General features: G+C 36.2%; 2 protein-coding genes and 1 long non-coding RNA gene across 8 annotated transcripts; 1 reads left to right on the plus strand and 2 right to left on the minus strand.

Moving 5' to 3' along the window:
* The first annotated feature begins 23403 nt into the window (after window positions 1-23403).
* On the plus strand, window positions 23404-29865 carry LOC136226423 (LL-diaminopimelate aminotransferase, chloroplastic). 2 transcript variants are annotated; one of them, XM_066014896.1, is made up of 10 exons: window positions 23404-23581; window positions 23677-23747; window positions 23847-23914; window positions 24757-24873; window positions 24993-25055; window positions 25456-25560; window positions 25670-25720; window positions 27582-27902; window positions 28997-29203; window positions 29298-29865. In XM_066014896.1, exons 1-10 carry the CDS (start codon window positions 23502-23504, stop codon window positions 29589-29591), a joined length of 1377 nt encoding a protein of 458 aa, XP_065870968.1. In that variant the 5' UTR covers window positions 23404-23501; the 3' UTR covers window positions 29592-29865. The 2 variants fall into 2 exon arrangements, with proteins under 2 accessions (XP_065870968.1, XP_065870967.1); XM_066014895.1 differs by having other exon boundaries at window positions 23405-23581; window positions 23674-23747.
* Window positions 29866-30915: 1050 nt separating this feature from the next.
* Window positions 30916-36012, minus strand: LOC136226135 (pentatricopeptide repeat-containing protein At2g33760). Of its 5 annotated transcripts, none has more exons than XR_010687610.1 (3): window positions 35893-36000; window positions 33657-35740; window positions 32906-33029 (listed from the first exon to the last, which is right to left on the minus strand). XR_010687610.1 is itself a non-coding variant. In XM_066014469.1 (3 exons), exons 2-3 carry the CDS (start codon window positions 35531-35533, stop codon window positions 33773-33775), a joined length of 1611 nt encoding a protein of 536 aa, XP_065870541.1. In that variant the 5' UTR covers window positions 35534-35740; window positions 35893-36000; the 3' UTR covers window positions 33057-33772. The 5 variants fall into 5 exon arrangements, 4 of the variants coding, with proteins under 4 accessions (XP_065870538.1, XP_065870541.1, XP_065870539.1 ...); XM_066014469.1 differs by lacking the exon at window positions 32906-33029 and having other exon boundaries at window positions 33057-34714; window positions 34865-35740; XM_066014466.1 differs by lacking the exon at window positions 33657-35740 and having other exon boundaries at window positions 30916-33029; window positions 35893-36012.
* Window positions 36013-44054: 8042 nt separating this feature from the next.
* Window positions 44055-46213, minus strand: LOC136227962 (uncharacterized). The gene is made up of 2 exons (XR_010688341.1): window positions 46023-46213; window positions 44055-45807 (listed from the first exon to the last, which is right to left on the minus strand). It is a non-coding gene; the product is annotated as an uncharacterized lncRNA (long non-coding RNA).
* Between the last annotated feature and the right edge of the window lie 25876 nt (window positions 46214-72089).

Below are 72089 nucleotides of genomic sequence, written 5' to 3' on the forward strand. Positions count from 1 at the left end.
GGCTGACTTAGGTCTCTCCTAACCTTTTTGAGAAGCTGACTTTAGCTTCTTAGTTTGAGGCTCAGCCTTCTTTGAAGGAGTCCCAACAGCTTTCCTTTTTCGGGTAGCTGGAGCCTTTGTCCTTTTGCCCTTCTTTGGGACAGTTGTCTCCTCATCAGCCTCATCAGCATTTTTGCCTTTCTTAATTGGTTGGTCATATTTCAAGGCACGCAGCGCAGCAGTTGTGATCTCAGAGCCTTGGGCCTCAGTTTCCTCGAACAAGTCAACCTGATGGTCTTTGAGGATTCTGGTTATGAGTGAGCCCAGCCTAAGAGTTCCAGTGCTCCTTTGGAAGCCAGCAATTAAGAAAACTGGTATGTTGATGGGTTTGAAGGTCAGCATATGCCATATGAAGCATTGCTCGAAATTTGTCGCTGAGCTGGTGCAATTAATCTTGGGGTAGATGTAATTGGTCAGCAGGTAGTGTGCCATCTTTTGGTGCTGGCCCATGGATGAACTTGAGATTTCTCCAGAATGGCCAGGGGGTTTGCAGAACGTGGCTACATACCCAGTTCCTTCATGATCACCAGTTCTCCTCATCTTTGTTCCCTCATTCTTCAATTTCAGCAAATTCGCAAGGTAGGTAGGGTTGATGAAGATTGTTTTCTCCTTTACCACGGTTACTAGGTAGTCCTGGTTATCGTTAGCAACCCGTAAGTTGTGGTAGAATTCCCTTACTAGGTCAGGGTAAGTGGGATCTCTAATGGAGAACAGCTCGGTCTAGCCATTCTTCGATATCCATTCACAGAATGGTTGCTCGGTTGTTACGAAGGCCTCAGAGAACCATCGTGAGAAGTCTATTTTGCACTCTCTAACGTCTGCAAAGACTTTGGTGTAGGTTCTGACCTTGGTCGGTTTTGCCTTAGAGGAGGTGGCTTGGCCAGCTTTGCCTTTGCTCGGCGTAGTGACCTTTGTAGTTTCAGGCGAAGTAGTTTGCCTGGAAGGTTCATCGGAACTGGTCTTAGGTTGACCGGCACCGGAGATGTTAACGGAAACCTTAGTCATAGTTTCAGAGAAAGATTGGGGAGTTTGAGAATTTTAGAGAGAGAATGCTTTGCCAAAGAATTCGGTAAGTGTAAAGAGATAACAATGGGGATTTGCCCATTATTTATAGCGGTGAAAAGTGGATCTTATTGAATCCATGTGTCAGTTTTGCCTTGGGATTGTGAACCAACAATGATCCTGGCTTTTATGACACATTCGGCGCATACGCCATCCTAGGTGGCTATTCGCGTGCTCTAGCATTAAATGCAACGGATCTTATACTCAGCGTTTAGAATACTAAGTGTTTTATATTCTGAGTGGTCAGTTTTATACATACGGATGATTTCTCAGTTTGAGATAACTACTCGGTGCCAATGTTTGCTCAGTATGTGATATTCATTCATTTAGCATTAAACACTCAGCATACATTTATTCACTCAGCAAACAATAGATCATTCAGCATGTTAATTCACTCAGCATGAGTCTATATTAAGAGCTGGAATTTACTGAAGAGGATTAAACATACCAATGGCTTCTCTCAGTATGCTGAACTGTTCACGAGCCAGTGGCTTTGTGAAGATATCCGTAAGCTGCTCATCCGTTGGGACGTAGGTCAGCTTTATCTCACCCTTGAGTACATGGTCTCTAATGAAGTGATGTCTTATGCTGACATGCTTCATCCTGCTGTGTTAAACTGGGTTCTTTGATAGATCAATTGCACTTTTGTTGTCGCATTTGACCTCAATTGTCTTTGTTTTAACACCATAGTCTTCAAGTTGTTGCTTAATCCATAGGACTTGAGCAACACAGTGTCCAGTAGCAATGTACTCAGCTTTAGTGGTAGATAAGGCTACTAACGCTTGCTTCTTGCTGAACCAGGATACAAGACAGCTTCTTAAGAAATGACATCCTCCAGAGGTGCTTTTCCGTTCTAGCTTGTCTCGTCCATAGTCAGCGTCAGTGTATCCAACGAGTGTAAAGCCATGAGTGTTGGGATACCATAAACCTGCGTTCACTGAGCTTTGCAAATATCTAAGGATTCTTTTTACAGCTATGTAATGAGATTCCTTAGGGTTAGATTGATATCTAGCACAGTAGCATACTGAGAACTGAATGTCCGGTCTACTTGCTGTTAAGTAAAGTAGAGAGCCTATCATACCTCGATACAATTTGCTGTCTACCGACTTACCATTCTCGTCAGCGTAGAGGACAGTGTCAGTGCCCATAGGAGTGGATATTGGCTTGCAATTTTCAAGATCATATTTCTTCAATATCTCCTTGGCATATTTAGCTTGACTGATGAAGATGCCATTTTTCCCTTGTTTGATTTGAAGTCCAAGGAAGAAGTTGAGTTCTTCCATCATCGACATTTCAAACTCAATCTGCATTTGCTTGCTAAATTCCTTGCACATTGACTCATTAGTAGCACCGAAAATAATATCATCAACATATATTTGAGCCAGCAGGGTATCTTTACCCTTTCTCTTAATGAATAAGGTTGTATCAGCTTTGCCCCTGACATAGTTTCTAGTCAGCAGGAAACTGGTCAGCCTCTCATACCAAGCACGTGGTGCTTGCTTGAGGCCGTACAGAGCCTTTTTGAGTTTATAAACGTGGTTTGGGAATTTAGGATCCTCAAACCCTGGAGGTTGATTAACATAAACTTCCTCGTTTATAACTCCATTAAGGAATGCACTCTTAACATCCATTTGAAACAGTTTAAAGTTCATATAGCTTGCATAAGCGCATAAAATTCTAATAGCCTCTAGCCTTGCCACTGGGGCAAAGGTCTCACCGTAGTCAATACCTTCTTGCTGACTGTAGCCCTGAGCTACAAGCCTTGCTTTGTTCATGACTACGTTTCCTTGCTCATCCAGCTTGTTACGGAAGACCCATCTTGTTCCAATGGTCTTCTGACTCCTTGGATGTGGCACTAACTCCCATACATCGTTTCTTCTGAATTGGTCAAGTTCCTCTTGCATTGCGCTCATCCAGAATTCATCTTCCTCAGCGTCAGCGAAGTTCTTAGGTTCCTGAACTGAGACGAAGGCTATGTTGCTGAGGTATCTCCTGAGTTGGTTTCTTGTCATCAGGGTATTCTCAGCGGCATCAAGAATAGCACTCTCTGAGTGTCCTCTTGGTATCCTTATCTCCTTTGGTAGATTTATGTCTTGTGCTGTCTGTGTTTCAACAATCTCTGCAGGTGAAGACTGGTCAGTGAAAACAATATTTGGTTCACTTTTACCTTTGGTCAACCCTTGAGGGAATGACTCAGCGGCTGTATCTTGATCAACGGGTACTGAATGTGGATCATCCTCGGTCAGCGGCATATATCTTCCTGCATGGTTAGTTTCGTCGAACTCAACATGTACTGACTCTTCTAAAACTTGAGTTCGTTTATTGAAAACTCTGTATGCTTTGCTGTTTGTTGAGTAGCCTAAAAAGATAGCTTCATCAGCTTTTGAGTCAAACTTAGCTAGGCTATCTTTGGTGTTTAAAATAAAACATTTACAGCCAAAGGCACGAAAGTATCCAATGTTAGGCTTTCGTCCTTTCCAAAGTTCGTAGGGGTTTTTCTTTAGTATAGGTCTAACAAGAGCCCTATTAAGAATATAGCACGCTGTGTTAACAGCTTCTCCCCAAAAGTACTTTGGAAGCTTATGCTCACTCAGCATTGTCCTAGCTATTTCAACCAAGGTTCTGTTCTTCCTTTCAACAACCCCATTTTGTTGAGGCGTCCTAGGAGCAGAGAAATTATGGTCAATGCCGCTGGCTTCACAGAATTCAACAAACTGTTGGTTTTTGAATTCTCCACCATTATCACTTCGGATGTGAGCCAATTTTAGGTCTTTATCATTTTCAAGTTTTCTAACCAAATTTGAAAATGTCTCAAAGGTCTCATCCTTGCTACTCAGCAAGATGACCCAAGTGTACCGAGAAAAGTCATCTACAATGACCAAGGAAAATCTTCTTCCACCCAGACTCAGTGGCTGGACTGGACCGAAGAGATCCAAGTGTAGTAACTCTAACGGACGTTTAGTTGAGACAACATTTTTACTATGAAAAGATTGTTTGGTTTGTTTTCCAGCTTGGTAAGCGTGGCATAGTTGATCTTTTTCAAATTTAAGTTCTGGCAGTCCCTCAACCAATTGCTTTCTTGCTAATTTGGCCAGGAGGTCCATGCTTACATGACCAAGTCTCCTGTGCCATAGCCAGGAATTTTCTTCCTTTGAAACTAAGCATACAGTTTTTGAAAACTTTTTCTCCAAGCTCAGCATGAAGACATTATCAATGCGAGGGGCAGTTAAAATTAACTCATTAGTTTTACCCTCGAATATTTTAAATCCAGTGACATCAAATATAACTTTTCTCCCATTGTCACATAGCTGAGCTACGCTGAGTAAGTTATATTTGAGTCCGCTGACTAGGAAGACTGACTCAATAGTAGGATTACCTCCAATGGTTCCTGACCCTACTTTCTTACCCTTTTTGTTGTCTCCAAAACTTACACTTCCTCCTCGTTTACGCTCGAATGTGATGAACTGAGTTTCATCACCAGTCATATGCCTTGAGCATGCGCTGTCAATATACCACATCTTTGACTTCTCGGCACATCTTAGGCTTACCTGCAATGTAACTAGTTACTTTTAGGTACCCAATTCTTTTTGGGTCCTTGCTTGTTAGGTTCAACAGGTAAAACATCATATTTTATTTTATGGCGGCATACTTGGACAGTATGGCCATTCTTTCCACAGAAGTCACAGCTGACCTTCCGTTTAGGATTTCTCACTGACTGGTCAGCACCCCAGTGCGGAGCGTGCCAGCACACCTTTGTGGTGTGTCCTTTCTTCCCACATAAGTCACACTGGACATTCCGCTGGGGATTCCATCTCTGCTGACCAGTACTCCGGTACTGATCATTCAGAGGAATATTTCTTTTGTTTGGAACCTTTAGTTGGTTCTGAATGGATGTGACGTCCTTTCTCAGTTCCTTGGAATCTGATTGGACCTCAGAGACAAACTTTTGCATAATTCCAATGTTACTATGCAAATCTGAGTTGTCCTGAAGAAGATATCAAAGGTCACTCAGTTTGACCTCCTCAACCTCGTCACATCGCCTGCTGAGTGCTCTAATTTTCTTATTACACATTTTGACAAGTGTGTAGAGGTCACTCAGGGCATTAACCATTTCATTTCTGAGCTGGGGAAGTGATATTACCTCATTTGATTGCTCCTCATTGTCAGATGCAATGGAGGGGTCAGCATGCTCAGAGACGCACGGCTCAGCAAGTTCGTCAGCCATAAAACAGATCTTTGCTGACTCAGTGGCATCAACTTCTGATGATGAAGACTCATCACTGTCGCTCCATGTTGCCACCATTTCCTTTTTGCCGTTCTTCCTTTCTTTCCTCAGCGTGGGGCAGCTTGACTTGATATGGCCAGTTTGATGACATTCAAAGCATGTAATGAGCTTTGAGTTGTCCTTCTTGTATTTGCTGTCGCTGGACTCAACTTTATACTTATCAAACTTTCTGTAGGGCTTCTTAGAATATTTGTCATTCTTTTTGAACAACCTTTTCATCTTCCTGGTGAACATAGCCATCTCCTCATCATTTGTTAAGCTCCCATCAGTGGAGTCAGCTTTCATGACAAGAGACTTTTGCTTCTTGTCTTCAGACTTTTCCTTCACCTCGAAATTCTTCATCGAGATCTCATGGGTCAGCAGTGAGCCGATGAGTTCATCATATTTATAGGTGGTTAAGTCTTGAGCTTCCTCAACAACAGTCTTCTTTGCTTGCCAGTTTTTAGGAAGACTCCTAAGAATCTTCTTGACTTGTTCTTCCTCGGTGAAGATCTTCCCAAGTCTTTTGAGCTCGTTGATAATGTTTGTAAACCTTGCATTCATGTCAGATATTCCTTCATCATCGTTCATTTCGAACAGCTCGTATAGTCTCATGTGCTGGTTCACCTTGGACTCCTTCACTTTGTTGGTTCCTTCGTAGGCGACTTCCAGCTTCTTCCAGATCTCTTGCGCCGACTCACAACCTAATATCTTATTATATTCTACAGCATCAAGCGCACAGTGAAGCATATTTATAGCCGAAGCGTGATTTTGTAGCTTCTTGAGATCATCCTCTGTCCATTTGGCCTCAGCTTTGACAACTGTTTGGCCAGCCACAACTTCAACAGGAACAAACGGGCCTTGGACTATTGAAAGCCATGCACTCATGTTTGTTGCCTGAATAAAGTTTTTCATCCTATTCTTCCAGAAGGTATAGTTAGACCCGAAGAATAGGGGAGGCCGAGTAATGGACAGCCCCTCAGGTAAGATCTGAGTTGTTTGGTTTCCTCGGAGAAATCGAGTGTTGTTTTCAGCCATAGTGGGGATCAGCTCAAGGTAGTTAAACCTTTTACAGCGAGCTTTTAAGCTCTGATACCACTTGTTGGTCCCTTATAACGTAACAAGTTAGTTCCAAGGAGGGGGGATAGGAACTATTTAAAATTTAAGTACGTTAAGGCTGACTTCTTTTTGTTTAAAAAGGATTACACAGCGCGCTGAGTGAATAAGACACTAGCTTAGTCAACTGATGACTAAGTCAGCTTCTTTCGTTGAGTCAGGAGATAGCACTTTGACTCTATTCCTGAACTTAGATACTCAATGCACACAACTCAGCGTGACCTCTTTACTTGGTCAGTTTTGTTTAAGCAAGCAATATATATATTAAGGAGTTTAAGGTTAGAAAGATATTACTCAGCAGATTTATCCAGGTTCGGCCTCCGAGCCTACGTCTTGTCCCCGGAACACGTTCCGAGATTTTGAATTCTCTACTGAGCTCTTTAACGGTAGAGCATCAAACCTTTTACAACCTAGAAGCTGAGTATAACAAGAGTACCTTCCTCTATACCTCTACTCACTCCTAAACTCTCGCTGAGTACTATAACCGAGTACTCAGCCTCTCATTTCTAATCTCTAGAAATGATAACGTTTTGTCCTAAACAACAATTGCTAAGACACTTTAGATGATTGAATAATCACTTTAGACTTTTACACAAAAGATATAGAATTTGGTGTAAGAATTTGCTTTGCTTTTTCTTGCAGAACTTTGCGTAGAATTTTGGTCAGCATAATGGCTTGATAAAAGTTCTGTGTCTTCGTGAAGCAACTGAAGGGCTCTATTTATAGAGACGTTTGAGACATCGGTCATTTCGAATTTCGAAATAACCATTGGAGGGAAACGGCTTCCTGTCGTTGTCACTCAGTTTTGCTCAGAGCTCTCGGCCAATCAGATTTGAGTATCTTCTGTCTTCGGTCAGTGTTGAGCAGCTTTTAGTCAGCTCGGCAGAATGTCTCTCCATTTATGGTAAGGTCAACTAGACAGCGTTCTGTGTCTTCTGAACTTTACCCAAAGTGGAAATACTTTGTCTGGAAGTTGTTCTTGCTCAGCTGCTGTCTTGTACTCTTTGTCGATTCAACTCAGCAGCTTCACTACGAGGTTGTTCAACGAAGGTCTTCTAGATCCTTCTTCCGCTGAGCTGCATTTTGTACATAACGACAACGTTTTGCACACGCGGGCCGAGTTGTTTTGATCTGTTTGACTTGGGCTTTGACTTCCGTATTGGGCTTCGGCCTTTTACTCTTTATGTCTTATAAATAATTTTAACTCAACATTGAACAAACACATTAGTATAATAAATCAAAGCATTTAAACTTAGTGTGTTTAGAATATATTTAATTTTACTTAAATAATTTTGTCAAATCAAAATCATGTGGAAAGGTGTTTCAACACTAAACACCACTCATCCGACTATCCCCATAGAAGTTCAACAACACATGCTGAGCATAAGAGCACTATACAAAAACATGTGTTTCATCCTCAATAGTAGAGTTACATAGAGAGCAAAGGGGAGATAAGTTGTTGTGACGGAGTTGTAGGTTTCTCATGACCGGTAAGCAACCCGACATGAGTCTCCATAGAAAGTTTTTTTTATCTTAGGGGTGTTAAGCCCAAAATATACCTAAAATATCATTAATATTTACATCAGTTTTGCTACGAATTCGTGCTGTTTATATCTATTTAGAGTACTTTTACGTCCGAATATGTTTCTTTCATGCAAGGTACCTAAATATTTGGTAAAATCCAAATAGGAACAAAAATAGGTCAAAAACGAAGGAAAAACCCTAAGTTAGGAGCCAAAAGACGAAGAATTCAGCACACCAATACGAGGAGACGAGAACGAAGTCAAAAACGGGAGAAAAATCCTGAATCTCGGTAGAGATTCCAAGTCGCGACCGAGAATCCCAATTCTCGGTCGGGACACGCCTTTTCCTGGCATCTTCTTCTTGCGTTCCGAATGACTACAATTTACTTCTCTATTCTCGGCTGAGAATTTCCATTCTCGGTAAGATCAGAAATCCTGGCAGCACTACATTCACATGTTGAAAATCAAAGAAACGCATCCGTTCGAGTGGATAGAAATGTCTCTTCACAGCGAACACGACCCTTAGACACGACTCTTCAACATCTATAAATAAAGAGTTGATTTCAGAGTTCAGGGAGAGTTAGATTTTGTAAGATTAGAGTGTCGAAGTTATGTAGAAACTCTGACTCAGAAAAGAGTCAGAGTTTAGATTTCAATTTTTTAAAAAGCAATCTGATGTACATAAATTGTTCTTAGATTACTTACAAACACAGTAGCATTTAGATTTAGATTAAGATCTGTTTATATTAGTTTACATTTTGGTAGTAGACGAACCATCTCTATTCCGAAGATCCGGTGAGAAGATTAAGTAGCGGATTCGACCCCGGAGCCTGACAAACTCTAAAACGAGGTTTGAGGAAAGGATTGACGGCCCGGAACTCTAATGTCGTTCGAATGCTTCCATGCTTTTTATTCTCTGTAAACTTGTATCAAATTCATACTTCATCTAATAAAGTTCATGCAATTCAATATAATTTTATGTAGCACTTCTGTAACTGATCCGAAGTGAGTTCTGATGTTTTCATTAAAACGTAGTTAAATTCAATATCTTTACAAGGAAACTTTGTTGAACACTTGGACAAATTCATTCTTACAAACGATATGATCGTTAGGTCGACTTATCGGAAGTAAGAATGAATTTGGTTAAGGTAGCAATCTAACCCGACCATAGGAGGATTGACTGCGGTTCAAAGCCTTTTAATTAAAGGAGTTTACGTTATTACACTTTTATAATTTATACAAAGTTTAAAGTTGTTTTCTTTGCTTAATGCAAACGAATACAATTAATCTCTTATTTTAAAAACTAAACGTTTCTGTTTTGTAATTCAACCTCAAAACAGAATTGATTTCTAACATTCTACATATATTCTAATCTGATTCTTATTAAATCAATCTCAAAACCAAATTCAATTAACGATTTTCCATATTATAAACCTAATCGTGAGTCAAACTGAATTTAAATAAGTTTTTGTTAAAAAACGTTCTCTGTGGGATCGATATCTTTTTATTAATACAATAAAAACCGTGCACTTGCGGAAATCGCTCAAGAAGTTTTTGGCGCCGTTGCCGGGGAACGCCAAAATTTTTAATAAAAATTTATATTTTTCGTGTTTTATTCCGAACCTTGGTTTATAATATATGTATTTATTTATTTTATAGTTTTATTTTATTTATTGAGGATGGTTACTAGGACTAAATCCTCGTTGTTATTTAACGTTTGCAATTAGATGTTTGCAGATAAAAAAAATCCAAGTTTCTCAAAAGATAACCTGGAGATTTGATTATCAATGAAATTCACAAAAGGAGTCTACAGAAAAGAAATTAAGCTTGCAGATACATCAGAAGGAAAAGAAAATTTTATAAAACAGGATGTCAGACGTGACAGATTATTTTTCCAGAAAATTCACCTCTTCCTAAACACATTTACCTCTTTTCTATACACTTAATCCTTCACCAAAACATCATATCTATTTGTTAAGAAATTTATTCAATTCATATACTAAACCCAAATAATTTCCCTTTTTATGACTACCTTAAACGCCTACATCTTCTCAGACAAGATATATCAGAAGTAGGATGAAATTACCTTATCCGCCAGGAAGGAATTGTATACTTTTAATATAGTTTTGAAAGTTTTGGTTCATGTGCGTAGTTTCAGTTCGTGCACAAAACTAGAAGTTCGGGCATTCAATCGCAATCAGTAGATCCTTAAATTGAGAAAACGTAAAAAAAAACATCTTTTTCCAGGCAAGTTAGAATGAACAAGACCATATTTAAATTTGGTCCACATAATTGATTTGTCCAAAATTTAGATTCTCCTTGAGAATTCTTAAGGATCATCACATTTTTAGTTTTTAGTATTTCATATTTTAATTTTTACATTTTATTTTAGTTTAATTTATATATTCATCTTTAGTTTAGCAATAATGATTAGATTAGAAATGAAAATTTTTTGATCATTAAAAAATATTGAAAATATGTTATGTATCTTAACTATTTGTACCTAATTAAGAAAGTGTCTTTAGATTTAAGAAAAAAAAAATCTCGATTGAATTAAAATCACACATAATTTAAGTTTCTGTTTGTATAGAGATTTTTAAAATCTCTACAGTGATTTTTGTTTGAAGTTTTATAAAGTTCTGCTCATGAAGAGATTAATAAATCTCGACTGAGATTTTAACTTTCAATGCCTTCTCAAATTTCTCAACTTATTGAGATTTTTAATTCTCAACTGAGATTTTAACTTTCAATGCTTTATAAAATTTCTGAACTTACTGAGATTTTTAAATCTCAATTAAGATTTTTAAACCTCAACTGAGATTTTAAAAATCTCTATAGAATTAGGGATGACCAATGCAACGTGTCACGATCGATATTCTAATTTCTCGACCATGACACGCATATTTTGACCAATAAAAAAAAATTTAAAAAAGGTATAAATAATTTTTCTCTCTATGTATTTAATTTATAATTTTAGATTTTATTCACCAAAAGCCACAAATGACACCTTTTCATTTTTCATAAGTCATGCTTTTTGATTTTATTCCTCAATCTTAACATATTTTTTCAACATTACAATTTTTTATTTATTTTTAAAATTTCTAATCCTTATTTGTTTTAATTCATCCTTTTAATTTTTTTTTTTTTGCATAAACAGTAATGTTGTAGATTCTTCACATATTTTAAATAGATGGTTTAATATATACTTATCGTTCGAAGAACGAGAAAGTTGGATATGCGAATTTTATTAGTTGTATCTAAATACAAATTTTTCGTTCTTTGGAACGAGAATGAACCTTTTTCAGTCCTTAATTTCAAGTTCTTGGAGAACGACAGATTCGTCAAACATGAAATTTGATTATCTCTAGTTCTTGGTCCTTGGTTTCTTTCTTCATAAGAGAGAATATTAACAATGCAAGTAAATTAAACCGGGCTCAAGAACGTGGAATTTCAATTGATGAAGAATAGATTAGATTTGATTCATTGTATTTACAGTGTTATGTTTCTGTATCATTTCCATGTTCTAAGTTCTTGTTTGAACATTTTTAATTTTCTGATTGTGTATAATTATTGTATATAAGTTTGTTTATAATTCATATATATATATGTTAATCATGTAAACATGTTTTTTTTCCTTTAATAAATTTTCATGTTTGAATTTATGTTAATTGCATTTATGCAAATGTTTAATTCATGTTTCTAGATGTTTCTGCATATATCTGCATTATGAATATTAATTAGAAGTTAATTGTGACATTTATGATTAAAACGCATTCATGTTTCACATTAATTGTTTAATAAATGTAGACTCCATATCATGCAAGCCTGTAGACTCCCTGAGCCGGTTCTCAACGAGCTTGATAAGATTAACCGGCGTTTCCTTTGGGGAGAGTCTGGAGAAGGGAAAAAGATTCACCTGGTCCCTTGGAAGGAGGTCTGCCAGCCGAAAAGCAGGGGGGTCTTGGCATCAGACAAGCTAAAGACAATAATAAAGTCCTTTTAATGAAGCTTCTCTGGAGAATGTGGCAATGTCCTTCCTCTCTTTGGGTTCGTCTTCTCTGTGGCAAGTATCGGAAAGATAAAAATTTTGGTGGCCCGAAGGAGAGAGTTGTCAGTTGTTCCTTCCTATGGAAAGGGCTTAGCGCTGTGTTTGCTGAGTTCTGCACGGGGGTTGGCCTGGAGGTGGGTAATGGTAAGTCCATCAGTTTCTGGTTTGATACTTGGATTGGTGACAAACCGCTTATAGAAGTGTGTAGCTCCTCCCCGCCTAGTTACATCCGTTGCTGGAAAATAGCCGATGTGGTGAACTCGGAGGGTGACTGGATCTGGTCAAAGTTTGATACCTTCTTTAACCTGGAGACCCTCCTTAAAATTAGAGGAGTTAAGATTAGTAATCAAGAGGAAGACAAGGACAGGCATTGCTGGGCCCTGACCAACAATGGCGCTTATTCTTATAAATCTGCCTATGAAGCCTTTACCCCTAACAGGGCCGATCCTCCCTCGGATATTTGGAAATCCATTTGGACCCTTAAAATCCCTTACCGTATTAGGAGTTTCCTTTGGCTGGGAGTCAAGAACAGGCTGCTCACTAACTCGGATAGACACAGACGACACTTGGCGGATTCAGGGGCCTGCAGTAGATGCAGAGGCCATGTTGAAACTTTGTGCCATGCTTTGAGGGATTGCCCCAAGAGTAAAGAGGTGTGGAAAAAGATTCTCCCTCACCATTCTCTCCCTTCCTTCATGGCTCATTCTGAGGTTGACTGGTTCTCTGATGGAGCTAGTGGGAAGTTATTGGCCAACATGGAGCATGGTGATATTTTCTTTGCTATCATCTGTCACCAAATTTGGAAGTGGAGGAACGAGGAGATCTTTGCTGATAAAACTGTCCTTATTCCTGATTTACTTGATTTCTTCTCGAAAAAGCTCTCTATTATTACTGAGAGCTTCAAAGGGGATCCCCTGGTCAGATCTACCCAGAAAAGAGAGGTCCATCTCGTTGGTTGGAGCAAACCAAGAGAAGGGGTAGTGAAGCTGAATACGGATGGTTCCTGCCTTAACAATGGCAAAATTGCTGCTGGAGGAGTTCTTCGTGATGCGGGTGGCGCCTGGCTGGCTAGTTTCACCCATAACCTGGGGATGAGTTCTTCCTTTTCGGTGGAACTTTGGGGTATTCTCTCAGGTATCAAGCTTGCTATTAGCCTGGGTGTTAGGAGGTTATCTGTAGAATCTGATAACTTGGAGGCGATCAACAGGATTTCAGATAACCAGGCTATTTGTCTTAACAGCCAAAATCTTATCAAAGCCATTTTAAGGCTTCACCCTTCCTTTGAGTTTCTTAAAGTTCAACCACATCTACAAGGAACAAAACCGGGTTGTGGATCGCTTGGCGGCAGCTGGGCATGAGGGGATGTTAGGTGTTTCTACCCTTTCTGTTCCTCTCATCTTTCTCTCGTCTCTTCTGTTAGAGGATAGGATCGGGGTCAGCCTTCCTAGGTTGATCCCGTGTTAGTTTTTCTTGTTTGTTTGTTTTCTTTTCCTATTCCTTCTAAAAAAAAATTGTTTAATAAACATTCAAGTATTCAATCAATTCATTAAGAACATTTATGTTGTAACATTAATTCCCTTAAAGCATTAATTGTTTCATTTCAATCAATATTTATCAAGGTTAAACCTTTGGTTTTTCCTTTCATTTACTGTTTTATTTGTGTTTTAAGTTTCAGGTATTAATATATTCATTCGTAGGGCATATTTGCAAGGAAATTAAATTAATATGGAGTTAATATACGTGTTTATAAGCTACCAAGATGTGAATCTCGGTAGGGATTATGGAATCCCTATAAGTTCAGCGAAGACAACAAGTTTCGGGAGAAACGAATCTCCCTGAAATGGCCATGTCGCGACCGAGTTTCATGAATCTCGGTCGCGACACGCGACCTGTAGGTAGGGGAGATCCGCATTTTACACAAAAATCAACCTTTTTCTATTCCTACACTAACTCCTAAACACATATTTTCATACCTATATAACCCTATTACTTACACAAACATTACATAAACTCTATTTCAAACACATTTTCTTCTTCCACACTCAATTCCACACCATATCACCTTTACTTTTTACCAAAATTTACCTCTCCAACATACTTCTTTCCCAAACACAACCTCCATAACCTAAACCTCTATTTTTCTATCTCTCTTACAATTTTTCTATTTTTCTCTCATAAATCCGACATTTAAACGCCATGCCTAGACATAAAAAGGTTACTCACAAGGTTTCCTCTACCTCTAATAATTGTTTGCATGTTGAATATTGATCCATTCAACATTATTTCAGATGAGGACGAGTAGTGGTACATGCACTTTTATGGACATAACGCATAGTGCAACAGACATTATTGACTTTTTGGTTACTCTTTCCTATGCTAAAAAGAATGAGAGGGTTACATTTAGGGATTTAGGTTAATTTTATGAAGTTGAATTAGATGAATTTAATTCCAAGAACACTTCTAGCAAGCTCATTAAGGATAATTACTCATTTCTATTTCAATAAATTTTTATCCTATTTTCTTTTTGGGCATGTTAAAAAGGTAAAGGATTTGAAGTTAGGATTTATTTGTTCATTTTGGGTTACATCTTCACGGGTTTCGTGGTAGATTAACATTGGAATGCTTTTTGACAATCAAGTCCATGTTTCCGTTTCAACCAAATAAGCAAGTTACTATGCGTACTTTGATTACGAGTCTTGTTTTGGATGCTACGAGTATCATGGAGTAATTTTCAATCATTTACTCCTAATTATTTTCCGATGTTGGATTATGCCGCAATTTTACACATTCATTTAGTGGTTAGCCAATGTTGGCTAGTTTTGCAAGTTCGATGTTGGTACTTCAAGTTCACATGGTACTGGTATTAAGAGGATGGTAATGAGTAGGCGAATTTTTGGGGATGACAATATGCATTAAGATGCAGAGGATAAAGAAGGTGAGGAGGAGGAGCATATTGGCGGCCAAGCACAAGCACAAGGGCATGTAGGTGACGAGCACAATGTTGCTGATAAGGTTATTTGCAACAAATTTTGAACCAAATGAATGCACACTACCGTCAAATAAATTTGCGGTTAGATGATATTATGGAGAATAATCAAGAGATGAGTTCACGATTAAACGCGGTGGATGTAAATATCCATACTTTGAGGGGAGATCATACGTCAACCCGACGCCAGTTTTTTTCATTTTTCCGTCGTCGAGGCGTTGTGACCACACCATCTCCACCGGGTTCACCTCCACATGAATAGGTTTTATCTTATCTTTTCTCAACTCATTTAGCTCTTATGTTGTTTTTTAATTAAGTTTGGTACAATGTTTTAATTATTAAGTTTGGTACAATTTCAATTTCTATTTATGTTGGATAAAATCCATTTCATATTTATATATTTTCTTTTCGTATGCCTTATTTCGTACAATTTTTCGTGTTTTGTCAATTTTTGCACCAATGAGGACATGGTCCAAATTAAGTGTGGGAGGAGATATTGCATATATCATTTTATTTTTAGTACGAATAAATGCAACGAATAATTTTTAAGCAACATTTAAAATGCAACACTTGTTTTATGCAAATGCAACATATATTGCAACACAATTTATTTAACATTATTTTTTTATAAACCATATATTTTCATATGTTTAAAATATATTTAACTTATGATTATTTTTAGGTTATCATTATCGTTAGAAATAATATTTCTATACGGGCAATATTTTTCCAACTTTTCACAAAATCTCCGAAACGATTTTAAGTAAAAACGTCTCGAGTGAATGTATTTAAGTAAATAAATTCTTTATTTCAATCTCTATCTTATATCATGAAATCATGATAAAATAAATCTTATTTTAAATTTTCAATTAGGTTTATAGGCATTAAATTGAACTAACAATTTTTAGCTCGGTTTGATTTTCGTCTTACATTAACACCAATTGAAGTTTTTAAGGAAACTTTAGCCATAATACATGTTGAATTTTAAGTCAATATAGGATGAATATGCTATTTTTATTTTTCCCAATTTACAATTTTAATTTTATAATTCATGTTAATTAAATCAAGTAGTCGTATTCTTAACTTTTGGTCACGATTGAGACCAACCTTATCACAATCGAGGTATGCAAGGGAAGAAAATTAAGTAAACGGTACTTTTGGTCACGATTGCGACCACCCTTATCACAATCGAGGTATGGAAGGAACGTTAAAGTTATAAGCAAAAATTAAGCGTGTTTAAGTTTAAAGTAACAATTGCGTCCACCCATGGTCGGTACCTCTTAAGCGAACACAAAGCAAATAAAAAGCATATAAAAAGTTACGATCGAGACCACCCTTATCTTGGACGTAACTAAGCAAATAAATTAAACCTAAGTACTTAATTCATTTAATAAAATTCATATTATAGTTTAGATTTGGGAAATGGAATTTTGTGCTTTGAAATGCCTTGAGACGAAAGACTCAATAACATGCGTGCTTATATCATCCCGAATACTTCAATTTTAAAATTGAAAATACAAGACGAATGAAATATCGCCTTTATACTAAGTTAGTTTGATATTTTGCGTATAAATTTGTCATGCGAAGTTAATCTTTTCTGCTTAACTAATTTAAAAACGAATACAAAGATATATGTTTTATTTTCATAATGAGATTAGTTAAAGGATAAATTCAGTGAAATTTTGCTCGGGACTAGCAAAAGATTAAGTGTGGAGATTTGTTAAGCCCAAAATATACCTAAAATATCATTAATATTTACATCAGTTTTGCTACGAATTCGTGCTGTTTATATCTATTTAGAGTACTTTTACGTCCGAATATGTTTCTTTCATGCAAGGTACCTAAATATTTGGTAAAATCCAAATAGGAACAAAAACAGGTCAAAAATGAAGGAAAAACCCTAAGTTAGGAGCCAAAAGACGAAGAATTCAACACACCAATACGAGGAGATGAGAACGAAGTCAGAAACGGGAGAAAAATCCTGAATCTCGGCAGGGATTTCGGAATCTCGGTAGAGATTACGAGTCGCGACCGAGAATCCCGATTCTCGGTCGGGACACACCTTTTCCTGGCATCTTCTTCTTGCGTTCCAAAGGACTGCAATTTACTTCCCTATTCTCGGCTGAGAATTTCCATTCTAGGTAAGATCAGAAATCCTGGCAGCACTACATTCACATGTTGAAAATCAAAGAAACGCATCCGTTCGAGTGGATAGAAACGTCTCTTCGCAGCGGACACGACCCTTAGACACGACTCTTCAACATCTATAAATAAAGAGTTGATTTCAGAGTTCAGGGAGAGTTAGATTTTATAAGATTAGAGTGCCGAAGTTATGTAGAAACTCTGACTCAGAAAAGAGTCAGAGTTTAGATTTCAATTTTGTAAAAAGCAATCTGATGTACACAAATTGTTCTTAGATTACTTACAAACACAGTAGCATTTAGATTTAGATTAAGATCTGTTTATATTAGTTTACATTTTGGTAGTAGACGAACTATCTCTATTTTAAAGATTCGGCGAGAAGATTAAGTAGCGGATTCTACCCCGGAGTTTGACAAACTCTAAAACGAGGTTTGAGGAAAGGATTGACGACCCGAAACTCTAATGTCGTTCGAATTCTTCCATACTTTTTATTCTCTGTAAACTTGTATCAAATTCATACTTCATCTAATAAAGTTCATGCAATTCAATATAATTTTATGTAGCACTTCTGTAACTGATCTGAAGTGAGTTCTGGTGTTTTTATTAAAACGTAGTTAAATTCAATATCTTTACAAGGACACTTTATTGAACACTTGGGCAAATTCATTCTTACAAACGATATGATCGTTAGGTCGGCTTATCGGAAGTAAGAATGAATTTGGTTAAGGTAGCAATCTAACCCGACCGTAGGAGGATTGTCTACGGTTCAAAGCCTTTTAATTGAAGGAGTTTACATTATTACACTTTTATAATTTATACAAAGTTTAAAGTTGTTTTCTTTGCTTAATGCAAACGAATACAATTAATTTCTTATTTTAAACACTAAACGTTTCTGTTTTGTAATTCAACCTCAAAACAGAATTGATTTCTAACATTCTACATATATTCTAATCTGATTCTTGTTAATCAATCTCAAAACCAAATTCAATTAACGATTTTCCATATTATAAACCTAATCATGAGTCAAACTGAATTTAAATAAGTTTTTGTTAAAAAACATTCTCTGTGGGATCGATATCTTTTTATTACTATAAGCGAAACCGTGCACTTGCGGAAATCGCTCAACAAGGGGCAGCCTGAAATTTCCAAATTTTTCCCCGACAGCCGTCGTTTCCATTCAATCCCGCTTGAGGGCTCTCAGTAAGGATTTAATACCCAGATTTCACTGAGTAATTACCTGATGTCCCATGGCCCCAATACCAGCTATCATCGGCCCAACAATAATGCAAGTGATTAACGAGTCAGTGTCAAGAGCGAATCAAACCTAAAGGAAACTCCTAATATAGGAGCTTTCGAGAATCGTAACATATCAAGTGAGATCGCCAGATCGACAATAGATGACTCTGAGGAAGTCTTGTTCCAGAGTTTTCTCGATAAAAGAGTCCTCGAGGGCATGATAGTCTATTAGATGCCTTCCTATACTCCTTTTACCCAAAGGGTGATAGACACCCCATTTCCCCCCACATTAGAAGACACTTCGACTACCCCACTACATCAGATGAGGAGCTTTAGCGAATGCTCAGCTCCTTTCGAAGCGGTAATAATAAGACGAGGGCTCGTAGTTTGAACTGGATGTATTGGGAGAGTTTATCTCTCTAAACATTTTGGAGGTTTGGGTTTTCGAGATTCCATTGCCTATAATTTAGCAACATTGGGAAAGTAATGTTGACATTTTGTGACCTATCGTAACTCTCTTACTAGTGGGATCTTTAAAGTTAAATATTATCTGAAAGGGGATTTCTTGAGTGCTAGTATTGGCCATTCACCTAGTTACATTTTGGAGGAGTATTTAGAGTTCCCAGTTGTTGTTGAAGGAGGGGTTTCAGTGGAAAATTGGAGATGGTAAATCGATTAGTGTTTGGAATGAGTGTGGCTTCATGATGATCTCAATCATAAGGTTCAAACCCTGGTAATTAAAGGCTTAAAGAACTTCAAATTATGGGATTTGTTTGTCCCTAACTCGGTGGATTGGGACATTGAACTTTTGGAGGAGTTGTTTGACCCTTGGGGTAGAGATGGAAAAACTTCCTCGAGTTCATAGAGATAGCTACGATAAGGTTATTTGGGCTGGTTCTAAAACTGGAATGTACTTCAGTTAAAGTGCGTGTTTAGCAATGGAAACAATGGCTCCTAATACTCAGTTGTGGGTTTATGGTGACTTGTCTTGTCTTTGACAAGCTAAAGTTCCTCAGAAAGTTTGATATTTCTATTGGCGTTTGGCTTGTAACTGCCTGTCAACCCTAAATAACTTATTAAAGTTAGTATGTTCAGTGTAGAACCGATCTTGGAGATTGCTGACGCTGCTTTGTGATTTTCACAGTTGCGCGAGAAGCATGGAGAGAGGCTAGAATTCCAAATCTGGTTACATTGAAGGCAACTGCTACAACGAGCTTCTCATATTTAGTTTTATCCATTATTGCTTCAATTACTGAGGAAATTACATGGAAGTTCATGATGGTGGATTGGAGTGTGTGGAGGGGCCCTTAATGTTAAATATTGGTAGAGTGAAAATATTCCTCCTCGACAGATAGTTTTCTTAGCCATAGACTCCTTTTGTGATTGATCGACATCGGGTGAAACTTCGGAAGGGAACTCATCAGAGTGTTGTTGTTGATCTTTGCATTCTATGACACAAAGCTCCTCAAGGGTTCTTGAAATGCAATACTGATGTTGCTTTATTTTTAGATTCTTTACATGAAAAAACTGGTGCAGTTCTCCACGATTTGAGAAGTTCTTTTATGGAAGTTAAGACGTCCAAGTTTTTTAGACCGCAATTGGTTCAAGAATGTGAAGGTATCACCCTTTTATAGGCTTTGCTTTGGGTGTCAACTAAAGGGTTTCATCACGTGATTTTTGAAACGGATGTCCAAATAGCGGTTGATGCTATTATTTCTTCTTCTCAAGAAGAGTTCAAGGATATTATTTGTCGTTGCCGCTCTTTTATTTCTCAAAACACATCTTACTCGGTTACTCAGTGCAGTTTGTCTCGTTTATTTATTTATCCTATCTCTTTTGATGTCATTCCTAATTTTATTTCTCTACTCTCTTATTTCAAAACACATCTTACTCGGTTACTCAGTACAGTTTGTCTCGTTTATTTATTTGTTCTCTCTCTTTTGGGTTAAATCTCTAAATAGTGCTAATTTAAAAAATAATTTCCAATTTGAATATAGTTAAAAATTATTTCTTTGAAAGGGGATGTTTTTAACCGTTAGTTAAAAAGCAGATCCATTACGGTGCTTTATTCACCGTAATGGATAAATTTTTTTATTTATTTTACCTCATTCCGGCGCCTATAGCGCGGGAATGAGGCAAAAGCAGGAATCCCTGGCAGTGGCATCATCACATGCTACTGCCAAGATATAATAATATAGATAAAAAAAATTACAGTATATAATTTTTATTAAAATTATTTTTATATTATATATTTAATATATGTTATGGATTTTATATTTTTTAGGTACCTAATATGCAATTCACATTATATATGTTTATTTTTTTAATTATTCATCGAGTCCAATTATTCTAACGGGTAAGATTATAAAATTGACATTACCCGTTTATTTTTTAATTACTCATCCAGTTCAAACCCTAAAGAATAAGGGTATGAAATTGATATTATCCGCAAGCAGGAGCAGCTCCAGTATTTTAGAAGTTCTAGGCCGCTTTTATATTCTATTTTTTTTATAAATTAATTTTTTATTAAACCAAGAAAATCAAATAAAGATCAAACTTTTAGGAAATTTACAGAGGACGAAACAGACAAGGTTATATTTTTATAACATTATCTGTTTAGATTTTGAATAACTCATTCCATCTAATTACCATAACCAGCAAGGTTATGAAATTGATATTATCCGCAAACATCAGTAGCTCCTCTATTTTAGAGGCTCTAGGCCGTTAGTCTTTATATTCTATTTTTTTATAAACTAAAATTAAATTAATTTTTTACTGAATAAAAAAAAATCAAATAGAGATAAAAAATTAGAACAATTTGCATAGGACGAAATAGTTAGCAACTATATTATTGTTAGAGTAAAATACAAAAAAATATTGCCTAATTTTAATTAAAACACATTTAATAATTAAATGGTATTTGGGCCGAAATGTTATCAAAATACCCGTAAAAATTTTAAAACATAAAATATGTCCTGTCAAATTCAAATTAAAACGAATTTGGATTCACCACGGTCAAACCCGCATATGGCCCGTCTGCAGCAGACTGTCCGAGGACTGTCTGTTGCCACAGCCGTTCCGAGACTCAAAATAAAGTGGCTAAATAATATATTATATAAAAAAGCGGAAACTAAATATATATTTAATCACGATTTATATTAATCTATAAAAATAAAAAACTAATATCAAATCTTTAAAATGGAAATTTTAATGAATACTTATTTTATATATATATATATATATTTAATTTATTTAATATATTAATATTTTTATATGTAAAAAAGTTGATGGTACAACTATTTTTAACCATGGATTAAAAATGATTATTGATGGTGCGGGGTTGTGGAATTTTGCGGTTGTGAATAGGTGTTTTTATAAGGATGATGTGGAGGCAATTTTAAGTCTTCCTATTTGTGTTGCTGCTGCTGATAAGTTTTTTTGGCCTTCTTCTCGTTATGGTCAATACGAGGTTAAATCGAGGTATTTGGTGGCTCTGTCGAGGAATCGTAGTTTTGATGATATGCCTGGTGGGTCAAATGGTCCTCACCGGTTTTGGAAGCATTTATGGAAGCTTAAATTGCCGCTAAAAGTTTTACACCTGGTTTGGGCATACTGTCAAGGTTTTTTGCCTAGTGGGGATAAGCTTGCTCGTATGAATATTCCGGTACCGGGTTTTTATGGGTTTTGTGGGCGAGACTGTGTTTCATTGATGCATCTTATGAAATATTGCGTGTTTACTCGAAGAAGGTGGAAGTCGGGTGGTTTTGCTGTCAAAGTCTATTTGATTGAGGGTGAGTCATGTTTAGATTGATTTGAGGCTGTTTGGATTGCTCTGCATGTTATGGAATTTGTTCGGTTCTATACTTTTCTTTGGATGATTTTGTTCGATCACAATCGGGTTAATCACAGTGATCAGTTCCTTGATGATCGGGCATTTTTGGCGGGTGTAGCTACCGCGGTGGATGCAGATGATCTGAGGGAAGGGATGGTGAGTTGTAGACGTGTTGATATGTGCAGATGGAAGGCGCCAGACTCCCCGTATATTAAGTTGAATTGTGATGCTGCGTTTTTTTTGCAGATGGTGGTCAGGGTTATGCGGGATTTCTGGGCCGGGATTGTGATGGTTCTGTTATTATGGGCGGGACGTGTCCTCTGGAGCGGTGCTGGTCTGCTCTCCATACCGAGCTGCTGTCGATTCTTAATGGGTTGGTTTTTGCAAGTCGGTGTGGTATCGAGAGGATCATTGTTTCATCGGACTGTCAAGTTGCTGTTGAGGCGATACTGACTGCTAGAGATTCAAGTTATATGAATGTGGTGGTAAAATCGATTCAGGCTATTGCGAGTTCTTTTATTGAGTCGAGTTTTATCTTTGAAGGTCGGGTGCTCATGAACTCGCTAAGTGGGGTTCTAGATTAATTGATCCTTTATTTTTTAGGTCCGAGTTTCCTATTTTTCTGTCGGCTTGTATTGATTTTTATGTGTTCTTAATACAAGGTTGATGTTATATATATAAAAAAAACTATGGGTTAAAAACAGCCCATTGATAGAAAATATTACTTAACCCTTGTTATATGGAAAATTATTTTTGTAATTAGCGCCTTTTAGGTGTTTAACCCATCTCTTTTGATGTAATTCCTAATTTTATTTCCCAAAACACATCTTACGTTACTGGGTGCAGTTTGTCTCGTTTATTTATTTGTCCTATCTCTTTTGATGTGATTTCTAATTTTATTTCTCTACTCTTTTATTTCTCAAAACACATCTTACTCTGTTACTCAGTTTGCCACGTTTATTTATTTGTTCTATCTTTTTTTTTTTTTTTTTTGATGTAATTCCTAATTTTATTTCTCGGTACTGTTTTCAATTTATCATCTTTCTGGAGGCTCATTAGTTAATCCTCTTAAAAAAAACAAAAAAACTAATAAAGAAACAAAATTTCAATATAATGCTAGGGTTTTTACTTTAATCAATAAAACTAATAAAAAAATCCAAATAAAAACATTGTTATAGAGAAGTTGCCTTTCCACCACCATTGAGCTGACTTCTGCTTCAGCAATCTCTCTTTCTCTTCCTCACTCTGCACCAATGTCGCTTACACAGCATCTCTCAACCTCTCTCGCTTCTTCTTCCTCTACTTTTCTCACTTCTTCGAGCATCGGTCCTAGGTACTGCTATTTTCTTACAATTTCTCTTTTGCTTTCTCGGCTGCCAAACTTGCATTCTCGATTTCCAACTTTTGTTTATTATATTTTCGTAGAAGACGGGATGTCTCGTTTCCTTCCAGAAATTTGGGGATTTGTAGGTGCGTAGCAACTCAAGAGGAGAAGACCAGTGAGTTCTGCCACTTGTTGATTTGATTTTCACGTTTATTCAATAATTTGGGAATTTTGATAGAATCCAAACTCATTTTCTTTTATTTTTGTTGCGAAGCTTACAAGACAAGTGTATCTCGCAATGCGAACATGGCGAAGCTTCAAGCTGGCTACTTATTTCCAGAGGTCTGATATGAACGCATTTTTATCATTTACCTAAAATGCCTTTTTCTCTCATGCTCGTTTACATTGTTAAAATGTTTGCTAGATGATTTATTTTGTTATCATTTGGCTGGTGAGTTAGTTTTCTAATTCAGTTGCAAGCGGTATTACATATTTGTTCCATATATACCTACGTTTAAAATATTTAAACTTACTTTCTACTGAATTTCCTTTGAGGAGCTATATATGTTCGTATACTCTACTAGCCAATGGAATTATCGTTCTTGTGTTTTTAGTCCCATTATGACTGTCTAATCATCCTTCTTATTGTTTAAATTCCCCCAATGTTCTGATTGGGTATTTACTGGAACTTAATATTTGATGTTATGAATGAAAAGTGCAGCATTGTGCTTGTAAGGTTAACGCCAAATCTACTGTATTAACATGTGCCCAAGCAAAAGGCCTTGCCTCTAACCTGCTCTTAAAGAGCTGCTAACAGACCCCCTGAATGGGCTTTCCATTCTCTAGAGGAGGTAGCCTGAGATTGAGACTACAGTATAGCCTAGTCCTCTTGCATACTTTATCTCTTGGCTATAGTAGGCTCCAAGAAATTTCCTGGTTGGAAAGATGAGAGTTCTATACTGATATGTTTTACACATCGGCCAGTGGTTTTTGTTATCCATTAGTTGCAAACTTCGTTGGCACCATTCTCATCCTAGGAAGAGTAGACAATGGGCTAATGACTGTTAACCAATTGGCATTTTGTAAGATGACATTTTCTTTCATTATATTACGTTGTAGAGAATATTTATTTCAGTTATTGATTCTTTACCTTTCCTCTTCTTGGCCATATATTTTGCAAAAAGATTGGTCGTAGGAGGAATGCCCACTTGCAGAAATACCCTGATTCAAAGGTGATAAGCCTTGGAATTGGTGACACCACTGAGCCCATTCCAGATGTTATAACTAATGCAATGGCAAAGGTTTGGCTTCTTGACATCTAATATGTCTTTATTTGTTATTCTGACATTTGTTATGATGAAATCAGTTTTACTACAAAAATGAAATCCATCTTCTGAAACGATTCACTGTGAATTTTTAGAGAGCACAAGCATTGTCCACCCTTGAGGGTTATAGTGGCTATGGGCCCGAGCAAGGTGAAAAGGTATGTGGAAATCTTATTACTAGCTGACCGTTTCCCCTAAAATTTAGTGGTTTAACAATGGTGAGATTGTGTTCTTCGAGTCATGGTTAAGTACTCTTCTGCAGATGCGATGTTAGATATTGGCAGAAAAAAATGCAGGATAAGCTTTGTAATTTCTTGTTTAGCTTGTGGTATATTGGGTTAATTAATATCTTATGAAAATTGTAGTGTTTCAGTTTTCATAGTTACTTTTAGAGATTGGATTCTCTTTTCCTTTTCTTATTGGTTAGAGTACATATACGATACATCTAGAATTGGATATTAAGGAAAACTATAGCACTCTCCTGGTGTTTATTTGTCCTTTTTTGGAATATGCACTTCTCTGAAGATGAATTGTAATGTAAACTGTTGAATTGTCCAGCCATTGCGAGCTGCAATTGCCTCGACTTTTTATGGAGACCTTGGCATTGAGGAAGATGACATATTTGTTTCAGATGGTGCAAAATGTGACATATCCCGTCTCCAGGTTAAATCACTTTTTCTTTTTTGAAGTTGCTTTAATTTTCTGATTATATCTCTGTATTTTTTGTTGCTTTACCAACTCAGTTTGTATTGGTCTATTAATTATGTGACAGGTTCTCTTTGGATCTAATGTCACAATGGCAGTACAAGATCCATCATACCCGGTAATTTATCTTTCTCTCAATCAGGATTACATTTGCAAAATATGTGCCACATCACATCCTCTTTCCTTACTTCCCATCCCTGTTTTTTTATTCCTTAAAGGATACTTGTTATTTTACCATTTTGAAAGCAAGGGAGTGTTTGGTAAGAGGGATGTGAGGGAGGAAGGATGGGTTTTTGAAGATGTATTTGGACATATATTCTAGTTACATCTCCAAAAATCCATCATTATTTCCCCTTCCTCCCTCACATCCTTCATACGAACACTCTATAAATGCAAGATCATAGTCTGGTAAAATGTTAGATGTCTTACGCTCACAAGGTTCAACCAAGAGGTTGCAGGTTTAAGCCCTCAATGTAACCATTTTGTAAAAAATGCGAAAAGATTATCTGAGCATTCCTTTCCTAGATATGTCATTGGCCTTTCTAGGATCATTGATGGATATCATCATACTCTGTATTAAGTAATAGCTGTTCCATTTCAATTGCAACTGTAAATTCCTATACAAAATCACTTAGTGTGGGCGCAACCACATGATGAAATTATGTTTACTGGTATCTACTGTATCTGATTCTCTTTTTAGCCCCACATATAAACTGGAAGATCTGCGTTGGTGTGGGCATATCTCAAGTTCCTAAGCTATAATATTGGTTTGTATTTTATCTTGTAATGCACCTATTAATCTAGTTATATCTTTTTTAATATATGCACTACTGTTCGTTTCCACCTTGGTTGAGGTTGGTTTCATAAGTATCTGATGACAATATTATCAACCAATTCTGCCACCAGGTTTATTAGTTTTTGGATATGTTTTCCCTGTTTCCGCTCAAGTCTATGTTTCAAATAGATACATGTCTCCAATTGGTAGGGTTGGCTTTGCTATCCCCTAATGTGGGGTGGCCTTTTATCATTAGATATCATAGCAATGCTAGCATGTCATTGAGTACGTTACTTTGCATTCAATCAGTTATTCTGTGCTTAGATATAATTTGTTTTCGATGTTCATATCAGATAAGAAAAGCAGGGGACAGCATTGATGTGGACAATAAAGATTTCTGAATTTAAGTCTTTGTTTTAAGGGTAATTAATTTATTAATCCCTATATTTTGACAAAACACACTGTTTAGTCCCTGTATTTTCAAAAACACATGATAAAGTCCCTAACGTTTTTCTCGGTGAACTGTTTAGTCCTTAACGTTTTTCTCGGTGAACTATTTAGTCCCTAACGTTTTTCTCAGTGAACTGTTTAGTCCATGCCGTTAGACTCTCATGAAGATTCTGTTAGTCAATTTGGATTTGCGTTCTTCTTTTCCTTTATTTTCCTTTCCTTTAAACTCTAATGCATCTGAAATCAACTTTGAATGTTCTTCTTCTTGATTTTCTTCTTAATCGTTCAAATTCGTAAGCATTGGGTTTGTTCTCCATACGAATAGCTTCTTCTTCTAAATTGGATTTCCTCTTCTGAAGTTTGAAGGTAAATAGTAAAGGGTAATTTAGTCATAAATGGTAAAAAATCTGACAAACAGATGGAAGGACTAAACAGTTCACTAATAAAAAGGTTAGGGACCTTACCATGTGTTTTTGAAAATACAGGGACTAAACAGTATGTTTTGTCAAAATATAGGGACTAATAAATTAATTACTCTTGTTTTAATTACTATACTTCATGTTCATATGGCATGTTTATGTAGACTCAAGTGTCATATTATAGCATGTGATTGAGTATGTTACTTCGTATTCAATCAGTTATTTTGTGGTTAGATGTGATTTGTTTCAGATGTTCATAAGGGGGCAGCATTGACGTGGACAATGAAGATTTCTGAATTTGAGATTTTATTTTAATTTTCTCCTTCATATTGCAGGCCTATGTAGACTCGAGCGTCATTATTGGCCAGACAGGACTGTATCAAAAGGATATGGAGAGATTTGAAAACATTGAATACATGAGGTGCAATCCAGAAAATGGATTCTTCCCTGATTTATCCAAGGTCTCTCGCACGGATATCATATTTTTTTGTTCACCAAACAATCCTACTGGTTCTGCCGCAACAAGAGAGCAATTGACAAAACTAGTACAGTTTGCTAAGGACAATGGATCCATTTTGATCTATGATTCAGCTTATGCCATGTATATATCTGATGACAAACCACGCTCCATATTTGAAATTCCTGGAGCCAAAGAGGTTAATTTCAGCTGCTAATCCACTTTCCTTTCTGTACTAGATTGGCCCTGGTTTTTGTTCGTTCCAAGTTTTGTTTCTTGATCATCATACATGCTTATTTTTCATGAATCATAGGAATTCCCGAGAAAACTAGGACTAGTTGTAGGATTTCATAATTGGCTAATAGATCTTCAATTGGTTGTTTTAACTGCACTTTTCTGATTGGGCCTCTGGTATAGCATCATGATAAAGGGGACATGAGTTATTAGCATATATTATTGCAAATGATATTATCTGGAACATCATCATCATCATCAAAACTAGGACTAGTTGGCAATATATGTCTGACTCGGGATCATCAGCATGAGGAACATGAGTCATTATTACTTGTGAAACTTTAGGAAGTTCAACTTGTTTTCCAATTCGTTTGATAAAACTTCTCTGCCTGTTCAGTATATATTTCTTTTAAATGGCTTTTATGGCGAAGCATCTTAATATATCTTCTAGTTTCAGTCGTTCTGTCTGCTCCAATGCTCTTTGTACCTTGGATTAGAATTCAAATCATGTGTCTGGACCATTGTTTTATGGGTTGGAAAACACAACAAAATAGACTTTTCAATTTCATGGAAACACTGTATCACCCTTTATATAGGATAATGATAGTTTACGGATACCAATATTTTACTTTGTATGTTTATACCCTTATTGTTAAATTTAGTGGACAAAGGTCCCTATCTGTCAAAGTAATTGATGACGTAACTAGACAATTTTAATTAGTATAGCTGAGGCTAATTTGTCAAAGAGGGCGAGCCTTGGCGCAACGGTAAAACGTTGTTGCCGTGTGACCAGAGGTCACGGGTTCGAGTCTTAGGAGCGGCCTCTTGCCAATTAAATTGGCAAGGGAAGGCTTGCCCCCAATACACCCTTGTGGTGGGACCCCTCCCCGGACCCTCGCTCAGCGGGGACGCGTAATGCGACCGGGCCGCCCTTTATAGCTGAGGCTAATTTATTGTCTTGAAATGTTCGGTGGCTTGATTTATCATTTTTCTTGTTGAGAATTCCCTATACTCTCTACAGATACTAGCTGTAATGTGCCGGCTTCTGTATTTTTGCAGGTTGCAATTGAGACAGCATCATTCAGCAAGTATGCTGGGTTCACTGGAGTTCGTCTAGGTTGGACTGTGATTTCAAAAGAGCTTCTCTTTTCAGACGGCTTTTCTGTTGCCAAGGACTTCAACCGTATCGTTTCCACCTGCTTTAATGGTGCATCCAATGTTATCCAAGCTGGTGGTCTGGCTTGCCTTTCATCAGAAGGCCGCAATGTAAGTTCCGTTATCCTCCCTTTATCCCTTTAGTTCCACAAAATTAGGTCCTAAACGGAGTTTGATGAGACGCATGGCTTTCATCTGATTGCAGGCAATGAAAAGCGTGGTTGGATTTTACAAAGAAAATGCTGATATTATAATGAACACATTCAATTCACTTGGTTTTAATGTCTATGGAGGCGCGGATGCACCATATGTGTGGGTTCACTTCCCTGGCCGGAGTTCATGGGATGTATTTGGCGAGATTCTTGAAAAGACTCATGTGGTTACCACACCAGGCAGCGGATTTGGACCTGGTGGTGAAGGGTTCGTCAGGGTTAGTGCTTTTGGTCACAGGGAAAATGTCTTAGAGGCTTGCAGAAGGTTCAAACAGCTCTACAAGTGAAACTGGCAACTCCTAGTTTTCCTGTGGCCTGAGAATAAATGTAGCTGCCTTCACTCTTATGGCATTTTTGTAGCTCTGTTAGCCTATTTCGTGTAATCGAACACAAAGGTGGCCATTTTCATTCTATGGTCTGCCTTTGTTGCTGTGGTGAATGTGATTGATTGATCTCAAATCTGTGAAGAGAGTTTAGTGTATTTTTGGCTGGCATATTCTGAATTATTTCACAGTAATGTCATCTTCATTTGTTTAATGCATTGTCGATCATGTTTGAGAATTTTCCATTTTCCATATTAATGCTCTCTTTTTAGCCATGTTAGGATGTTAGGAAATTGATGTTTAAAATACTGGTTTATGGACATTTGAAATGCTGTTTTATCCGCAAGAACTCCGGTGTCAAATGACATGAGTTCTTATATTAAGCACCTGGTCTTCCATGTCACTCGGAGATCTCAAATTCACATTTGGACACGTGTATTGTGATCCCACGTAATAATTAAAATAGTGGGACCTCTGGAGGTCCTCCAATTGACATGGAGAACCGGATGCTTCTAATAATTTGCCCAAATGACGGACACCATACAACTGCTCTGTTACTGTGACAGTGATTATAGCACCGGTATTAGATTGTTTGTCAACACCGGTATCAGATTTTAAAACATCATACTGATGAGTTAATTACTGGAGTTTTTACATATAAGACCAATATTTTGAATACCGATTCATGCTTCTCTTGATTATGATTTTCATATGTAACTATTTTAATGAAGGGTAAGTTACATATTAGTCATTATTAATCCAACTATTTACAATTATCTTATATTTATAAAGAATTTCTTAAAATGTCAAGTAGTTGAATAATAAAAATGGTTTTAGCATATGTTTTTTTTTTTTTAAAATTGTGGCTTACCACGTTTTCAAACCTGAAAAGTGGTAGTTTTTTATTTTTATCAAACTCAAAAAAAAAAAAAAACTGTATACTTGACAAAAGTTTAATAAAAATTTCAAATTTGATTTTATATGTAATTTCCTCTTTAATGAAAACATTATTTTGATGAAAAATTCAAAAATTCCGAGAATTCATATATCTGACATTCTAAAACCACGAGTAATTTACAATATGATAAGAACAAGTTAAAGCTTATTTCATCATCATTGAGGTAATTCGATTCTTTCGAGATTCAGTTAATGCTCTTAACCCCTCCATATAGATATATTTAGTATGCATCAACTCTAAAATCTCTTCTCACAAACTCAACATGAGTGTCAACTGAACAGATCCTCTCACAAACTCGGTCTACGTGCTATCTGAGCTACAATTCTTAGATAATCAACTTGCCTTATTAAGCAGTTGTTTGAAGATTAAATCATTAGATGAAACTCAAAACAGCTTTACAGCTACCTCTAGATTACCATGTACCTATGTACCATACATAAATAACATGTATATCCTACCTCTAAGCATTACAAAACTATACTGAACTAGTTTTATCAACATCCCTTACAAAATTAGATACCTAAAACTGTTCAATACTTTTCATACTCTCTGCCTTGCATGTTGTCTTATAATGCCCAGTCTGGTTACATCTACTGCAGTGCACAGTATGCTTTTCCCTATTAAGATCCTCCACACAGATTCGTTTCTTTTCTGGGCGTCCTGGCGGCCGGCGAATCTTTGGCGGACGTACAATATGTGCATCATCATCATCGTCATTGTTATCATTAGGACCTTCACCTGTTCTTCTCCATTCAAAATTTTCTGGAATGGGATGTATGTCTTCTGCATATGCTTCGCGGTAGCTAGCGACAGTGAAACACTTTTCTGAAAAGGCGTACACATCCTTTTTACATGAAATCAGTGCTGCAACAGCATGTGAACATGGTGTTCCTCGTAGCTGCCAATCCCGACAAGAACAAGAATGAGTCCCAATATTCACAATGTCTGAGCGTTCTGCTGATATAACCTCAAATTCGACTTCGTCTGATCTAAGAACTTGATATGTTGATGCATGATTCATAGCCTCAATAACACGTTTCTCAGCAGACGGAGCAAGAACTGAAAACCAAGAATTACTCTTCAGACGCCTGTCCTGGAACTCGGCTATTAGTTTGCTGTGGATTTGCTCAATGACCTGGATTATAGGCAACTCTCGTGCTTCTAGAATCCATCTATTAAATTCCTCAACATTTGAAGACAAATGACCATACCGTGTTCCTTCAAAGTAAACCATGGCCCAGCGAGAGGGTGGAAATTGCTCCAACCACTTTGCGGCTGCAGATGAAACCTCAGTAATTTCAGACATTTTTTCTTTAAAACCAATGGTCGTGGTAGCACATGCGGCTTTCCACAAAAGATGAACAAGTCTCGAGTTTTTGAATTCTTTTCCAATGGATTCACTCAAGTGGCGCATACAATATGCGTGGAAAGAACTCGGGAATCTTCTTTTCACTGCATCTTCAATGCCTTTCTGTGCATCCGACAAGAATGTCAGCTGGGGCATATTTTCAGTGTTTGCCTCTAATGCCTTTCGTAACTCCGACAAGAACCACATCCAACTCTCATCATTTTCTACATCCACAACACCAAATGCAAGTGGGAACAACCCACCATCAGCATCATAAGATGTTGCCACAAGTAAGGTACCGAGGTATTTGCTTTTGAGTTGATTTCGTCCAAGCCCAACGATAGGTACACATCCATTCAAAAAGCCATTTATGGATGCATAGAAAGAAACAAAGAGACTTTGGAACCGATTATCCGCAGCAGTGGTGAACACTTCTGCTATACTTCCAGGGTTACTTCTTTTTATTTGTTCACAATACGAGGGAAGTAGGCAGTATCCTTCTTCGGAAGAGCCATAGATTGCTGCAAGCCCTCTTTCCTTAGCACGCCATGCTTGCTTGTAAGGAATAGTAATCCCATATTGCTGATGAATGTCATGTAATATATCTTTTGGTTTATAGTTGATATTATTTCGCAGTCTTTCCTCTATGAAATTCACAATCCAATCCACAGAAGCCTGATGGTGACCATTTTGTGCATTTTTACCACAAGTATGGGTACCCTCAAGGCTTCTTATTGTGAAGGTTAGGGCATTAGGAAGCTTAACTGCACGAATTCGCCATGGACAACCTTCTGAAGCACACTTAGCAAAGTATCGTACCAAGTCACTTTTTATAATACGAAGTTCAAAGTGTTGTGCAATTGCAGCTTCTTTAATTGCACTCCGGAATGCCTTGACATCAGGGAACTCTTGACCAACAAAAAAAGTGAAGTCTTCCATGGGTTAAGCAAATTAATCGCACAAACTTACTAGTTTGTTTAAATATAATCATTTAACCCCAGATAAATATTATTCCAACATCATTAACAAGGCATACATAAATTTCAGGTGACAATTCCCTCACGAGCTTGCTTCAGATGGACCATCCAGACAAAGCCTGAAGATGACAGAAGATCATACATCAGTTATTACATATGAATAGCTGTTATCATTAATTAAAAGAGACTGTATATCACTATTAATTAAAAGTTCAAATCATATATGCATATATGAAAATGGCATGAACACAAGGTAAAAACAGCAAAAAAGTGCATTTTCTTAGACACTATACACACTAGTACAAAACTGCATCAGCATTAGCATTAGCATTAGCATCACCACCACCCACCTCCCTCTACAGCCTCTCTAAAATATGACAAAATTGAATCTTTAATGGATCAGGGCCTAATACAAGAAGCATAGAATTGAAAAAATAAGAACTTAACTTAAACTTTTTATGGCACCTAAACTTCATGCCCAAAAGCGCTTATCATGCCAATATTTACCACTTAAATTCAATAGTCAAGTATATTTAACCTTCTTGATTCACCTCATGCATTCAGCAAATAAAAAAAGGAACTCAGGCAGTAATCATTTAACCCTGTTTCAAAATTGTAAATTGTTCTAAAGTTGGTTCCATACAGTAGGATTCAAACTGAAAATCTATAGTTGATACACAATCAACTGCTATGTCACCCAAACATTCCACTATCTTTTGGATACAAGTACAATGACTGAAACTTACCACAGCCAAAGGGCAATTGAAGTTTGAATGCATATACAATTTAAATGACTCCAAACTCAATACACTTCACAAAAATGGCTGTGTAATTCCATTGAGAATGTTCAAAGTAGCTTCCATCACCAGAAGTCTAGACAGGAACAAGAGCCGTCCTTGAAATGATGGAACCGAAGCTTATCCCGAACGATGATTTCTCGTTTAGTAACGACAGAAATGTACTTAATTGCCCAATGACAGTCCTCGCACATTCGAAGGTTCTTCACTATCCTGATAGGAGTTTCACTCTTTGTTTTCAACAGCCCAAATGCAATTGCAAGCTTTTCACTATGGTATCTGAGTGCAACTTCCCTTTCCTCTTCTTCCAATTCATGCATCACCGACTTAGATAATGCTGTATACCCCGCTTCTCTACATCGCCACATAAGTTCGTCTAAGTATCGATATATCTCATTCGTGTCCGGGTGAGACTTATCACCCATGCTAAACAAATAAGTCTTCTGATCAACTTCTATTATGCTATACCCAACCTGCTTCTTCAAACTTTTCCGGATCATGATGTTTCTAATCATTTCAACGCGGTCCATTCTACCTGCCAAAGCATATATATTCGACAACATTACATAATGACCGGGATTCTCTGGTTCAATAGCTAAGAGATGCTCAGCAACTTGTGCACCAAGAGACATATTCTTATGCATCTTGCACGCCCCGAGCATAGCAGTCCAAATAGCTGCTGCTGCTGATGGGGTTTTAGGGATTTGTTGTTTGATAAATTTATATGCTTCCTCAACAAGTCCAGCTCTTCCAAGCATATCAACCATACAAACATAATGCTCCACACCCGGAACCAAGTGATACTGTTCTTTCATGCTAGTAAATGCATTTCGACCTTCTTTCACCAGTCCTGCATGAGCACAGGCAGATAAAACAGCAACAAATGTAATGCTATTAGGACATGGTCCAACCCTTCGCATTTCTTCAAATAACTCAACAGCTTGGTGACCATAACCGTGTGTTCCATACCCAGAAACCATTGATGTCCAAGCAAAAACATTCCTTTCCTGCATCAAATCAAATACTTCCCTTGCTTTCAAAACATTTCCACATCTGTTATACATGTTAATCAATGAAGTTCCAAGCACTACATTCAACTCAAATTGACAATGAATTATATACTCATGCACCCAACAACCCAAACCAAGTGCTCCCACCTGAGCACAAGCAGATAATACACTGACTAAAGTGGTGGAATCCGGCCCGGTGCTAACTTCCCTCATTCTCTCAAACAGGGTAATCGCCTCCTTTCCGCATCCATTCTGTTCATACCCTGAAATCATCGAATTCCAAGCTACAACATTTTGTTCAGGCATTTTATCAAACACCTTCCTCGCATTACTCAAATCACCAGACTTTGCATAAAATGTCACCAAAGCAGATTGAACGTGGACATCCACCCCATACCCGTTAACAAAAACATGCCCATGGATCAATTTACCAAGCATCAAGGATGATAAATCAGCACAAGATTTCACAACGGATGTGAAAGTATAACTTGATGGAGCAATATTAGACAGAAGCATGGAAGTATAGAAGTAGAGGGAATGAATGGAGAAACGATATTTGGATGTGGATTTGATGAGGGAATTGAATAGGAAAGAATCAGGGTTTGTGATAGAGAGAAAGATTTTATGAGTGTAGGTTATGGAGCCTGCTGCGCAAGTGAGATTGAGAAGCTTTGTGAGAAGGGAACGGGTGTGACCGGAGCCAGAGACCACGATGTAAGCATGGACTTGGGGGAGTAGTTTGAGACGTGGACCTGCTTGGAGAAGAAAGTGGTAAGCTGGGGAATGTGGGTGATGATTGAATCTTTTCGTTTCCATTACGAATCAATTGACACCATATGCCTGGTAAGTTTCAGTCATTGTACTTGTATCCAAAAGATAGCAATTGATTGTATATCAACTATAGATTTTCAGTTTGAATCCTACTCTATGGAACCAACATTAATATATGCCGAAATTCACTTCAATCTGGTAGAGAATGGTTACTCAGAACAGAAATTTCCCATGAACTCCTCACTCCTAGAGCTAAATGCACAAATTCAAAACCATTTTCAAAATTATCAACCTAAAATAAAAAGATAAGAAAAAACAGAAGAAGATGAAGAGAAAATGGAATTATAACATCTGCAGAGAAATAGAGAGGAAAGTTACAAATAGTAAAATTTGCATATACTGACCTCGGAATCGAAAAGAGAGCGAAGATCAGAGGATTTGGGGATAGCTGGAGAATGTGAGAACACTGTGGAATTCTGTCGAAAGATTAGGGTTGATCGTGTCACACACATGGTTTCTGTCCCTTCCCTTATATATGAACGAGGATATTTTCGTCATTTAGCTTTATATAATATATATATGTGGGATGAGGTTGAAATTTGCCGTGCCGTGCCGTAAATTTACCAAAACATTCGAATTTTTCCAAATACTTCTGCCTAAAATCAATTTTAACCAAACATAATAAATTACGGGGTAAAGTTCAAATAAAACCCATTTGGTTTCATTAATTTTTAGATAAAGGATTGTGATTTACTTTTTATCAAAATGAGGACTGAGGTTTTCAAATTTAGCAAAATAAGGATTTTTTCGATTGATACTATTAAAATCACCCTTGACGATTTCAAAAATGACACATTTTAAAAACTACTAATATTCTAAGCAACTTTAATTCTTCAAGTTTTTTATTTCGAGATTATTTAGATGATATTTAGTAAAGAGATAGAAAGTTAATGTTTAGAGAGAGAAAGTTCCAAAAAAGATGATTTTCTAAAATCGAAAATGTAGTTCCATAGAAAATATGGAATTGAACAACTTTAATTCTTGAAAATTTTCATTTTCAGGTCGTTAAAGATAGTTTTAATAGCATTATTAAAAGTGTGAAACCTCAATTCTCGTTTTGACAAAAAGTAAACCATAGTCCTTTATCTGAAAATTAGTAAAACCACATAGGTTTTATTTGAACTTTACCCCAAATTATTTTATTTCAGCTAGCAGATTTGAATGTAGTATTAGGATCCATTTGTTTCACCTGTTCCTGTTGTTACTGATAGGTAGCAGATAGTAGTTGATTTTTTTTTTTGTAAAAAACAGTTGTTTCGAATTTTTACTAAACGCTTTTTGTCTCCTGTTTAGATTTAAAAGGCAAAAAAGTAGTTCCGAAAATTGAAAACAAACGGACACTTAAACTATCTATCAAACATTTCGAACATAATTAATGTTTAAAATGTTTATTATATTACTAATACGATTATAAATAATGTGTTAAAATGCAAAAATACAATCTTCTATAATTTTTTTTTGTCAAAGTATCTATTATACTGGTCGAATTTATAATTATAAATAAATTTAGACCTAAATAAATAATTTAAATTATTTGAGGATACGTGGCATTTTAATTAATATACTAATGAATTTATAGTTAATTAATCAATTATCCATGTATAGTTAAATTAATTAGTGGAGGAGTTAGATGGATTATGGTTAGAATCAGGTTTTTTTTTTTGAAGACTTGAGAAGCTGTACGTGTGATAACAATTGAGAGTGGGAAAGATCTTGAAAGTGGAGAACGTAGAGAAGAGAGCAGTTAGAAAGGGCTATATAATGAAGAACCAATGGAGGTTACATGCCCAACCAACCAACCAACCAATCAAATAACTCTGATAGACACAGTAAATCAAATCAATTTAGTAATTTTACAAGTTCAGAATTGTTTTTGCAAAGCATTCCTTTGTAATTAACTCTTTCTTGGCAATCCAAATTACTTTTCCTTCAAAGTGCACTTCAATTCTGTCAAATTTCATTTGCTTTGACATCTTGTTTCGATTAGATTTCTATTCCTTAGAGTTAATCGTGAACTTAGCTTTTTCGTCCTTTGATTAGAAGTCAGTTTACGTTTGCGTAAAATTGTTTTGTAAGCTTTTCACAAACTTTCTGCCATGCTCAATTTCGCCCTTAGTTAAAAAAAAGAGGCAAGAAATAGTTTAGCACGCTCGATGAGACTCCAACATACCGCCAAAGAAAAGCTTTAAAGATCACAATGTTGCTGATGCGTCCAATGGTGCAGATGTTGTGCCTAGTAATACAAGACAAGTTGATGATCTTGTTGAGCAAATTGAAGTAACACTCCATACTTCTTCAAGGATCGATGAACCGGGTTTCAACTCTCTAACCCAAAACAATCCATAAATTCAAGATGAGAATAGTTCGCTATCTGTGGCTGCCAACATGGCCAAAGTGCTTGAGGCTCTTGCCAAAAAAATATGATGTTACTTTGTTCCAAGTTAACAACAAGATTCACCAATTAGTTGATCACAAAATTAGTCTTGTCGGTTCACCCTCAAAGGGAAAAGACGGTGTTGCTTCTCTTGAAGAAATCAAAAGCAACCATGGAGAAAAGTACCTTATTCCCCCATGCACAAACAAGAATCCTACAAAAGTCCTAATGTTCAAGGCCAAAATCCAATTGGGAGCAGGCCTAATCCTCAAATTATTCCTAATGTTATTTTGCAGGGTCACACTACTATGCAAACTTCCCCTAACCACTATATATGTGAGAGATGAGGAGATAGACTCGGGGAGCATGATAGGGAATAAAGGAAATGAAGGGCATCCTACAATTCAAACATGAGGTTTTCAAGTGCAAACTCCTCCACCTATGAACAATGATGTTGTGGGAGATATTGTTCAAGAACTCTATGGCCCAGGACTTAGACAAGTGGGAAAACCAGAGTTTCATAAGCCCTATCTAGAGGTTATTGACATGGAGAATCCTTACCCGAGGTGCCAAATTTTAGTTTATTTTCTACTGAAGATGGGAAATCAACCTTGGAGCATGTGCCTAGGTTCACAATTCAGTGTCGAGAATCGGCTAATCTTCTAAATTTCAACAACTACAAGCTTAGGCTATTCCCAAACTCACTCACCAGTATGGAATTTACTTGTTATTTTACTTTACCTCGTAATTCAGTGTTTACATGGCAAGATATGGAGAGGTAATTCCATACCAATTATTTTGGACTGAACCTGAGATATGTGTGGCCGAGCTATCTAGAATGTCACAAAAATGTGGTTAAGGAGTTGATGAGTATATTGATTGCTTTAAACGTATGATGAGTAGATGCAGAGTGTTCCTACCAGAGCAAGAGTTGAGAGTAACTCAACGCGGGCTAGACATAGAGTTGAGAAAGAAATTCCAAGGAATGGAGTTTAGAGATTTCTATGAACTAGCTGTTAAAGTCTCAGAGTATGAAGAACTCTTAAGGGAAGAAAGCTAAAGAAAGAAAAAAGTAGTTGGTAGATACTACTAAGAAGTGAACAACTCAGAAATTGCAGTAGCTAAGCTTTTAGACAAATGAGCTCAAATTTGTCCATTCAGATTCAAGCTCAGCAAGTAGGGTGAGACATAGAAAAACAATCCCAGTTATACCTTTGATGTTGGGAAGGTAGAATGAATTTATTACTTTCTTGATAAAAAGAAGTTCATCACTTTTCCTCCAAGCTTCAAATTTGTGTCCAAAGAAGAGTTGAGGGGCAAAACTTATTGCAAATATCATGATTCTTCGAACCACTCTATCAGTTCATGTTGGTCTTTCAAGAATGTGGTACAAGACCGTATTGACCATAATGTTCTTAGATTCCTGGAGAAGGAGTCTATACTAGTTGATAAGGACCCATTCCCAGTAGTCGCCTCAATTTATATGGTTTCTTTTGATCTTAGATAGGTACTAAACAAAAAGAGAATAAAGGAGTTCACAAAGAATTCTAGGATAATCTTAGGGGTGCTCTAAGGAAGTTCAACCTAAGAAGAAAGGCAGTGTACATGATGTTGGGGATTATAACCAGTTAATCAATTATAGCGCAACAGAATTGCGATTTAAAATTTATTTATAATCCCTTATTGTTTGATCTTTGTCCACTAACCATTGATTGAATAAAAGTTTTGATCCGTTTAAGAATATAAACATACCCGTTCCGTCTCTTCTAGAGACGACTGAAGAATCCAAAAAGTAGTCGATCTCCAAAGTCAGGTGCACAAACAACTATTGAGCTAGAACCAGCGCTAGCTGAAGAACGGAACACGAATGAATTGAAACAGTGGAGGGAATTCCACTTGGCGGAAATTCCCTATTGTACAAATAAGGTGCCTAAGAGATAAAATCTGCTAACAATCTACCTGATCTGGTCTTCCGGTGCTCCAATTGAAACATTCATCTTTCTAGTTCCTCCCATATCTAGTGATACCGAATATCAATGCGCTTTGTTCGAGAATGATACATATTATTCTTACTTAATTTGATAACACTTAATTGTCATAATATACTATATGACTTGGTTCTGATTAAATTCTTCAAAGAATCTTTCCAACCAATTCATTTTTACATGCTTCAGTAGCTAAAATGTACTCTGCCTTAGTAATAGAAAGTGCAACGCATTTCTCTATTTTAGATTGCCAAGAAATTGCTCCCCCGACGAATGTAAATACATATCCTGAAGTTGACCTTCTTTGGTCGAGGTCTCCTATCATATCAGCATTAACAAAGCCTTCTAAAAATGGTTCAGATACTCCATAACATAAGCATATCTTGGGAATTGTCTTTAAGTATTTGAATATCCATTTAACAGCTTCCCAATGTTGTCTCCCTAGATTATTCAGGAAGCTACTTACAACTCTAACGACATGTGTAATATCTTGTCTTGTACAAACCATATCATACATCAGATTCCCGACTATAGAGGAGTATGAAATATTTCCCATTTCTCCATTCTCTTATTTGGTTGTATAATAAGACTCTTTACTCAGTTTTAGATGACGAGCAAGTGGAATGCTAGCTGGAATAACATTTAACATGGTAAAACATTCTAGTACCATTTCAACATACTTTTCTTGTGATAACCATACATTCTTAATGTTTCTATTACGAATAATTCTTATACCTAAAATTTGTTGTGTTGGTCCCAAGTCCTTTGTGTCAAATGACTGTGATAATTGCTCATTTAGTTTACAAATTAATAGAGAATCTTGTCCCACAATCAACATATAACAACAAAATGAAGTTGTTACTAGAAAATATTTTGAAGTAAACATATGGATCTGCCTAAGTCTTTTTGTATCCATGACTAGTCATGAAAGCATCAAACTTCTTATACTTGTTTTAACCCAAGGAGACTCTTTTGAAGCTTGCAAACCATGTGTTATTTTCCTTCAGTTCAAATCCTTTTGGTTGCTATATGTAGATTTCTTCCTTCAATCACCGTGAAGGAATGTTGTTTTCACATCTAGTTGTTCAAGCTCTAGATCCAAACTAGCCACCAGGCTTACAACTCCTCGAATAAAGGTCATTTTAACCATTGGAGTAAAGATCTCATCAAAATCAATACATTTCTTTTATTGAAAATCTTTCACTACTATAATATCTTTGTACTTTACCAACTTTCTATTTTCATCTCGCTTGAACTTGAAAATCCATTTGTTCTTCAATGTTTTTCTTCCTCTAGAAAGTTCAACTAACTCATATGTCTGATTTTTGTGCAGAGAATTCATCTCCTCTTGCATTGCATGCAACCAAGATTATTTGTCATTCATACCGTCTCTTTCACTAGAAGGCACTCTCGAGCTGGACGTTGGTGTTGTGGTTGTGGTTGGGTCTTCATGATCATTGTTTTCATCCATGATAAAAGGATAACAACTGTAGTTCTTTTCTTTGTCGACACTCTAGTCCCAAATGGCTTCTTCGTCAATGATGACATCTTTACTAATTATAATTTTTTGCATCTGGGGGATCAAACATCTTGAATCCTTTGGAATGTTCTGAGTATCCTATGAACAAGTATTTATTTCTTTTATCATTTAGATTCCTCCTTTCTTCATGTGGTACATGAACACATGAAATGCTTCCAAAGACATGCAAATGTGAGATACTGTGCTTTGTTCCGCTCCATGCTTTTTGAGGATTTTGATTCCAAAGACTTACGGTTGGAGAACTATTCATCAGATAGACTACATAATCAACTACTTCAACCCATAACTCCTTTGGCAAACTTTTACTTTTTAGCATGCTTCTCACCATGTTGAGCATCGTTTGGTTCTTCCTTTCGATAACACCATTTTATTAAGGCGATCTCGGGACTAAAAGGAAATGATGAATTTTCATGATGTTCTTCACAAAATTGCTTAAAGGAATTGGACATGAATTCACCGCCTCTCTCAGATCTTACGGCCTTTATGAAATGGCCACTTTCTTTTTTTACAAGCGCTTTGAATTTTTTGAATGCTCCAAAGACTTCAAATTTTCCTTCAAAAATAGACCTACGTTTTTCTAATATAATCATCAATAAAAAGTAGAAAACATTTATTTTTACCCAAAGATATTTGAGTAAATGGTTTACACATACATCTGTATGAACAAGTTCAAATGGCGTTTTTGCTCTTGACATCGGACTCCTTTGAAAACAAGATTTGAATTTTATTTTTCCAACGACCCATCCTTCACATAGTTTATGTGGCTGGTCAATGGGAGGCAAACCACTCATCATCTTCTTCTGGCCCAACAACTTTAGCCTCTAAAATTGAGATGTCCATACTTTAAGCCAATGTGAACTCTTCAAACAAGCTTTCAAACATTTTTCTACGTCCGTCTGGATATTGATCGTGAATTTTCTGTTCTTTCACATACGCAATCTAGCTATCAACTCATTTTTCTCATTCAACATGAGCAGGTTTTGGTACACCATGTGAATTTCATAATTTTTCTCCAATAATTGTCCCAAACTCAAAATATTGTTTTTCATGTTAGCAACATAATAAACATTATCGATAAACTAGTGAGTGTCATTTTTTAATCGAATGAGAATGGTTACTTTAGTTGTGATGAGAACGTTAGAGGAATCTCCAAATACAACGTTACCGTTATCAGATTCATCCAGAACATTTTTTTGTCTCCACACATATGGTTGCTTACTGCATTGTCAAGATACCATGTGTTGTTCTCATGACTTTCTTCTCCTTCATCGCTAAGTAACAATGTGCTAGTTAATTCCTCATCTTGGATTTGTTAGCTTTCTCCTTCACCTTCTTAGGAGGATTCCAACATTCGATGACGTGGTGACCATGTTTAAGCAGTTGTAACATTGAATGTTGGATTTTTCATGTCCTTCATTCGGCCTCCAGTTTCTTCTTCCACGTCCACGTCCACGTCCTTAGCCTCCGCCTCTTGTGAAATGAGTGTTTCTTTCATTGTTGTTGTAACCGTTGTCACTTATTCCTTGGCTTCTTCCATGTCCATGTCCTCTTCCATTTCCTCATGCGCCTTTACCAAATCCTCTTCCGGATTGACTTCTTTCCCAACTGCTTTCATTCTCTTTAAACGAAGTCTTTATTGCCAAGACTTGCTCTATTGACTCTTCTTTTCACTTCTTGAGCCTTTCTTTATGTGCTTATAATGACCATGTAACTTCATATGCAGTCATCATATTTATGTCTTTAGATTTTTCCATGGCCACCGCTACATGATCAATTTTGGTAGTAATGTTCATAAAATTTTTTCAATAATTCTAGACTCTTCAATTTTTTCACCACACTATCACATTTTATTTACGACTGATTTTACTTGGGATGAATAATCAGTAAAAGCCTATGTCTCAAATACATATATTGTATTTATAGACTAAATTGCTGAGCTAATATAACCACATACTTTAAATCCACCTTCTAGCCACAATCTTTTAAGGAACAAGGCCACAAATCCATGTAATTTTGCCTGAGAGAAGGTTGATAGCTAGTAAAGAGTCAGAGGCAATGATCACTCTTAGACAGCCTGCATCTCTTGCTATCGAAATGCTTGATAGAATCGCCTGTAATTCAGCATGAAAAGCGCAAAGAGAGGTTCCAAGAGGACCACCACCTGATATTTGTACCCTTCCCGTATTATCCCGGATTAGGAAACCAAAGGAACTGCGCCTGCTGTCCTCCAGGAAAGAAGCATCACAGTTAAGTTTGAGAAATCCGACAGGAGGGGGCTTCCATTCTCCTGAATCTGGGTCGTTACTGGTTGCGTCTCTGCTGCTGCTATTCGCTGCATTCTGTCTTGACTTCGAGCATTAAAAATAACATAACAATATCCATTACCATTTGGAAGGCTCAAGGATTTAGACATATGTAATTAGAAATCATGTCCGACTTTCTTCAAAGTTAATGCTGCTGCAGATTGATTTTGAAGCAATTTGAATTATTTTACTTTCCTGTCTGTCCCAACAAATTCAAAATGTTTTAATTCATAGTGTAAAACAACATTGCTAATTCATGTGTTCTAAATAAATCCTCTCTGTACCTATGTACCAAAAGACAAGATTGAAGCAGGATCTTTTTATTACATTCTTTGTAGAATAAAAAGAACATTGCCAGATACATAATTTGATGGAAAATTCTTGATTTCTTACTGTTGTTTTGCTTCTCCTCATTTTGCAAACTAGACCACCTGTTCTTCATGGGAATGAATCCACAATTGGTAGATTCCCTTGACTTGGATAAATTTATAAGACCTGAACTAACTGATATAATTCTAAAAACTGTTCTACTTCAGTTATCAACATTAATCAATCTGCACGAATAATAATCTTGTCCGATCATCCACGCTAAAATAAATATCATTTAAAAACTTAAATACAGTAGAACCTCTATATAAGAATACTCTATATTAGAATAACCTCCCAATTGTTATACAAAAGTTTGGTCCCAAGTGCTGAGAGTCTTTGTTATACCAACCTCTATATAGGAATAACCTCCCAATTGTTATACAAATAGTCCGGTCCCAAGTGTATTCCTATATAGAGGTTTTACTGTATCTCCAGAAAAAACCAATATAACATAGAGAAGTACAGTACAGGATTGAAAATCACAGATACAAAAATCATCAAATGGTAGGTATGATCCAAGCTCTCTTATAAAATTGACCATCCTCAAAACTTCTGTGGTCGTCGACGTAAAATTTACCATTTGTTTCGATTTTTCTGCTGCTAAAGGAATAAGGATAAAGTGGTAATCCACCAAAACCAAAGAATGCAAGGTTAGCCACATTGCTTAATTCACCAACAGCTTCAACTAAAAACGATGAAAAACCAATAAACAATACCCGATTTCCCAAACTCGGCTGCTCCACCCATTGATTCTCTTCCATATCATACTTGAAAAAATCCCATACACCATCATCGTGATCTATCCGACGAACAAGATAAAGCTCTTTATTATGATAAAGAGCTGGAAATAGAGTCCATGACCATATGAGAGTCTTCACTATCTTTCCATTACTCTTTATAGACCCTTTTTCATTCTTTATCAACTTCCATTCTTGGCTTTCAGGATCAAAGGTACCCACACGGCTATTTAAGACAGGGTCTCCTTCCACATTGGCGGCATTGTTGTCACTTAACAATACTACATATAACAACCCATTTAAGCATTCAACAGAAAAGGTAGCATATTTGATGCTCAAATTGATTTGAAAATATTTCCACTTCTTGTCACCCATTCTACAAGTGCGAATCTCTATTGTTTGGGATTGGAAATAACCAAATATGACAAAGAACACACAATCTGGCAATGTAGGATTAGAGGAAAATGTCCTCTTATGAAAACGAAACTTTGAGACACGTTCACTACTAAAACTTGGAAGTTTCATAAACTTGTAGTTAAAGGGACAATAAATGAAAAACTTGAACAACTTACTAGGCTTCTTCCTTGCTTTTTGTGACATCATCAGGATCCAACCAAATTTTGAAGCACAAACTTGAGCATCAAATAAGTTTGTCCAGATTCAATTATATAACTTCTCTTGGAAGACTCATCCGTTAGTTTAACTGTGCTACTAGCTACCATTTCCCAGACTTCATGACTAAACAACCATGGAAACCTACCTTGAAATGGAATTTTAGTAATCTGTTGTAACCATTTTTTGCAAACTGTTCTTGCACGGATTAGATCTATCCATTCTAGCTTTTCAAGAATTAGAAAAAGGATATCATCATGAATTTCTGCCAATGCATGTTTTGGCGTTTCGGATCTAGCCTTCCTTACAATTGAAAGCTCATCTCCTCTTGAATGCATTCTGGATGGAAATTTAAAAAAAAAAAAAGAAAAAAAAATCAAAAGTTATTTTTGTTCTGATTGAAAATAATTGACAATCCGAATTACACTATATAGAGAAATAGTTCTTCTAAAAGACAAAAAAGAAATTGTTACATAAGTAAGATTTGCAGAGAAGAAACAGAGACTAGAAATGAAAGAAGTAGAAAATTTGCAGAGTGGGCGGAACTTGCGTACCTTATTTGGAATTGAGGATCTCAACTGGATGACTTCTTCGGTCACTGAGATTGGAGTTTGAGAAATGTAAAGAATGTTTGAATCGAAGGAATCACCGAATGGTTAAGATTAGGAGATTAGTGTAGGAATCGTTCTAAAATTAGGGTTCTGCTCTTAGAAACGCGTTTCGAATTGTACATGTTCAGAATCGTGTTTGAAACTAGGAAGTTGGATGCGTACAAATTATCTACGCTTAATACATCATTTGCCCACTGAACTTGTCCAACATGGTTGATTAGCTTCCTGAACTTTTAAAGTGTCTCGATAGCCTTCTGAATTTGTATAAAATGTTAAGTTAGCCCCCTGAACTTGCGTAAAACGTAATCAATTGATCACTCGGTTGCAAAAAAGTAAAATAAATGTGGAAGATATATTCCATGTGTCTTAAAATGTTATTACATAATTCAAGAATATAGTAAAAATGAAGTTATTATTTGCTCAACTATAAACCTAGTATTCTATAATATTACAACCGTAATACCCCGATCTTGATTGTTTTACTTTTTTTAAGACGCGTTCAATACATTTTCTGCATTTAACTTACTTTTTTTTACAACCGAGTGATTAATTAATTATGTTTTACGCAAGTTTAGAGGGCTAACTGAACATTGATACAAGTTCAGGGGGCTATTGAGACATTTTGAAAGTTCAGGGGGCCAATCAACCATTTTGGACAAGTTTAGAGGGCAAATGATGTATTAAGCCAATTATCTACTCCTGACACTAATGCTGCGAGCAATTTAGGAGATGTTTGTTTACCTATTTTTTACTTCATGTTTATCTTTTCACTTTAAAAAACAGAATTTTATGTGTTTTGTTAGACATCTTCCTTTTACTTTTTACAGCTAAAAAGTAGTTTTTTACAAAAGCAGAGAACCTATGCTAGCCTTTTCCAAAAGCAAACAGAAACATCAACTAGCAAATAATAAATAGCTAAACGGATTCTTAATCATTAATAGAGGCGTCAATGAGAGACATTTTATCCGAACCTAAAATGTGGATAAAAACGGAAATTACTGTATCCATCCTGTGGAATCTCCACAATGTCCCATATAAATAGTGAGAATTTCTAAAAAGTTAAATATTTTACATAACATACATATATATATGGGTAAATTACAAAACTAGGTCAAATGGAAGACTCATTTACATATTTAACTCATTTACTCAACTTACTACATATCTAGACTGTTTTTGTGTGACTTTTCCATAATACCCTCAATATTTACGCGCGACGGTCTTCCTCCCGTCTGACTTCGCAGAAGTTAGCATATGCGAAGCCTGCGAAACTAATATGTGAAGCCTGCAAAGCAAATGTTTTATTTAGTTGATGATTTTAATTAGCATATGTGAAGTCTGCGAAGCTAATATTTGGTTTAGTTGATGATTTTAATTAGCATATGCGAAGCCTGCGAAGCGAATATTTGGTTTAGTTGATGATTTTAATTAGCATATGTGAAGCCTGCGAAGTGAATGTTTGGTTTAGTTGATGATTTTAATTAGCATATGCGAAGTCTGGATGTGTTTTTAACAAAATTCGCTAAGTGGTATATAACGAAAAATGGCAAACAACAACGGATTCTAACATTAAAATCATTACATTATCAAAATTTACAACAAGATCGCCACAATAACAACATTAAACTAGTCGAAAACCCGTGCGATGCACGGGGTATGAAACTTTTATATAATTTAGATAAATAAATAAATTGACATATTTATTTTTAAATAATTTTATATCATGCGATGAAAAAAAATTTATATTATATATATTTGAAATTAATATATATTTTTTAATGATAATTCAAATTAAATTAATTTTAAAAATAATTGACTACTTCAAAAAAAAAATTGACTACTTTTTTTATAGAATTTTAACTAAAGATGAATGATTTATTTATTTTTACAAAATTCAATGATTTGTACTTTTTAGGAACTTTAATACATTTTCATATTCCAAATATTCTGTGAAACAATAATAATAAAATAGCAGATTAATTAAGAAATATATTAGAATATAATAAAAAACCAAAAATTGAATTAAAATATAATTAAAATTAAATATTATATTTACGATACAAAAGAATTATAATATAGGTTAAACAAAAATTGAATTAAACTATAATTAAAATTAAATATTATATCTACGATACAAAAGAATTACAATCTATGTTAAAATGGAAACAACATCAATATATTATTCTATAAACTATTACAATCAATACTTTTCTAATGTTGCATATGAAGAAACTTTATCAATTCAATATGTTACATATAAAAAAATAAAATTCGTAAGAATTAGTCACAAATTCATCTTGATGATAATTATTTTGGTTGATGGAATTTCATAATCACCAAGTATTCGAATTCAATTATTCATTCTGCTACAATAACCCAATATATCTAATTGAATCAGTTTAAGATGATGATTTCTCCTATTTTCATCTCGTAATATCTCATCAAGACATTCGATCAATTTGTTCTTCATTCTTTCACTATATAAAATATCAGCCATACTCGCAGATATCACTTATTTGACTTTATTAATATTTTCTAATAATTATATATTCTTGAATTTTGTAAGTAAGAAAAACAAACAAAAGAATTGAAAAAAAAATGAAGGGACGAAAAAGATAATTAGGAGAGAACCATCTTCCTCTTGGGTTTTTTTTTTTGAAAATAAGAGAGAATGTCGAGACATAAGCGTATAAAGAGGAGAGTGAAAATATTTTTTGCCCATTAATTAAACATTTTATTTTTTCTTAATGAAGTATTAAATGTATAAATTAATTTTAGTTAAATAGAATTAAATCGCAATTGTAACCACTCAGTACAAAAAAAACGTTTTATAATTAATATGTGAAATTAATTATATTAATTAGAATCATTATGCTCAACATTTGAGAATTTGAAGAGATTCAAATAATAAAATTTTCTTAATTAATATTTTTCAATAATTTGTCCTATGATCATATTTCATTTTCATTTGTTAAAAACTCTTGAAATACTAACAATTTTGTACGAACCATAATATAATAGTTAAAAATTATATAAGCCAATGTTGTAAAAGCAATTATCTCAATATCCATAATTAATGTACACTTTTAGGATTTTGAGCATCAAAATTTATTTTTATTTACCTTGATTTTGAATTCGTATCTAGCATAATCCGCATTCTTCAAGAATAAACATCTTATCAAGCGTATTAGACGCTTACAATCTCCTTGTCTAGAAAATTGGGAAAAAAAATAACTTCTTGATAATAATAATAATAATATAACATAATTTATATTGAAATAAACTTCATTGTAAGTATAATATTCCAATATCTCTTTAATATTTTATTTAATATGTCTCAAACTTCAATGAACAACTGTCGTGTGAAACTTTATATCTATTTGTACTAAAATGCATAAAAATAAAAAATACAATCCATATCAATTAGCTAAACTCAAACTAAAAAAATGAGTGGATTTCAACATGTTCCGAATTAGAAAAATTAATCCAACTTCAATTAAAACTAAAAATTGAGTTCATAAAAACCCGAAAATCTAAATTTTAGTTAGAGTTAACAATCAAAACGATAACACCTAGGAACATATACTAAAAAAGAATGCAAATATACAAAATCTTTATTTTAGTCATTTTGAAAAATAAATAAATAAAAAAAACATAGATAAGGTAGCGAGAGGTATGGAATCTGGATAACGACAGAAATGGAATTTCATCTCTGAAAGATGAAACTATAACAACAATTGTTTAATAAAAATAAAACAACAGCACAATTGAGAAAGCCAAAAATTGAGTTCATATAAAGCCTAAAATCTAAATTTTAGTTAAGAGTTAACAATCAAAACGATAACACCTAGCAACATATACTAAAAAAGAATACAAATTTACAAAATCTTTATTTTAGTCATTTTGAAAAAAAAGACAAATAAAAAAGAAAACATGGATAAGGTAGCGAGAGGTATGGAACCTGTGTAGCGAGAGGTATGAAACCTGGGTAACGACAGAAATGGAATTTCATCTCTGAGAAATGAAACTATAACAACTATTGTTTAATAAAAAGAAAACAACAACACAATTGAGAACAAAAATAACTACAACATATGAAAAAAAATCAAATAATTACCTTGAGAAACATAAGAATTTCTTGTAATTTTTGACACTTTTGTGTTTTCCGGTTTTAGTTGTTCACGCATCTTCTATTTCTGTCGGATTTCTTCAATTGAAGCTATCAGTTTGGAAAAAAAAAGACAAATAAAAAAGAAAACATGGATAAGATAGCGAGAGGTATAGAACCTGGATAACAACAGAAATGAATCTGAAAGATGAAACTATAACAACAATTGTTTAATAAAAATAAAACAACAACATAATTAAGAACAAAATAACTACAACATATGGAAAAAATCGAATATTTACCTTCAGAAATATAATACTATCTATCGTGACCAATGAATATAATGGTGGAATACTATCTATCATGCTTTATATAGAAGTTTATTTGTGACTTTTGGATTTCCTTTGTTTTGTGTTTTTTCATCTTCCCGTAACTCTTGCTTTCTTTTATTACTTTAATTAATAGGCTAGTAATTATTTAATATATTATAAATATAAATTTATTATTTTTAATTAATTAAATATTTATTTTTAATTAATTAAATATTTTTAATCTGATTTTTTACTACGTTGACAACTCATCAAAAAGACCTCTAAAACACTTCTTCTCATTTATCTCTGCCTCCGTAATTATATATAGTATAGATATCACTCAAAGTCAAAATTAACATTAATCAGAAATGGATACTCTCTGTTTAAAAACAGGGATTCACCGTATTGCTCCGCCAATCTCCGTCGATCTCCGTCGATCTCCGTCGATGGATCTTTGGAGGCTCGTATAAACACATTGCATGTAAGTAAGTTGAATCGAGAGAAATCTACTCTGGATGTCGCTCAGCCTCAAAAAGCGGCGTCTAAATTCTCTTTTAGGTATTCTTTGCAATCTTTATGGCCCGACGGAGGTAAAAGTAATAGGTCTAATGGATTGGCTGTAGACGACGCTGTCTTAGTCGAGAATGGAGAGAGAGGTGGGGAAAACGTGTTGAAGATTTTGCAGGTTAGATCCCTGTGGAAGGAGGAGGAGGAGCCATTTTGGGTGAAGAGGAAACCGTAAGGAAGAGAAAGAGAAAGGGGAAGATGAAAGATTAAGGTATTATGAGAAAGTCACACAAAAACAGTCTAGATATGTAATAGGTTGAGTAAATGGATTAAATATATAAATGGGCCTCCATTTGACGTAGTTTTATAATTTATCTATATATATTTATGTAGTCGTTAATCAATTTTATGTGATTTAAAATAATAATATTTAAAAAATAATAATAACATTAAAAAGTAAAAAAAAAAATAAGTTAATAAGATTAAAATTAAGATATCCTAGCCTATTAAAAAAGTAAAAATAATTATTATAAGTACACAAACAAACCGTTATGGTGAAATAAAAATAAATTAGTAAAGTTTTTTTATGTCCACATAAATTAACAGTATCATTGATAAGAATTTTTTTTATTACCATTAATAAGAATTTGGTTCCTGTTTCTCAAAAAAAAAAAAAAGAAAAAAAAAACTAAGCTTTCATCATTGAACTAATGTCGTTCCTGATGCGGAGCATATCCGATACGAGCCGAGGGAAGGAACCCACTTGTACCACAATCGTCGACACACCTCCAAACCGAAGAAATCCCCAAAAATGTGGCATTTCAGCCTGACACGCCGTGTCGGGCTCTCCAGAAGCTCCTGTCCGAAATTGCACAGTTGACACGTCGTGTCACTGTGACACGCACGTCGTGTCACCTTCTAAAGGCATATCCTGAATTCTGTTTTTAGCGACGACGAGTTTCCTTTCAGCGACAGAATGTTGACTTTCAGCGACGACGAATCAACCTTTCAACATTAGAAGAAGACAAACAATATTAGGGGACAATGGAGGGACCATGGCTGCCCCAATCTCTTACACATCTTATTAGGGGACAGAATGTTTACTTTATTATTTGTCCTATTAGTTTTAATTACCTAAGTGCCATTTTGACATTTTATTCCTATCTTACTCTTATCATTCTTAGTTAATTGTAAAACTAGTTAGGACATTTATGTCTTTTACATTTCCCTAAAGAGTGTTATATAATGCCTCTTATTTGTAAGAATCATTAACTTTTATCAAATCAATATAATTTTATCTTCTTCTTCTTGAAGCTTTGTGTTAAGGTTTTCAACCTTCAATCATGGGGGATTTCATTATTCCTACGGTTTAGTCCGTAAAACCCGAGATTAACTCCTACAAGTTTAGCTTGTGAAGAAATTCTTTGTTAGTTTAAGATTAAAACTAACACGTCCCGAGACCGATCCGTATCATTTGGTATCAGAGTTGATCGTTTTCCTAACGGAGACTTCTTTCGACTATGGTTCAACCAAGTTCATCTCATGAATCCAAAGAACCTGCCAATCAAGAGGGGAGAGAGTTTTGCATCTTGGAGTAAAGGGCTTGAAGAGAGGTTTAGAGAAAGAACCCGGATGAGCGATGAGTCTATGAGGAGATTTAAAGCCGCTTGTGAGGATCTTAGCCTAGAGATCCGAAAGCTTGCCCAACCAACCTTGGAGGTCCCTCCTAAAGATCCAGCACCAATCTTTTCTCCATTACACATTGTAAAGGTAAATCCTAAACTTTCAATTTCTCATATTGAAGTGGTGGATAGTCCTATTGCTAGGGAGAAAGTGGTTCTTTGTGAAGTTGAAATAGATTTAAGTTCTCATTGTGGAGTTGTTGATAATGAATTTGTGAATGAGGATTTAAATGTCTATGTGGATGAGGATGAAATGGTGTTTGTAAGTGAGGATGTTGGGGGAACCCATATAGCAAGTAATGCTCCCCAAGGGTTTGATAAAATGTCTCTTAAGCATAACCTTGTTTGTATGTTTGAGGAAAGTGAAGGCATTAATCTTAAGGATGGGGAGAGTGACTTGGGGCTTGTTAATCTCTTTAAGGGGCATGATGAAATTAGTATATGTGTGGAGATTGATGGCTATGGTGATGGGAGAGATGTTGGTGGTTCTACCATGTTGGGTTGTAGTATGTCTTTTGATTCAAGCGACTTAGCATATGAATTAGTTGGCTTGAACTATAGGGAGAAGTGTGAGGAAACGAGAGGTCATGGGAAAAGATGGATCATGGACGAAGAGGGAAATGAAATTGAATGCGATCATGACGAAGAAGAGTTAGAAGAGGAGATTGATGGAGAGGAGAACCAATCCGAGAATGAGATAGAAAGAAATGAGGAACATGATTACTATGAAGGCGAATTTGAGGATGAGTTTGAAGAGAGAGTGAGCGCTTCCGAAGATGAAATACGTGAGTATAGTGAACTTTGTCATAGTCCAAATGAGTTTGATTATGGTGAAATTGATAGAGTTTACCGTGATGAGGATGAACATCGACGAATTGAGTGGAACCAATATGGGGCCGCATATGAAGATGATGAAGATGAGGTCTATTATGATGAGGATGAGCTTCGACATGTTGAGTGGGGTCAATATGGGGCTCCTTATGAAGACGAGGAAGAGAGATTCCATTGTGATGATGAGTTAGAGGATGATGGGTGGAGCCAAAATGAGGAGGCCTATCATGATGATGAGGATGAGGCTTATGAAGGTGATAATGATGTCGGTGAGCATTATGTATGTTTGATGATGAGGGTGCTAGTGCTTAGTGAGAAAAGGAAGCCACCACATGACATAGCATGGGATCTGGGGGATAGTGCACCTAGTCCTACATATAGTGAGTTAAGCTCTATGGAGAAGAATGAAAGTTACTCCATGGTGCCTTTTGTTAGAACCAAGATGCCTAGTATATGCCATATGCAAAAGAATCAAATCCCTCACTTGGTAAAATCTGAACTTATTCTCTTGTGTTTTGTTGAGATAAGTGTGTTGGAGCCTTTGTTGTGTATGTGGAGAGAGAACATATCCTATGGGGAGTCTATGAGGGGTGATCTTGTAGTGAAGAAGGTGAGCTTCATGGATTACTTATTGAAGGGGAATGGCTTCCCGGGAAGTATTGAGAAGATGGAAGAAATTCAGGACTTGTGGAATAGTGGCCAAGTTAGTAAAGTGGCAAGTCTTGAGATTCCGGGATTATTAACCCAAGGTGAGGAGGGAGCTAATACGAGTGTGCTTGAGCTCGCTATGAAGTGGTTTGACAAGCTTCGTCAAGATATACCATTCGATGCCGGTAGAGATTGGGAGACGAGTATCACGGGGAATGAGAGCTGGGATAAGAATCGAATTGAAATGTGGGGAGAAGTTAGTGTGGTGAAGATGGATCCCGATATATGTGAAATAGGCTTTTTGAATTCAGTCGAACCATGCCTTGTTTCGATTTGAGAACTTGAGGTCCACTCAAATCCATCAAGCATTGTCCATACGTCGTGAGCAACTTGGGGCCAAGTTCCTTTCAAGAGAGAGTGAATGATGCGGAGCATTTCCGACACGAGCCGAGGGAAGGAACCCACTTGTACCACAGTCGTCGACACACCTCCAACCCGAAGAAATCCCCAAAAATGTGGCATTTCAGCCTGACACGCCGTGTCGGGCTCTCCAGAAGCTCCTGTCCGAAATTGCACAGTTGACACGCCGTGTCACCTTCTAAAGGCATATCCTGAATTCTGTTTTTAGCGACGACGAGTTTCCTTTCAGCGACAGAATATTGACTTTCAGCGACGACGAATCAGCTTTTCAGCATTAGAAGAAGACAAACAATATTAGGGGACAATGGAGGGACCATGGCTGCCCCAATCTCTTACACATCTTATTTACAATTATGTCATTTTTACTTTATTATTTGTCCTATTAGTTTTAAATACGTAAGTGCCATTTTGACATTTTATTCCTATCTTACTCTTATCATTCTTAGTTAATTGTAAAACTAGTTAGGACATTTATGTCTTTTACATTTCCCTAAAGAGTGTTATATAATGCCTCTTATTTGTAAGAATCATTAACTTTTATCAAATCAATATAATTTTATCTTCTTCTTCTTGAAGCTTTGTGTTAAGGTTTTCAACCTTGAATCATGAGGGATTTCATTATTTCTACGGTTTAGTCCGTAAAACCCGAGATTAACTCCTACAAGTTTAGCTTGTGAAGAAATTCTTTGTTAGTTTAAGATTAAAACTAACACGTTCCGAGACCGATCCGTATCATCTGTATATTATTGATTAATATTTTATTATTATTTTTTTAGACCAATATTTTATTATTATTTGTGCTTTAGATGATAATGTAGAATCCTTGCCTTTCCATTCATTGATAATGTGATATATATACACAAGATATATGTGTGAACATGATAATTACAAATCAATTATATTCCTAAATTACAGCAGAAATATCCATATCTAATACACCCCCGTAGTCGAAACGGGAGGTGGTCGAACGTTGAGACTAGAGCGGAAGTCGTCAAAAAGAATTTGTGGTAGACATTTGGTGAAAATATCTGCAATTTGATGACGAGAAGGAACATGAAGTACCCTAACCTCTCCTTTAGCAACCTTTTCTCGAACAAAATGTATATCCATCTCAATATGCTTGGTACGTTGGTGTTGTACAGGATTACCAGTGAGGTAAACTGCACTCACATTGTCACAATATACCAAGGTGGATTTACTAATAGGGCAATGAAGTTCAAGAAGAAGATTTCTAATCCAGCAAGTTTCAGATACGACATTAGCAACACCACGATACTCTGCTTCAGCACTAGAACGAGATAAAGTGGGTTGCCGCTTAGCAGACCAAGACAGAAGATTGTCACCAAGGAAAACACAATATCCTGAAGTAGAACGTCGAGTGTCAGGACATCCCCCCCAATCTGCATCTGTATAGGAGACCAAGGAATCTAGTGAAGAGGTTGTGAATGTAAGTCCGAACTCCAGGGTTCCTTTAACATATCGAAGAATCCGCTTGATAGCTGCCATATGAGACGTTTTGGGATCGTGCATGAATAAACAGACTTGCTGAACAGCATAACTGATGTCTGGGCGAGTGAGAGTCAAATACTGTAATGCACCAGCTAAACTTCGATACTCAGATGGATCATGATAAGCAGAACCAGATGAAGCACTCAGTTTTTGCTTAGTGTCAACAGGTGTTGTACAGGAATTTGCTGAAGAAAGACCGGCTTTAGAAATGATCTCAGTAGCATACTTCTTTTGAGACAGAAAAAAGAGAGCCGGCGCTCCGAGTGACAGATATCCCTAAAAAATAACTCAATGGGCCAAGATCTTTCATAGCAAATTCGGAACTCAATTTGTTGATAATTGACTCTCGTAGAGCAGTGGAAGAAGTAGCTAGAACGATGTCATCCACATATAAGAGTAGATATGCCATCTCTGCTCCCCGACGAAAGACAAACAGTGAATGATCAGATTTACTGTGAGAAAAACCCATGGTAGACAAGAAAGAGGCAAACCGTTGGTACCACGCCCGTGGTGCCTGTTTGAGACCATAAAGAGACTTTTGAAGAAGGCATACATGATCTGGATAGTTGGGATCCCGAAATCCCAGTGGTTGATGCATATAAACAGTCTCATGAAGATCCCCATGAAGATAAGCATTTTTTACATCCAGCTGATGTAGTGGCCAACCTTTAGAAAGTGCAATACTTAATACAGCTCGAATTGTTGCTGGCTTAACAACTGGACTGAAAGTATCACCACAGTTTACCCCAACAAGTTGATTCGCCCCATTTCCAACAAGTCTTGCTTTGTATCTTTCAAAAGATCCATCTGCATTAAATTTGTGCCTGAGAATCCACCAACTATGAAGAACATTAGCATTAGAAGGACGGGGTACGAGGACCCACGTCTTATTTTCAATAAGAGCCTTATATTCTTCAGTCATGGCTTGTTTCCAATTAGGGTCTTGTAAAGCAAGTGAGGGATTAGAAGGAATAGGAGAAATAGTGGTGGTGTGTAAGTTGAGCTTTCTTTGGGGTTTGAAAATTCCAAGTTTAGCTCGGGTTGTCATAGGGTGAGTCGGTTGGGTTGGGTTGGCGTGTATAGGATCGGGAGAAGGCGGGGAAGTGGGCTGTTGTGGGGAGGTGAGCTGTTGTGGGGAATTTGTGTTTGGGCCGTGTTGAATTGGAGAAGGAAAGGGACTGTCGAGAGGAGAAGGGGGAAGTGCTGGGCTGTTTTGGGAAGATGGGTTGGGACTGTTGGGCCGTGGTGAAACTGGGCTTTGGTTAGGAGTGGACGCATTAGTGGGGAAGGGAATAATGGGTTGGGTTGTTTGTGTAGGTGAGTTGGAAATAGAAGAAATGGGAGGGGAGGCCGAGACATGTTGAGTGGAAAATGGAAATTTGCTTTCATTGAAAATAACGTGACGAGATATAATTATTTTCCGCGCGGAGATGTCGTAACACTTATAGCCTCGATGATTGGATGGATATCCAAGAAACACACATGGAGAGGACCTAGGTTGAAGTTTATTTCTAGAGGAAGAAGGGACAAGTGGGTAACAAAGACAACCGAAAGTGCGTAAGTGAGTATAAGAAGGAGTACGATTGTAGAGAATTTGAGTCGGTGAAAGAAGACTAAGATTTTTGTGAGGGAGAATATTTAAAAGATAGGTCGCATGAGCAAGAGCATGAGGCCAGAAAGAATGAGAGCAAGAAGCATGTGTTAGAAGAGTGCGAATTATATTATTGATTGTTCGAATCGTTCGTTCAGATTTACCGTTTTGGGAGGAAGTATGTGGACATGAAAAACGGAATTGCATACCATTATTGTTATAAAAATCATGAAAATGACTATTGTTATACTCACCACCATTATCACACTGAAAAGTTTTGATATCTTTTTCAAATTGAGTACGTACGTAATTTCGGAATGTGAGGAACACAGAAAAAACTTGAGATTTATTTGCTAAGGGAAAAGTCCACAGAAAATTAGAATAATCATCTAGGAAAAGAACATAATATCTATAGCCACTAGAACTTAGAACAGGAGATGTCCATATATCACTATGAATAATATCAAACGGCATTGATGACATATTTTTAGAAGCATAAAAAGGCAATTTAATATGTTTCCCAAGCACACAAGAATTGCAAATAGAAAAATCAACATTTTTAGGACAAGAAATAAAATTATTAGTTCGAAGATTGTCTAAAATTTGAGGACCAGGATGGCCCAATCTATTGTGCCAAACTGAAGGAGATAAAACAGAAGCATTTAAAGCATAAGAAGACTCTGAAGAGGAGGATGTGACTGGATATAAATCACCGGTGCTATTACATCTCATAATAGGGATCCCCGTGCGCAAGTCCTTCACAGAGAAACCAACAGGATCAAATTCAACGGACACATTATTATCAATAGCAAATTTCCACACAGATATAAGGTTTTTGATTAATCTAGGGGCATGTAAAACATTGTTCAATTCTAGGGTTTTGTTGTTTGTTTTTAAGGATGCATTACCAAGACCGATAACAGGAATACAAGTGCCATTACCTACTACGATACTCGTGTTAGGACTCTTATTTAAATAAGATGTGAGTTTACCTCCATCCCCGCTCATGTGAGAAGTGGCGCCGGTGTCCATATGCCAAGGTTCTGCAGGTGGTGTGATTGTCAAGGTGTGCATAGCCGCCTCAATGTTTGTTGGAGTGTAATACTGGGCCAGATGGGCCTGCGGATGGGCTCCCAATATGCCTGGCTGGACTGCAGAAGAATTGTTATTAAAAACAGGCCCGCGAGTTGCACCATGAGTTGCACCATGTGAAGAATTGGGCCAAGAAGGATAAGGACATGGGGGATAGGCCCATTGGGGCGCCTGTCCAGTCCATGGCCCGTACCCCCATGGCTGTTGTAAAGAAACAGCCCCTGACCAGCGAGGACCGCTATTTTGCTGCCATCGTCCGCCTCTGCCCCGTCCGCCTCTGCCACGGCGATAATAACCCCGGCCACCGCGAGCAGCGCCAGAATTTTGAGGGAAAGAAGGCCGAACGTGATTTGAATATGGAGGAGCTTGATTCGACGGGGACTGTTGGGCGATAGTAACGGCGGCAATTTCAGATCCGACGGTGGCGGCTGTGCGTTTTTTACGGGCAGATTCTTCCAATAATAACATGGACCTTGCCTTTGTGAAATTGGGCAGAATGTCATTGTGGCGAATTTGTGTTCCGATTGTCTCGTAGGCGTCAGTGAGCCCCGAAATTAATTGAAGAACGAGACGATCGTTGGATACGGCAGCCCCGACGTTGCTTAATTGGTCCGAGAGGGACTTCAAATGTTGGCAGTAGGCAGAGATATCATCAAAATTTTCAAGTCTAGCATTGGACAGTTCTTGTTGTAAATAAAGGGCTCTTGAATTTTTATTATCGGAGAATTGTTGTTCTAGGAGTTTCCAAGCGTCGGCGGCTGTTAAATTTGGTCCGATGATACTGTTGAGAAGGTCTGAAGATATGGTTCCATAAATCCATTGCAACACGATGGCATCAACACGAGACCATAAACCTGGATTCTTTGCTTTCATAACCGAAGAAGAGGTTTCCGATTTATCGTCGGTTTCAGGAAGGATATGATCAAGAACTTGAAAAGCACGGGCATGTGTTTTAAAAAGTTCAGCCCAAGTGGTATAGAGGCCTTTGCCGGATTCGAGAGGATCACGAATAAAGGAGGTAATGTTGATAATGGAGAGGGCCGGATGAGTTGGTGCGGCGGCGGCACCATTGTTTTGTTCATTGTTTGGCATGGTGGCAGTAGAGTTTTTAGGGATGAAGAACGGCAGAATGAGGAAGAGAGAAAGAAGAGATTTGGGTGGGATTAGGGAGAGAAATTTTAGGAGAGAGTTTTTAGGAAAGAAATTAGGCTCATGATACCATGATAATGTAGAATCCTTGCCTTTCCATTCATTGATAATGTGATATATATACACAAGATATATGTGTGAACATGATAATTACAAATCAATTATATTCCTAAATTACAGCAGAAATATCCATATCTAATATTAGAAAGTTGAATTACATAATTTCATTTGTTTATTTTTTTTTATCTGTTCAACCTATTAAATCTCTAATATAATTCAAAAGTTACTCGTTGAATTAATTTGTAATCATGTTGACATTTTTTATTTAATGTAAATTTTATTTTGGGCAAGAGGTTTCCCCAAAACCATCCTGAAACCGTATGGAGGATGGATGGAGGATGAAAAAGTCCCCAAAATATTAAATAAAGATTCTCCTAAACTGTCACCGCAATCATTGAGGACGGATTGGAAAATGCATCTTCGTCCCCGTCCGCACCATTACTACCCCTACTTAGCAACGTTTAAAATGATGTATTTTCAGCTTTAATATTGGTAGTCAAAAGCAATTTTATTTTTAATATTAACAAGTTGGGTCAATTTGAGAACTAGTTTATCAAACTGCATTCTCAGTCACGAATCTTATCATCTACACTTTACGTGTGTGTCATTTTATCACTCATCTATATATAATATAAAACAGTAACGATGGAGCTGAGGTGCCACTTCCTCCTTTTTTACTGATAAAATATATAATATAATATATAATATATTAATTTTAATTATATTATTATATTTATCTATAAAAAATATTATTTTTTCCGTACTATATCTAAAAGTTCTATATAATTTAAATAAATCCCTAAAATCCCTAAAATCTCTGCATATCTTCTATATATAATATAAAACAGTAACGATGGAGCTGGGGTATCGCTTCCTCCTTTTTTAGTGATAAAAAACATAATATAATATATAATATTTTAATTTTAATTATATTATTATATTTATCTATAAAAATATTATTTTATCCGTACTATATTTAAAAGTTCTATATAAAATATAATATAATATATAATATATTAATTTTAATTATATTATTATATTTATCTATAAAAAGATTATTTTATCCAAACTATATTTAAGAGTTCTACAGAATTTAAATTAATCCCTAAAATTTCTCTAATTCACTACATATCTATATATAATATAAAACATTAATGATGGAGCTGAGGTGTGTGACTTCCTCATTTTTTAGTGATAAAAAACATAATATAATATATAATATTTTAATTTTAATTATATTATTATATTTATCTATAAAAATATTATTTTATCCGTACTATATCTAAGAGTTCTATATAATTTAAATAAATCTCTAAAATCTCTCTAATTCTCTGCATATCTATATATAATATAAAACAGTAACGATGGAGTTGATGTGTCACTTTCTCATTTTTTACTGATAAAAAATATAATATCTATATATAATATAAAACAGTAACGATGGAGCTGATGTGTCGCTTCCTCCTTTTTTAGTGATAAAAAACATAATATAATATATAATAATATTTCAATTTTAATTATATTATTATATTTATCTATAAAAATATTATTTTATCCGTACTATATTTAAGAGTTCTATATAATTTAAACTAAACTCTAAAATCTCTCTAATTCTCTGCATATCTATCTATATATAATATAAAACATTAACGATGGAGCTGATGTGTCACTTCCTCCTTTTTTACTGATAAAAAATATAATATAATATATAATATATAATATTTTAATTTTAATTATATTATTATATTTATCTATAAAAAATTATTTTATCCGAACTATATCTAAGAGTTCTATAGAATTTAAATTAATCCATAAAATCTTTATAATTCTCTATAATTCTCTATATATAATATAAAACAGTAACGATGGAGTTGAGGTGTCACTTTCTCCTTTTTTACTGATAAAATATATAATATATAATATATTAATTTTAATTATATTATTATATTTATCTATAAAAATATTATTTTATCCGTACTATATCTAAGAGTTCTATATAATTTAAATAAATCTCTAAAATCTCTCTAATTCTATGTATATCTATATATAATATAAAATAGTAACGATGGAGCTGATGTGTCACTTCCTCCTTTTTTTACTGATAAAAAATATAATATAATATATAATATATTAATTTCAATTATATTATTATATTTATTTATAAAAAGATTATTTAAATTAAATATGAAAATAAAATAATAATATTTAATTTATATAGCACCTTTATATCACTAATTGTAATTATTCGATTATATTTTTGTTAATATTTATATATTAAGGTGAATCCGTGCATCGCACGGGTCAAAAACTAGTTAGTAATATATCACAAACATATGATTAAACATGATTTTTTTTTATAAAAAATTTAAAACCATACGAGTTTGATCAAAAAATTTAAATATTTTACCAAATTTAAAAATATTAGTCTCCAATTCTATTATTAAATCGCAAAAAAATATAATTTTTTTTTTTAGAATCAACTGATATGCAACTGGTACAAAATAAGGAATAAAATATCTGTTTTTTTATAATAATATCTGAAATTGATCCAACTTGCTAACATTACGGGTAAAATTACACTTGAGTGCTAATGTTAGAGATAAAATTGTACCATTTTAGATGTTAAAAGTGAATTACTCCCGACGGTAAATGTTAAGGATATTTTTGCATTTTATCCTGATTCAAATATATGTAATGGAGATTAAAATTAAGAAAAAAATACACAAATAAACTTTGTGGTTTGGGTTATTTTCAAACATAAACTACATGGTCTAAAAATTTGCAAGCTGGTACCTTAGTGGTTCATTCTTTTAGCAAAGACAGTTCAAATTAACTAACGCTGTTAAAAAAAAGTCAAAAGTCAAATGATAAAGAACTATTTTTATTTTTTATTTTATACATTAACCTCCTTATTATCTAATTATCACAAACAAACCTCAAAACGAAAAAAATATCAAATTTACCATTTACCATTTTCTCATTCCCTTACCTATCTCTTTAAATTGTTTTCACATACCCTTGGAGCTCCTTCCAAAGTCTTACGCCAAGTCTGCATATAATATATACTCTATCAAATACATTTAGAGGATGTTTGTTTTAACATTTTAGATGAGCGTTTAGCGTTTCACTTCAAACTGTAAGAAATATAATATTTGTTTACCGCAACGTTTAACATTTTCTATGGAAAATGCAGCATGTTGGAACATTTCACAAAAGGTTCATTTTTTGAGTTTTTCATGAACAGTTGTTTGTAGTTATTTGTTATTGACAAAATTATCTTTTCTATTTCCACAAAATATATTATTTTTTAACGTTATTTCCATTTCTATAACATAATTACCAAAAGAACAATTTTTTATTACGTTCAATAAATTTTTTATTTTTATTAATTCGTGTAATATACTTTTTATTTGATCTCCCTATATAAATAGGGAAATCTTCAACGAAAATTTCCAACTGAGAAAGAAGCGTACCCAAACAACCAATTATGTACAACTACATTCACTTGAGCTTTCCCAATAATCATATTAGATGCAACATACGCTCCGTGCACCTCTCTTTTATGTTTTTTTTTTTAACCATTATTCCTCTATTTAAACTAGATTTCCAAAAGATGTTGATTAGTAGCCTCAAGGAAGATCTCATATAATATGCATACCATTTACAAAATACGTTATGCATTTTAGTGGCGAATACATAATTGTTTCATTGTTGTCAATTTTAGGCATGCATATTTTTTTTAAATCGAACTTGCTCAATTATATATATATATATATATATATATATATATATATATATATATATATATATATATATATATACCACTCTAAAACATCTCGAAATTGAGCTAAATTTGGACTATAAAAACAAAACTTACAGAAATTTTTCCCTATCATATTATTAATCAACTTGTATTCTATAATTAAATACAAACTCAATAAGCTAATTAACTATTTCCAACTTTAATTTTCTAGAGACAAGAGGCCAAAATCATCCATGATAAAGGGTGGTTTCACTAACCGAAAGCCCAAAGAATCAACGGTAGGGATGGTTCTGGCGGCCAAGGGAGTTCCACGCCCATCCATGCCCAACCCTATCTCCGCAACTGTGCATTTTCTTTTCCTTCAACTTTCTTTGCACAAAGTTCAATCATTCTGAACTATAACTATTCTATTCTAAAAACTGTTCCACTTTTGTTATGTACATTAATCAATCTTGTCCGATCAACACAGATCGATCTAAATAATATGAAATTTATTTACAAATACCTACACTAAAATTAGTATTATTGAAAAACTTAAATATATATCCATAAAAAAACCAACATAATATAGAGGACTATACGACTGAAAATCACAGATACAAAAATCATAAAATAGTAGATATGGTCCAAACTCAGTCATAAAATTTACTATCCACGAATTTTATGCTTCTAAAGGAATAAAGATAATATAGAGATCCACCAAAACCAAAGAATGCATGGTTAGACATTGATAACCATGTTTATGAACTCTAGACGGAAGGTTTTAATGTTTTGATCTTCGTGGATATTAAGCATATGAACCCAGAATCCACGGAGAAAACCAAAATACAAGCTTGATTCGAACAAAGAAGGAAGAAGAAGAAGATGTTTCATTTGGGTCTTTGGGTTCTCCAACAATATCAAACTAATAAAGTACTTCAAGACTTTAAGTCTTTGGCCTTTCCCACAAGTTAACGTTGCACTTATTACCTAGGGGCTTTTCTGTCATTTTGATAGAACATCCTTCTAGAATAAGACACATTGGAGTTTCCCTACATCTCACCTCACCAGAACATCCGCCCTTCCAATCCTGACCGTTAATGACCACCATCCTTGATGGAGGGTTGTAGCTGCTCCACTTGTCCTTAGTCCTTTTTATTGTTATTGCTTTTTGTCCCTTGTGTGAGTCATAGTCCTTTATTTTCTTGATTAGCAAGGCTGTATAGGATATAAATTAAATGTAAGTTTATGCTTGTTTTTTCAATGAGAATTTCAGAAAGAATTATATAAAATTCTTACCTTATTCTTCACATGGTATCAGAGCATCAACTCTGTTTTCATTAAGCCTTCAAGCTTTTATCACACAACCATGGAAAATCCTATAATCACCTCAAACAGTCCTTATCACCTTCCCCAAAATGAGACACCAGCCTTGAGCCTTGTCTCCCAAGTCCTCACAGGACCCAACTACCATCAGTGGTCTCGGGCAGTGAAAGTGGCCCTCATGTCCAAGAACAAGTTTGCATTTGTAGACGGAACCATCACGGCACCGCCGGTCACGGATACGATGCATAGTCAATGGAAGCGCTGCAACAACATGGTTATGTCTTGGCTGCATCACGCCCTCTCACCGTCCATAGCAAGAAGCATTATGTGGATCGGCAAGGCGCATCAGGTATAGACTGATCTAAGGGAAAGGTTTGCTCAGACGGACTCATTGAGGATCCTAGAGCTGCAAAGAGAAATCCACAGCTTGAAACAGGGTAACGAAAATGTCACGGATTATTACACAAATTTAAAAACTCTATATGATGAACTCTCGAACATTAGGCCAATGCCAGTCTGTTCCTGCAAACCGGCGTGTAGTTGCACTGCTTTTAAGGTCTTGCGAGACCAACATGATGCTGAGCAGGTCATGACCTTTTTGCAAGCTTGAATGAAGGATATTCGACGATCTGTTCGCAGATCCTCTTGCTCGAACCGCTTCCATCACTCAACAAGGTCTACGCCTTGTCAATTCAACATGAGAGACAAATCGGCCTGTCACCTGCAAAACAGAATGAAGGAAATGAGACCAATCCTTTTACGGGATTCACAAACACAGGCAAAAGATCAGGGGGATTCAGAGGCAATACCAAATACCCCAATCGGAAAGGCAACAATAATAAGAGCTCCTCCATATGCACCTTCTGCGGCAACACATACCACACTGAAGACATCTGCTTTAAAAAGCACGGGTACCCGCCGAGCTACAACAACAAAGGCAGAAACAAGAATTACAAAAATGGGCAGGCTAAGGTTAACACAACTAGCAATCAAGGGAAAGAGGAGGAATCAGGCGAGGAAGATAACCTGCAAAGCAATGATGATCAATTCACCCTCACAAAAGATCAATACCAAAAGTTAGTGTCGCTGCTACCACAAAAACAGCAGGGAAAAGCTTCGACCTCTACTAGCAGCATCAATGCTTTCACAAAGTAAGAACCTTTTGGTAACATCTTTCACACTTCCCTTGCTCTTAATACACACTCTGGCTGGATTATTGACACTGGGGCTACTGATCACATCGTGTGCGATGTTGATTATTTTAGCTCATACAACAAAATAGAAAATTGCTGGGTTAGCTTGCCTAACGGCGAAAAAGTAAAGGCAGATTACGTTGGCACAGTCAATCTAGGCCCAAAAATCACCTTACATCGTGCCTTATGCATACCCAAGTTTGATGATAACCTCATATCCACAAGCAAGTTAATGAACACATGAGATATATGCATGGTCATAACTGGTTCAATATGTACAATACATAACACCACGAATTGGAGGAGGATTGGCTGGGCTAGAGAGCATGGGGGCCTATACTATTTAGAACACCCAGTACCTAGTATAGCTAGAACTGTTCCTGCTTTTTCTTTTTCAATTAAAGCTGATGTATGGCATTCTTGTTTTGGGCATCCCTCTTATGAGAGATTGAGGAGCCTACATTTACCATGTAATGACTACGAGAAATTAAAAGGAATGCCATGTGATGTTTTCCAACGGGCCAAGCAAAAGAAATGACCTTTTCCATTAAGCACTAACATAGAAACACAGACATTCGAATTGATACATGTTGACATATGGGGCCTGTAAAGGAATCTTATTCAGATAAACGGTATTTTTTAACTATTCTTAATGACCATAGCAGATACACATGGGTTGCCATGCTACGGAATAAAGGGAGGCTAGACAGACATTATAGAATTTCTGCAATCATGTGACCAGACAGTTTCACACATAGATCAAACGGATACGTTCAGACAATGGCCCTAAGTTTACTATGAGGGATTTTTATGCAAACGAAGGGATAATACACCAAACTTCGTGCCCCGAGACCCCACAACAGAATGGACATGTTGAACATAAACACCAAGATATAATGAACACAACAAGGGCAATCATGATACATAGTTCATTACCAAAAATCTACTGGGCCGAAGCAGTCAGTCATGCCGTGTACTTGATCAACAGATTACCGTCAGTGCCTATACAGCACAGTACGCCCTACGAACATTTATACGGACAGCCAATCAACATAGACAATCTAAAGACATTCGGGTGTCTTGCATACGCCTCAACCCTTGACAGACACAAGACCAAATTCACAGACAGAGCACACAAATGTGCCTTTTTGGGGCATGGCACAGACATCAAAGGCTTCAAGCTTTTGAACCTAACTACTAATGAGATTTTTTTTTCCAGGCATGTGCAGTTCTTTGAAGATCATTTTCCATTTTCAGACAAGCACAACAACATGAGTGCATCATCCTGCCCTGACCAGGAACTCAACATCTCGCACAACACAATAATAGAGGAAGAGGACGACATTGCATACATTCCCACAGATCATACACCAGACACAGACACAGTAAAAGAGCAAGTCACACAAACAGTAGAAGGGCAAATTATACAAGCAGTGGAAGAGAAAATCACAGAACAGAACATGGCAACATACATTTTACTAATCACAAGGCCTACAAGGGAAAGGCGCATGCCCACATACCTCCGGAATTACCACACGACATTACTCAATGGTCAGCCCTTACCTCATCCCACACATTCTCCTCATTCATTAAGCCACCACTTGTCCTATACCAAGCTCTCACCAAAGAAATGGATCTTCACCCTCAACCTTGCCTGTCAATTTGAACCTGCAACATACAAACAGGCGGTTTTAGATCCCCATTGGCAACAGGCAATGCAAGAAGAGTTGACAGCCCTAGAATCCAACAACACATGGACCTTAGTCGAGTTACCTGAAGGCAAAAGGCCCATCGGTTACAGATGGATCTACAAACTAAAACATAAGGCCGACGGCAACATAGCTCGCTTCAAAGCCAGACTCGTGGCTAAGGGTTATTCCCAGCAGGAGGGGATTGACTTCATCGCCACTTTTGCCCCTGTCACCAAATTCACCATTGTCAGAATCCTTTTAACTATTGTAGTAGCAAAACAATGGCACATTCACCAGTTGGATATAGACAATGCATACCTTCACGGGGATCTCGTGGAAGACGTCTACATGCTGCTCCTGCCGGGCGTCCAACGCACTTCACCAACGCAAGTGTGAAAACTTAATAAGTCCTTGTACGGCCTCCATCAAGCTGGGCGTCAATGGAACGCCAAGCTCACATCTACTATTAAAGCCATGGGATTTCGACAGTCCACCTCCGATCCTTCTCTCTTCGTCAAATGCATGCATAGCTCAACAACCGTCCTCCTTGTTTATGTCGATGACATCATACTCACTGGGAATGATGCTCAAGCCATTTTATCCGCCAAGACCTTCCTCCACAGTTCTTTCAGCATCAAGGATTTAGGTAATCTCCATTACTTCCTTGGATTTGAGTTCACTCGCAACTCCAGCGGCCTGCACATGTCACAGCGTAAATACACATTAGAGCTTCTTCAAGACACAAACTTGTTAGATTGCAAACCAGCATCCTCACCCGCACTACCCAACCACAAACCTGACCCAACTGCCACCCCTCTCACTAATATCACTGCCTATAGACAGATTATCGGAAAGCTTCTTTACCTCACCCACACACGACCCAACCTCTCTTACATAGTAAACCAACTCTCCCAACACTTAACACAACCAACAACCGATGATAATCAAAGAGTAACAAAGATCCTTCGTTACCTTAAGGGCACAATTGGCCTTGGGCTTTTCTATTGGTCCCGTGTAATTAGTTCAAAGGGGGGGGGGGTTAGGAACTAATATAACTTTTTCGTTAATTATTTAAGCTGACTTATATGTTTTAGATGAATTGGTCAACTCAGCTTTTGGTCAGCTTGGGCGAGCTTAGTGCCAAACAGCTTTAGTCAGATGTTGACTAAGGCTATCAAGCTTGTGAGTTAAGAATTGACGCTTTAAGGGGTCAACTTCTAACTCAGCACCTTAATTTACTCAGGGTCAGGTTAGGCAATTTATATGCTGAGTAAATATGTTAAACAACACATGCAATATATATATATATATATATATATATATATATATATTGAGAGAGAGTTTAGAGATTACTCAGTATCACTTATCCTGGTTCGGCCTCTCTGCCTACGTCCAGTCCCCAGAGTCCTCCGGGCTTTTTGAATCCAATACTGAGCTCTTTAACGGTAGAGCACAAACCGATTACAAGGCAGTTGAATATGCAAGAGTACCTTCCTCTATTCGTCTACTCAACTCCTACTAAGTGCTACAACCCAGCACCTAGATTTCTCTACCACTGAATGTTTACAACCAACCACTCAGCACAACGCTCTCAATGTTACAGTTGATAATCACTTGTTCCTTTTCAAATAAAGAACACTTTAGAAGATTACAGGGAATCACTCTAGCATTTACACAAAGAATGGAAGATGGGTGTAAGATCTCTTTTTGTATCTAAGTGCTTTCTTTTGTATCTTTTCTCTCTTGTACTTTTGTCTTTGTCAATCGGTAATTGATCCAAGGATTTTGATTGTCCTTATATAGGGGAAAATCTATGTTGGATCATTTTGAAATGATTTAGCCGTTGATGTTAAAACGGCTCTTTTAGGGGACAGTTTCTGGTCAGCTTCAGACTGTTCCGGCCATTCCCTTCCTCTGTTTTCCTTCAGACGTCAGGCTTGTCTTCTTGAGTCAGACTTGTCTTTTTGTGCCAGTTGTCTTTTACCAATAATCCATTGACCCATACATCTTGGAATGTGTCTTTTGTGTAATTCCAAGGTTTCAATTATTGGTGCAAAGTGTTGGCAATCTTTGTCTTGTAGCGAACGACTCTTTCATGCTATCTTGAGGAATCACTCAGCTTCTACTGCGTAAGTCATTGTCTTCGGCAATTTCTAAGCTGAGTATATTTTTAGTCAGCTCAGCTTCGTAAGACAATTGTTATTGCGGCTTCTTATGCTGAGCTTTATTTCGCTTCTCTTTGTTGGGCTTTTATGTCTTAGTCTTTTGATGCTAAGTTTGATTCCACTCAGCTTGATACTATGCTGACCTTCATTCCACTTAACTTGTTTTGTTCATCTTATGCCGACTTCGTCCTGTCTTGCTTTTTATATTTATCTTTATTTATATTTATACTCAACATTGAACAAACGGATTAGTACAATTAAAATAAAGCACTTAAATTTAATTGTCTCTTAATCATGGATGATTTTTTCAAATCAAAATCTTGTGGAAAGGTGTTTCAACATTTTCTTCCCCTCAGTGAACAATCTACAGCTCCAGGCCTTCACCGATTCTGACTAGGGTACATGTAGTGAGTCCAGGAGGTCCATCACCGGGTTCATCGTTTTTTTGGGCCCCGCCGTTGTCTCGTGGCGTTCAAAGAAACAGAACATAGTATCTCGTTCCTCCTCCGAAGTGGAATACCGCGCCATTGCCTCCACCGCCTGTGAGCTTCACTGGCTCACCTTCTTGTTAGCCGATCTGGCCGTCAACCACTCCACCTCCACCCTTTTGTTCTGCGATAATGTCTCCGCCGTGCATATTGCTCAAAACCCGGTCTTCCACGAACGCACAAAGCATATTGATATCGACTTTCATGTGGTTCGTGAAAGGGTTCAGTCCGATCTTATCCGCCTCATGCCGATTTCGTTGGCTCTGCAACTCGCCGATCTCCTCACCAAAGCACAACACACTCCCCAGCTCCGCTTCTTGCTTGGCAAACTTGGCTTGCGTAATCTTTACCAAGCCTAGTTTGAGGTAGGGTATTAAGCATATGAACCCAAAATCCATAGAGCAAACCAAAATACAAGCTTGATTCGAACAAAGAAGGAAGAAGAAGAAGACGTTTCGTCTGGGTCTTTGGGTTCTCCAACAATATCAAACTAATAAAGTACTTTAAGACTTTAAGTCTTTGGCCTTTCCCGCAAGTTAACGTTGCACTTATTACCTAGGGGCTTTTCTATCATTTTGATAGAACATCCTTCTAGAATAAGACACATTGGAGTTTCCCTACACCTCACCTCACTAGAACATCCGCCCTTCCAATCCTGGCCGTTAATCACCATCATCCTTGATGGAGGGTTGTAGCTGCTCCACTTGTCCTTAGTCCTTTTTATTGTTATTGTTTTTTGTCCCTTGTGTGAGTCATAGTCCTTTATTTTCTTGATTAGCAAGGCTGCATATGATATAAATTAAATGTAAGTTTATGCTTGTTTTTTCAATGAGAATTTCAGAAAGAATTATATAAAATTCTTACCTCATTCTTCACACTGGACGAACTTGTAAAACAGAACCGAAGGTCAGAGGGGCCGAAGTCCGGCAAACCCGCTCAAACGCTTAAGTTAGTAGATGTTTAGGAAGAGTTGAAGAGTAAGGACGGAGTGTGAGTTGTAAAGTTAACGCACCATAGGATATGACTACACCTGTCTATATATATATATATATATATATATATATATATATATGGATCAGGATTCATTATCTCTCATGATTTATGGGTACTAAATTGATATTTTTGATGTTTTTACATGAAAAAAATTAAAAATTCATACACAATTTCCATAGAATTTTTAGTGTTTTCTAGTGACCAGTGGGTGCTCAAACCCATATCTGGATCCACCCATATATATAGGTTAGGCCGAATCCCTTGTTTTTAGGAATCTTTTATATATTAGTATTCTTTCTTCCGTTAGGAGTTAAGAGAAGTCCTTTGTACTACGGAACTCCTAACCTAGCCGCATATGTGTTTTTCCCATAGAGAAAACGTTCCACAGAAAATCCAAAGATCCAATTTGTTAAGTGTAGCCTGTGATCCGAGAGTCATTATTCTGTAATGGGTATGATTCGTTTCATACATATCAGACACATTGCTTAATTTACCAATAAACAA

The sequence above is a fragment of the Euphorbia lathyris genome, chromosome 4 (assembly GCF_963576675.1).
Source record: "Euphorbia lathyris chromosome 4, ddEupLath1.1, whole genome shotgun sequence".
Classification (NCBI taxonomy): Eukaryota; Viridiplantae; Streptophyta; class Magnoliopsida; order Malpighiales; family Euphorbiaceae; genus Euphorbia; species Euphorbia lathyris.

Bases quoted from the DNA above. Each gene is read 5' to 3' on its own strand.
- LOC136226423 (XM_066014895.1), top strand. From the start codon at position 23,502: ATGTCGCTTACACAGCATCTCTCAACCTCTCTCGCTTCTTCTTCCTCT. The intron at 23,582-23,673 runs GTACTGCTATTT...ATATTTTCGTAG, and splicing joins TCTTCGAGCATCGGTCCTAG to AAGACGGGATGTCTCGTTTC. The intron at 29,204-29,297 runs GTAAGTTCCGTT...ATCTGATTGCAG, and splicing joins TTTCATCAGAAGGCCGCAAT to GCAATGAAAAGCGTGGTTGG.
- LOC136226135 (XM_066014466.1), bottom strand. From the start codon at position 32,872: ATGGAAGACTTCACTTTTTTTGTTGGTCAAGAGTTCCCTGATGTCAAG.